We start from the raw sequence: 72,089 nt of genomic DNA, 5'->3' as shown, positions 1-72,089 counted from the left end.
GGTTGTCACCCCCTGATGGCGGCCCTGACTGGACTACACCTCCCATGATGCTTTGCCAGCATTATGGGTGTAAGTGCATTATGGGGATGTAGTCCACAACATCTGGAGTGCCGAACGTTGCCTATCCCTGGTCTAGGTCATGAAATTAATCTTGCTTTTGTTTTTTTCCTGAGGTAAGTGCTGAGTTAGCATGACACCATGGAAAAACATGTCTGATGTTGTTAATTATAGCCATATACAGTGAAAAAAAATCTTATTTTGGGGTCATACAAACTTGGCTATTTATTAGATTAGGTTCACTGCTCTATGATATCAGCATTGGTGGTATGATCCCCACCTGGGATTTCTGTCACTTGTGGTGCAGTGTGATCACGGGAGTAACTACGAGTGACAGAAATCCCAGGTGAGGATCATACCACCAACGCTGATATCACAGAGTAGTGAGCCTGCTCTATCCTTGTGAGTATATATTTTATTTATTTTATAGTATTTTTTATCTTATTGAGGGCACTATTTGTTGCTTTTTAAATTTTTACCCTGAGTTCCGGGCACCACTACCCTTGCAGAAACTTGTAGCATATCCTACATGGGGATTTAATCACTGTATGCATCATACGCTAGAGCTGGCCATAGCTCTAATAAATGTGAGTGTATTACCGCTGTTTTAAAATATATATATTATATTGGATTTGACATTTTGCACTACTGACTGTCCCTGCTTCTTGTCTGTGTTACATTTATAGGGATACCTGAGAAACTTGAAAATAAAAAGACATACCTCCCCAGCCTAAGGAATTTACGCCCTATCAATTACCCACAGCTGCACTTACCTCTAATATAGAGGCACCTTTATATGTGAGACTTTTGGGGACTATATATAAATATTATATTTTTTTATACACTTAGCACTATTTAACATTGCTGATTTTTTTCCGTTTTTTTTTTGGTATATATGTGGTGCAGCCCTTCCCTTCTTTTGTTTCATTCATTGTAATTTGTATTCGTCCATTCCTCTTTTGGATGAATGGACGAATTGCCGATAATTCGCAGAAAAATGTGTTAATCTGAAAATGAATAACTAGTCTAGTGAATAACTATGTAGGTTTTCTGACAAATGCTGCAGAAAGCTGTTGGAAGCAGCCTAACATGGAAGTGCTCACATTCAGCTGCAGAGTTCAGACCTCACAGAATTAAAGTTAATTAAGGCAAAGCCATAGTACACAATGATAAGAGTAGAAGAATAATTGCCATCAGAACATGGATCACTATGGTCAGATTTTATTTTTGCATATGCCTATACTTAACAATAAAATAAATTAGGTCCAGGCACTCAGGATTGCTGCAGGAAGGCAGGTTTATTGGAACAAAAAGTGCAACATTTTGGCCTACACAGTGGCCTTTATTGGGCACGTGGACCTTGTTTATTTTATCTACTAAACTGGGTTTTGCCGGATAAAAACCAGGATTCCTAAGTGTGAGTGCGGTATCCTCCGTTTGTGAATTACTATATTTAATAATAAGTGCAAAAATACACATTTTTATCATGCAACTTGGCATCTCCATCTTAGCAACCTGTCAATCATTGTTCTTTCCACCTGGCATCCAGCATAGAGAATTTATACAGAGAACAAGAGAAATTAACAATATTTATATTTCTCCTGCTTGCCTACGATATGTGCCCTGAACCGGATTGTGATAAAGCTTACTATAATCTTTAACATAAAGGGAACCCATAGTGCCCAAAATAGCAATTGTTACTGCTGAGTTCGTACTACTGACTACACACTGCTGACGTCACACTTCTAACTACACACTGCTGAGTTCACACTGCTGACTAAACGCTGCTGAGTTCATACTGCTAACTACACACTGCTGACGTCACACTGCTAACTACACACTGCTGAGTTCACACTGCTGACTAAACGCTGCTGAGTTCATACTGCTAACTACACACTGCTGAGTTCACACTGCTGACTAAACGCTGCTGAGTTCATACTGCTAACTACACACTGCTGAGTTCACACTGCTAACTACACACTGCTGAGTTCATACTGCTAACTACACACTGCTGACGTCACACTTCTAACTACACACTGCTGAGTTCACACTGCTAACTACACACTGCTGAGTTCATACTGCTAACTACACACTGCTGACATCACACTTCTAACTACACACTGCTGAGTTCACACTGCTAACTACACACTGCTGACATCACACTTCTAACTACACACTGCTGAGTTCACACTGCTGACTAAACGCTGCTGAGTTCATACTGCTAACTACACACTGCTGACGTCACACTGCTAACTACACACTGCTGAGTTCACACTGCTGACTAAACGCTGCTGAGTTCATACTGCTAACTACACACTGCTGAGTTCACACTGCTGACTAAACGCTGCTGAGTTCATACTGCTAACTACACACTGCTGAGTTCACACTGCTAACTACACACTGCTGAGTTCATACTGCTAACTACACACTGCTGACGTCACACTTCTAACTACACACTGCTGAGTTCACACTGCTAACTACACACTGCTGAGTTCATACTGCTAACTACACACTGCTGACATCACACTTCTAACTACACACTGCTGAGTTCACACTGTTGACTAAACACTGCTGAGTTCATACTGCTTACTACACACTGCTGAGTTCACACTGCTAACTACACACTGCTGAGTTCACACTGCTGACTAAACGCTGCTGAGTTCACACTGCTAACTACACACTGTTGAGTTCATACTGCTAACTACACACTGCTGAGTTCACACTGTTGGCTACACAGTGCTGAATTCACACTGCTGACTACACACTGTTGACTTCACACTGCTAACTACACAGTGCTGAGCTCACACTGCTGAGTGCTCACTGCTGAGTTTATACTGCTGATTGCACACTGTTGACTACACACTGCTAACTACACAGTGCTGAGCTCACACTGCTGTCTACATACTACTGACTTCACACTGCTGTCTACACACTGCTGTCTACACACTGCTGAGTTCAAACTGGGGCACGTTACATGTGCTTGGTATGAGCTAAACGTATTTATAGCTGGTCTTTAAGTCTAGAGAATATGCCCTGTTCAAAATGTTATATCAAGCTACTGGAACTTGATGGGTTAAATATACATGCCATTGTATATGTCTGTCTGTGTATTCCTGAGTGTATTTATATATATACTGTGCCATACAGTTTCTCAGTATTTTTTGTTATTTGTTATTTTTTTGCTTATTTCTGTTGACAGTTTTAGTGTCCATTACCTTTTTGGATGGATCGCCATTTATTTCTTATTGTTTACTACTAGACTGTGCAGCCTTCATTAAGCAAACATAATTTCAAACAGAAAGTAACATAAGCAATCTCAATAAAAATATAACATCCCAAGCAATTTTATCAAGAGATACTAAGGGCTGTGTTCGGTATAAACCATTAGCTCTTAATGGTTGTTTTAACACTTAAAAGTGTCTAGTAATGGGCTGGTAATGGTTACTGCGCAATTTTTATCTCGCTCGTTCCTTAAACGCAGCGACCGTTAAACAGATAACAGTTATTTTAAGGGGAAAAATAAATAAAGGTAAAAATATTGTTCTGTGTTGGCTTTTATTTAAACTCCACCACCTCCCAGCGGGTTTTCTGGCTCAGAGTCGTTACAGATGTAGAAGGATAGGGCCACGTGTCTTTGTTATAGACAAACCATTAACTGCAGGAAAGTTATACATTAGCTTTATCAACAGTTTATTTTACCTCCCAATATTTCAACATTTGTTTTAAGGTGTGTCGTACTGATAAAGACTGATAAAGATATAACCTCATGCTTTTGATATTTATGTAATGGAAAAAAAATAATGGCAAAGTCATCTGGCAAGACTGTGCCACTCTAGATACCATGGACTACACATTCTTTTTTTTTTGCTTTGAAGCTCTGTGATATATTCATATATATTGCACACTACTGTGAGTTTCATTGTTGTCGAACTCTGTGATTCACTCGCATGTAATGAACAAAAAAATGAGATTGTTTTTGCAGTGGAGCTCTGTGATACACTACTGTAAGTTTTATTGCTGTGGAGCTCATAGGTAGCACACAATACTGCAAGGTATATTGCTGTTGAGTTTTACCTCTTTGCCTTTATGTAACCATATAACTATAGCATTTCCTTTAATCCCTTAAGGACCAAACTTCTGGAATAAAAGGGAATCATGACATGTCAGACATGTCATGTGTCCTTAAGGGGTTAAACAAAAAAAAAATGTACATTTGGGATGCTGTAATGTACATAAATGTCCACAAGGTTCAAATAAGCTTTACGTTTCTGTGGGCCGCAAAACCATGGAAATTAAGATGGTTGTGCATCTCGTCTACATTAACTCACCATCGGCAAATGTGGTAGGTTCCAAAATTCTTCATCATGTCCATAATATGATACATATATGCAACAAATTATATACACATACAATACACTTTTGATGATTACCAGTTTTCTTACAAAACACATACATGTTCAATAATAAAGTAAGTACACAGATGGAAAACACACATGTAATGGTAGGTACTCCCCATATACGGCTAAAAGACAACTTTTTTTGTCTAACACATAAGACCACATTTGAGCAGAACATGATGAAAGATGTCAAAAGCTGCAGAATCCATCCACAAGAATCAGAGGGAAAAGTGACCTTTAGACTTGGCAGACAGTCGGCCATTAGACACCTTCGTCAGGACTGTCTGTAAACTGCCGCAGGAAAACCAGACTGTGTCAAGCGGGAATTAATTGTGGTTAATAACAATTAAGGCAAGTTAAAGTTTAATATCATTTAGAGAATAAGCTTAATTATTTTAATATATTTGACTTAATTTATATCTCTTGATTAACATAACGTCCATTTAAAAAAAAAAAAAAATCACATTCAGATTTTTTCCCAGAACCACCTGCCTAAGTTACTACATCAAAAGGTAAAAGCCTACATGGAAAGGGATTGCTGTGATTACTCTCAGTAAAGTAATCTGATAACATGGCTTACTTAAGCTTACATAGAAAATCCAGCTTCAAACTGTAGTTTACATTGTTGTTTAGATAAAGAGATACCCCTCCCTTGCAAGCCTCTGACACCAAATATTGGTTAGATTAACAAGGTCAGGGTGGGAGGTTTCATTTCAAAGGGTTCTATAGCTAAAGTTATAGCTCACATTATCTGGAGACTCGTTATTTTCTGGGAATTAAAATCAGCTGAAAAATTAGACTTTAAAATGGCACAGGGGGATACAAGGAATATAAAACGCAGGTTCTCAAGTAGTAAACATATCAGAATATATCACACAATGACACCGGGTTTTTAGTTACTGTAACTATATAAACATTCTGAAAAACCATCAGAAGGGCCATGTAATCAGAGGTATATATACTGTATTGGGTGAGGAGGTGGTTCCCCTAAACAGACTACAATGCTCTAATCCCACCCCCCAAATAACTAGAAGAAGGAACCACATTTCATTTTTATACGTTTAATGACTCAATTAAAATCCAATGGGCCCTGTTGGGTGCATTTTGTGCCACTATGAAGTATAATCTTACTTTTCATGAATGTGTTAACTATGTCTCCTTATCTTGAAAACTTCCCAGCAGTAGCCAGCAAATTGGCACACAGCATACCAGTTAAGATAAGAGTCTAATGACAGTTCAATCAAAGGAACCCCATCTATGAAGTAGGTTTGTTTACTTCTCCATCAGAAACATACTTTGTATTCATCCCTAGATTCTGTTGATGTATACATTCTGCCAAACATCTGCCATTATTCAAATTCACTATCACTGTAAGAATACCTGGGGAAAGATGTCCAAGTGAGTTTGGCTAGGGCATGTCTCAGTACAGATCTATTTCTATTCCCTCATGTGAGGAGTCTCGTTAAGAGATCATGAGATTTGGCACCAATACAACCTTCACACACAGTATTGGCCAAGTACAGAATGGGTACGGGCAGAAGTTTGTGTAGCAGTGACATGCACAAACCTTTGCAGATCCTATATTTTTGGCAACAAGAATAAGTGGCCTTAGTATTTTAAGGCATGACGTAGGTGGATTGTTGCGGCCAGGGTCTTGTAGGCAAGAAGTTGGTCCATGTTTTAAACGTTTGCCTTTCGTACACTGCATTGTCCATTTTCCACCAGTCTGCCTTAGACTATTTGATCTGAATACTTTTATTGTGAATGGGATTGATGCAATATTCATACAGTTAATTGCAGATTGACGTATCCGTCATGGATTGTTCCCTATTATTTTCCTCTTGCATAGAGCTTACTTTGTAGACTAGTTATCTAGGGCATAACTCTTGCAATGACAATGGTTTGCGAGCCCTGCTGGCACGCAATAGGTTACTGTAAGATACTTCAGCCATATATCTTTTTAAAGGGCTTAGACAGCTTTATATCTTTAATTATGCAAACACATTCTCCAAATACTGAAGGAGCCAGGCAACTTCCCGCCATGTTAATAATAATATAATATATAGAATAGGTCTCTGCCTTTGGAACTGATGCGGCTGCCCTCACCCACTGAGTTTTATATCATCGGTAATTAGAAATCCAGCATGGAAGTGAATATATATCTTCTGTTGTACAGTGCTCTGAAGCACATTGGAAAGGTCTCAGCCAAGAAAGGTAAGTTGGCTTGACAGACCATGTGTATCATTAGAGAAGTGTTATGCTGGGAAACAGTCACATTGTAAAGAATTATTCATTGCATTGGTTTATGGTCGACTTGGCAGCTGTCATTTTAACACTCTTAGTGCTGGAAAAAATTAAGTGCATGTTTTTCTCATTCTTAGAATGGTACATGCTAACCCCACCATAGCATACTTTGTTATTGTGTCATACAGGACCCCCCCCCCCCCAAACAAGAGACAATAGTCAGCATCTTCTCCTAATCCATCAAAAGCATAAGTAATAGATGCTTTATACCAAATTCTGGATTATGCTCTTGGCTTTTATCTTATTTGCATATTAAGTGAATTGAACACATTAAATGTGTTCAGTTTTATTCCATGTGTAACTAAACCCTCACTTCCTAAGAAAGTCCCACCTTTATTGTGATTAAAGTCATATTAATCTGTCCATTATTGCTGTCCATTATGCTGTTTCTGTAATTTGTACATTAGTATATATATATGTACTGTATATACACAAACTTGCATTCATATTATGAATATGGATCTTCTTTTTGTGCAACATACGTACCAAAAAAGGTACGGAGAAGTTGATAAGAAGTTTTGCATTGCTCTAATTCTTGCTATTTATGGCCATTCAAAATCAAGAAGTAAATGTCCCCAAAAAAAAAACAAATCTCAACAATGAGGGCTTTAAAGCACATAGACCTGAACACATTTCGAGACCACTGGCCTTTAAGTTTGATAACGATGTCTGGACACTCCATCTGTACCACTTTTAAAATGAAATGTTACATTTTCTTTTCAGTTAACTCAGCGTGAATGACATTTTGTAATCTGACCACCAGAACTTTACTGGAAATAGCAGTGTGACAGTTACTATTTTAGAGAGTTAGATTATCAGAATTTCAGATAGAATTATGGAAATATTATTATGGATACAACAACAGATGACTATATCCCAGTAAAATATCGATTCAGGTAGCATCACAATAGAGAGTTTGGTATCAATAAATCACTGACCAATTCTAGCCCCTCCTATATTTCATCACTGATCCACAGGTATGGCCCTTCTCTGTCTCTCTACTCTGCCCATGACCTTCTCCTGTCCGCTGCTCGCACCCATATGGCCAACTCACGCTTGCAGGACTTCTCGCGGGTGGCTCCTTTTCTTTGGAATAGCCTGCCTACCGCTATCAGACTCTTTCTAGTCTTCAATCATTTAAAAAGTGCCCTTTAAAACCAATCTCTTTAGGAAATCTTTCGGCCACCCAGAGTAACCTCTACCTCACGTACCCGTCTCTTGTTCTCTCCTAAAGGGCAGCACTCTATTCTCTCCTCCAGCTCTGCTTCACTCCACGTTGTTTTATTGCTACCTTCTTTCCTGTTGTGTTTTACGCCCCACCTCCTATAGACTGTAAGCTTGTTTGAGCAGGGCCCTCTTCAACCTATTGCTCCTGTAAGTTTTTGTAATTGTCTCTTTTATTGTTAAATCTCCCCCTTTGATAATGTTGTAAAGCGCTACGGAATTAGCTATATGAATACCAGTGATGACAATAATAATAATAATAATAATAAAACCACATAGGTCCAAGGTTTGTAGCATTAGGGCTTAAGGTTAAAATAATATAATTATAGTTTAGAAGCAATCAAAAGGGAGTAGGATAAGGCAGAATAGCCCGAAAATAAAATACATCTGTACAAGAAAGAAATCAAGATTACACAAAAAAGTGAGGTACATACATTGATAAGCACATTAAAACCACTGACATGACATGAATAACATTGATTATATCATAATAATGGCACCTGTCAAGGGGTTGAAAATATTAGGTTGCAAGTGAACAGTCAGTTCTTGAATTCCATCTGGTGGAAGCAGTGATTAGTACCTACCAAAAGTGGTGCAAGGAAGGACAACCAGTGAACAGGTGTCAGGATCATGTGCGCCCAAGGTTCTTTGATGCACATGGAGAGCGAAGGCTATCCCATATGGTCTAATTACACAGAACAGATATTGTAGCGCAAATTGTTGAAAACGTAATGCTGGTCATGATAGAAAGGTGTCAGATAACACAGTGCATCACAGTTTGCTGTGCATGGGGCTGCCTACCCACGGACCGGTCAGAGTGCCAATGATGACTCCTGTCCATCGCCTTTGCATCAGAATTGGACCATGGAGCAATGAAACAAGGTTGCCTGGTCTAATGAAACACATTTTCCTTTAGATCAGATAGATGGCCGGGTGCATGTGCGTCGTTAAGCTGGAGAAGAGATGGAAACAGAATGCACTTTAGGAAGAAGGCAGACTGGTGGAGGCAGTGTTATTCTCTGGCAGTGTTCTGCTGGGAAACCTTGGGTCCTGGCATTTAAGTGGATGTTACTTTGACATGTACCACCTACCTAGAGATTGTTGTAGACCACGTTCACCCCTTCATGGCAATGGTGCTCCCTGATATCAGTGGTGTCTTTCAGCAGGATAATGCACCCTGCAACACTGCAAAAATTGTTCAGGAATAGTTTGAAGAACATGACAAGAGTTCAAGGTACTGCTTTGACCTTCAAATTCCCCAAATATCAATCCGATTGAGCAACTTTGGGATGTGCTGGAACAACAAATCTAATCCATGGAGGCCCAACCTTGTAACATTTAGGACTTAAAGCATCTGTTGTTAATGTCTTGGTACCACATACCACAGGACACATTCAGAGACCTTGTGGAGTCCATGCCTTGACGCATCACAGCTGTTTGTCAGCACAGGGGGGACTTACACAATATTTGGCAGGTGGTTTTAATGTTGTGGCTGATCAGTGTAGACGATAGCAGAGAGATGTTAGTTATGTAGAGTGATAAACTAAGGATTAGGGTCTACAATAAGACACACAGAACAAACTGGTAAATAATATCATGTGTTGAGTCTTAAGGATTAGTATTTCAGTATGGTAAATTTGGGTAATAATGTGATATTGTAGAACAGATATTAGTTTTCATTATTGTTTTTATTTGCCTCCTCCTTGTTTTGCTATGGGCTATAGTGTCACTTCACAATATGTTGTCTTTGCTTGGCAATGGACACCTGCGATGTTACATAAAAAAAACACTCACAATTTTATATTATGTTTTGCTTTTTTAATAAAATCTATAAATAATATATGTTCTTTTTCATTATCCTTATCCTTCACTAATAGCAAAGCCACAGTTTTGTCTTTATGCTTACTATTTATATTATTGTATTTTACTTTTATTGCCATTAGAATTCATGTAGATAATAATATCATAAACAAAGATACAATAAAGTCATATTTTCACCTAAAAGTAGAAGGAGAAGAATTGTTGTAAAATAATATCTAATTCGTGTTCTTAATCTATTTCATTTTCAGATTTATGGCTGCAGTGTTGTCCACATTGAAAAGCTAACATAAAGTAATACAAAAACAAATATATTTATTGTGCGAAGAGATGGAATATCTTCTTTAAACTTCCTGCACCACATTCTAACCTTGGGTCATTCGGAGAGCTTTTTATATAAATTAACGTCATACTGTGTCATTATACAATGCATACCCAATCGTCTTCTATGTTCTTAACTTCTATCTTAACTTCCTTCATGTAGCTTTCAACCTTAAAAATTGCTTGCAAGCTTTGTATGCAAACAACTGAAAAAACTTTTTTTTTCTATTCTATCCCTCTGCAACATATATACCCCTCTCATCATCTAAAGAACATTTTCTAACCAAAATGGCCAAAGAGTTAATTGCTGCCAAATCCTAAACGCACTGCTTGCTGTTTCGTATTGATCTTTCTGTCGCGTTTCACACCATAGACCACTCACAGCATCCTCTTACCTTTCAGAACTTTGATCTCCATGAAATTGTTCTTTCTTGATTTTTATCTTACCACAATGTTCCTTACACATCTTCTTTCACTGTTACCTCACATTTCCCCCTGTCTATTTTGTTTATGGAACCCTAAGGTTCTAGGCTTCTTTTTTTGTGCTCATGTTGTCCATCGGTGGTGATACACCTTTGAGCTTACAGATCCAGCTACATTATCCCTACTACCATTTTATACTTCAGGTTAAGTTCCCAGTAACATCAAATTACCTTTTATTCACCTGAAAACGAGAACCATTCAGTCAACTATTTTCGCCATGATTTGTGAAAATGTTTACTGTTATTACTATTCCTATTAATAATACTTACCCTGGATGTCAATAGAGCTTTTCCACTGAAAATATATAGTAGTATTGCTGTTTGCTTGATTCCCTGATATTTTTACACCTCTTAAAATAGCAATCTTTTTCAAACAGAACTCTTTTTTTTTTCAAAAAAACTTAGTTTGTCACTCTTCGGGGCAGTTGGGCTACTACCATCAACCTCATTGCACTGCTTTCAATTTTTAATGTGACTTCTTTTTAAAGACTCACGTCCAGTCAGTTTCCAAATCATGCTACTTTCTTCACAAAACAATATGTCTTTGTCATAGACATACTCTTTGTTTAATATTTTTAGGATCCATCATCCTCTCCCAGCAGAAAAATGGACTCAGAAGGCTCTGGATTACGTTCTGAGATCCACTTCCTGTTGAAACTCTAATTAACACTTCCTTATTATCTGGGTCAAGTTTATCCAACCTGGATGGTGTTAATTAACTGAGAGTGCTGGGATGCATAAAACAGGGGTATGGCATAAGGACACTCTGAGCAATATAACCATTGCAGAGACAAAATAAAAGCATTTGTAATAATAGGATAACCTATGTGTAAAACTGTTCAAACATCTCAGCCTGACGTCCATATGGTGAGTACCCCCAACCCCCTTTTTCCCCCTATAAACGTGGTGGCAGACTGGCCTTATTTGTTGATATGTGGTGCAGGATTACCACAGATGCGTGGGTTCTGAGTACGGTCAGGGATTTCTGCCTAGATCTTTTTCTCCCCCTTTCCAGATTCAAACACCCCAGGAACTAAGGTTGCCGGATGAACAGGCTGGATGAATCACCACAGAGATTGCGGAACTTCATGCCAAACAGGTGATACAGGAAATCCTGTACGAGACGCCGGGTTTTTCTAAGCAAGCTGTTCCTCGTGGCCAAGAAGGGCGTTCACCCTGTCATAAATCTCAAACACCTCAATGGATTCCTCCGCTACCAACACTTCAAGATGGAGGGCATTCACTGCCTCAGGGACTTGCTCCGTCGGGGGGATTGGATGGTCAAACTAGACCTCAAAGATGCCAATCTGACCGTACCCATGGCACAGGAACATTGGGACTTGTTGCACTTTACATGGCAAGGACGGTGATGGAGGTTTACCTGCCTGCCCTTCGGTCTATCTTTGCCACCTTGGTGCTTCACAAAAGTGATGAAGCCGGTAGTGGCATTTCTCAGGGCTCGAGGCGTCCGTATGATTATATATCTGGACGACATTCTGATCATGTCCTCGTCACCCAAACAACTCTTACGCCCCCTGGAATGGACTGTACGTCTACTGGAAGACTTGGATTCCTCATAAATTGGGACAAATCCATGGTGGTGCCCGTGCAGAAAATCAAATTTCTGGGATTTGAAGTCGATTCGGTCGCCCAATTTTTGTTCCTTCCGGAAACCAAATTAAAGGCAATAAAGAAGAAAATAAGACGTACACTGTGGGCCACCTCTCTCTCCATGCGTCAGCTGGCGTGACTGATTGGCCTCCTGGCCTCATCGATTCAAGCGATATTTTTAGGACCCCTACACTTCAGGGCGCTGCTTCCCTCGACCTTTCGACAGTTGAATCTGTTATGGGGCCTGCTGGATCTGGATCTGTTCGCATCCAGGCTGAATTCCCAACTGCCCCGATACTTCAGCTGGAGACCGGACCCGTCGGCCATGGCGGTGGATGCTTTCCTCCAGAAGTGACTTCAGGCTCGTCACTTTGCATTTCCACCGTTCAACCTGATCTCTCGGATGCTATCGTACCTGTGCAGACAGGATTTTACGCTGGTGATGGTGGATTAAGTAACCAATCAGAGAGTTATGAGTTAAATTACACAGCGTGGGAAAATTCCAAAGAACTTTCCCACGCTGTGTAAAATGACACAACAGCACTCTGATTGGTGGATTTCAAACCAACCAATCAGAGTGCTGTGACAGGTAAATGTAGAGACTTACCTGTCAGTCTCTTCATTTACCTGTCAGAGCACTCTGATTGAATGGCTTAAACCCACCAATCAGAGTGCTCTGAGCCTAATTGCAGGGCGGGGCAAGGCTTTATAAGGGACCTTAGGTACCCCCCCGTATTCCAATTTAGGGCCCCCACCCACCGCTCAGGGGTGGGGGCCAGGGGGGAGGACATTAGGTCCCCCCCCCTTTTCTGATTTACGGCCCCCACCCACCGCTTAGGGGTGGGGGCCCGGGGGGAGGACAATAGGTCCCCCCCCCATTATTTTACATTAGGGCCCCCACCCACCGCTCAGGGGTGGGGGCCAGGGGGGAGGACATTAGGTCTAGGGGTGGGGGCCGAGGGACGTTTTTTTTTTTTAATAGACATGCCCCTACTCGCGGTATAGTGAGTAGGGGCATAATTTACTAATACTAAGTAATCTTTACTTAGTATTAGTAAATTTGTCTGAAAGACCAATTAAGGTCTTTCAGCCTTTTAGTAGATAGCTCCCTAATACCGTTTGAATTAGGGAGTTATCTACTTATTCATTCCTGTCATTACACTGACTGGCCAAGTAACTTACATTTTATATGAATGTGTGTTACTTGATTGTTGTAAGTGTTGCAAATGCTTACAGCTGAATCCTGGCTATGTTTGTATACTTTTTATTTAAAATTGTTTACAATGTAACATTCTTCTTCTTTCACTGGGTAAGTATATTAGTACTTAGGCAATACTGTGCTTCGGAACTTCGGCACTTTGGCACTTTGACACTTCGGAACTTCGGCAACTTCGGCACTTCAGCACTTTGGAACTTCGCCACTTCGGAAATTCGGCAATTCGGCACTTCGGAAGTACCCGAATGTCCGAATTGTCCGAAATTTGTCCGAATACATATTCGGACCGAAACTAATTGCACATATCTAAATCCAGATGGGAACTCTCATGACTTAGTGGATCAGGGCCTGCTCCAACTCATGGGTTGGTTGATTTCAGGAGTCCCTGGTCCATCGCAGACGTTCCAAAATTCTTTATTTTTGCAGGTGGTGTTATATGTCAGAGAAACTATTAAAGCATAGAAGAGTGCATATTTATTTGGTTACAGTGACAATTTTCTCATAGTGTTATGGACATTTTATACACCTGTTTTTTTTATTTTTATATTAGGCTAGTCAAATACGTTAACAACAATGCCTCTCACAACAAGCGTGCAACAATAACTCGTGGTCAGGGAAGTTGGGTTTGTCTTATGCGCCCTGTGGTCGTGTGTAATGTGGGGCCGGCGTTTTTGTTTCGCGCCCGGCGGTTGAAAGAAAGGCATCAGTGTGTGCCTCACCCTCTCCTGCAGGGGTTGCTTGGCCCCAGGTCAATCGATGGCTTTTAGGGGAATGGATAATTGGCGGGTTTCGCCATGAAAGTTGCGGAGCTCCCAAAATGGCGTCCGTGCAGGTTCATCACTATGCCCTGCCCCCTTGTAATGTCAAATTCTTACTGGGCATTTACAAAGGAATGATTTCAGGGATGTAACCTGATGTGAGATATGTAAAAAGTTTGTTTCTATAACACATACCATTTAAGCCTATCAATGTCTGAGGACTGTTTTGCATGTAGCAGAACTCACCCTCCCAATGCTTTTAAAGGGTTAGTCTTCGATTAGTATGCACTCGTGATAACGTTCACATTGTTTTATGGGGGGGTGCAAAACCAAGGGAGTTATATCAATGTAATATATATATATATATATAATTTGTGTATTGCAAAAAAAAAAGAAATATTATTTTTTTTATTTTATTTTTTAATTCATTAATTTAAAAAAAAAATTTTTTGCAATACACAAATTTGGTTCACAGATCACGTAACCAATAGTGGAATAAAGAGGGGATGCAGTAACACATCTATACTTATATAATTATGTGTTATATTTTTTTTAAATATATATTTAAATAGAATTATTTTATTACTGCTCCTTGTTTTTCCTCTCTATTGGACAACATAATGTGGCTGTCCCCTAGCCATCAATCATCTTTTTTTGGTGCTGCGGGAGGAACTCCAAATTTCGATTCAATAGAACATGTCCGGCCATTGAGCTAGTCGTTTGCTCATTTGTACTAGAACAAGCGCTTAAACTAATTTACCAAAAATTCCTTCACTTTTCACTACAACCATGAGTAAGAATGATTTGACAATTGACAAAGGAACTGCGAATTTGAGCAACTCACTGTTTTTCCAGTTTGGCTACAATAGCCAAATATGTGCACAAGCTTTGTCAGCTCTCCAGTATTTCCTACGTTTTGCGTATAAATAGAGTTTCCCATTTGTCTTTAAACATTAGACATTACGATTTTTTTTACTCATTGATTACTGTAATGTTTAGTACAGATCTGAACATTTTTCTTCTTATGGTTTAATATTTTGATTTAAAATAATTTTAGGGTGCCTAGGAATAAGTATTATGTTTTCACAAGAGGTACTTTTGTGTATAACTGGATAGATTTAGGAGTTAATTATCCTAAAGCCATGAAGAAATGAAGTTTAAAAAATGCAAGCAAAAACTAATTATTGTAATATTTGCTAATTATATATATGTAATGGCTAATAACATTGTAATTTATGATGGCAACACGTTAGGTAAGTAGTTAGCTAGGTTGTAAGTAAATATGTTCATACTGACAATAATGTGCTGGATCATACTTGGGGGAATTATCAATCTTGTACATACATATGTCTACCATAACCCAAACGTCCAATAGTTATTCCTAAATGTTTATGCAATTATTAGACCCTTATGAGATCTTAAATACAACTACTGCAGGCTGGAAAAACATCATGGGGTGAGGACGGGGTTTATGGTTATTTTTGAGACCCAGTACTGAAGACCTGATCAGTAAACTTAATTGACATTATCTTTGACAGGCCAAATTGTTTTCACGTTTTCTGATTGGTTGTCAGGTAGGGGAGTTTCACAGCCTGGAGGAAGTGCCGGCTATCTGACACACATTATGCTTTTAATGTTGCGGACAGCTGTGAGTATTTTACATCATTACGCGCTGATAGTTTGCTGTTGTAGTAAACTGAAACATTGTGAACTCTCATTGTCTGAAGTGCTTCCTTTTTGTGTGATCCTTTTTGTGTGATATAATCTTATGGCAAGTACAGTTTTTTAGTTAAGGCAACACAATCCCTCAACCACATAGTATTTATTAGTTCATCTGGACCTGACCATTAACATCTTTTTTCTTGGTTAAATTTATAGTATTTTTTTTCTGTAATTAATGTTCCTGGAATCATGTCAAGTTGGCATTGGCAATGGTGCAATATGTATGTTGTATCATGTTGTGTTACTTTTGCCAAATAAGGATAAGCAGTTTTTTTGTTGATGCATTTTGTTGGAATGATTTTGCATAAGGGATTATATCTAATTTGTTGTAAATAAAAAAATAAATATCTGATTTTGTTTGAGCTATTGAGCTCAAAGTGTTTTTTTCTATATATGTGATGGATCTGTGTCAAGTCAGAGGTTCTATGGTCCACTGTACGTACATTTATGGGGTAAATTAAAAGTAACTTAAGTATGCAACTGATAACATGTTCTGACTTTTGACTGGTATTCCGTGAGTGTTTTAATATGATCACAATCCAAAAATGTTGCAAACTTTTTCTTCCAATAGCAAAAACAAGTAACAAATGATCATTGTAAAGCACTACTGAATCTGTTGGTGCTATATAATAATAATAATAATAATAATAATAATAATAATAATAATAAAAAACTTCAACAATCTCAACTTCATTCTACATTAATCACACTATAGTGTGATCTGTCCTTATATATGCTTTATTTGCTCTTTTATACATTTGATGACTTTTTTGCAAATATCATCAGCTCAGAGGGATGTTTGTGGTGGTGGTAGTTCTGCTAATGAAGAAACGCTTTGAAATTATTTGGGATATTTGTTAATTACTATAAAAATGTTATTTGGTATTGAATCCACTACGTGTCTGGCGGTTCAATTAATGCATTGATAATTCCTCAGTGGTCACTCGAGCTTCACTGTTTAATCCAAGATATAAGGATCCTATTTCACCAAGCCAATGGTAAAAGTTTTTTAAAACATATGAGAAAGGTGAGATTGTAATCACTTTCATATTGTTAACAGCCTATCGGCACTGATCAATATATCATATCATAAAATCAGTTTAGTAGATAAACCCCCAATGAAAACATGCATGCATGCATTTAATTATGCAGTCCTCTTGTCTGCAGCTTTTGCAAGCCCTCTCCTTCTTCCCTAGCCAATATTTTTGTGTCTGTCCAATCACAGACTTTCCAATGAAGCTCAAGTATTTTATTATTTGATTATTTATATAGCGCCAGCAAATTCCATAATACTGTACAATGAGAAGTCTTTGCAAGGCAGGTGCTCTGAGCAATTGCTGCCACTTGAGTTTAGCTCCACTGAGCTAAGCAAACCAGTAAGTAACAGGACCACTGATTGATAGCCAGGGGGTGTAAAATGGTTAAATGATAAAAGTTACTATTTCTGTTGAAAATCTGTAGTTTTTGAAAAGTCAAAAAAGGGGGGACACTCTTCACACATAAAGCACTTCATCAAGATATAGTGTTTTAGGTGTTAGGAGTGTCCCTTTAACAGTTAATCCTGGGCATATTCGTACAGAGCCCATTGATTAAGATAGTTCTTTTTAGACATCAATATTTATACTGCACATGGGTTAAGGAGAATTCCATCATATTTTCTAAGAAAGGCTTTTTTGTCTAAAAATAAATATTGGGGTACGAACTTGGGCCATGGCTGTGCCAGTTTACCCAGGCTATGTGGGCATATGTTCAGGACCCATTTTCATGGTCTCCAGACTCAACTATTATGATGAATTTACAAAATTACATTTGATCACAACTCATTATTTAAAGAACAAATTTCACAATTTGTAAGACAGATCCCTCTGCTTTCTATCAGAATTCGAAACAAAGTCATCAGCAAGGCCCCAAGGTAACACAAGCCGAAGAGAGGACTTCAACCAGCTGGTGGTAACCATGGTCCTTCAGATCCTTTCAGGTGTTGGATGCTGAGTCAGATTGTCAGTGAGGGAATGAATATGAATGGGCAGGAAAACCTGCATTTACAGCCTAGACACTATGAGCAGATCTCCAAATTCTTATAACTGATCAATCTGAAGTGAAGTGATAGATAAACGCTTTGAAAAAATTAGGCCTTGTGGGCTATTCTGAATCACATGGGATTATTCAACAAAACAAAAATTGTGAACAACTGATAGCGGAATTGTAAAGTTTAGACAAGAATAGTCAAATTGGAAACGATATCCAGCCTAGTAATTTTCCTAGCTCAGTAATTATGGCCTTAAATTTACAATTCATTGAGTGCCTACAAATTCCATGTTTACTGAATACTCTCAAAAGTATGGCTCCATAAAACACTGCACTTTAATCTGTTCCAGAGCTGGAGAAAGGCGATGATAATATGTTCCTTAAAGGATCATTATAGTGTCAGGAAAACAAATCGGTTTTCCTGACTCTATAGTACCCTGAGGGTGCCCCCACCCTCAGGGTCACCCTCCCGTGGTGCTGAAGGGGTTAAAACCCCTTCAGTTACTCACCTTCTTCCACTGCTGGGCTCCCTTACCTCTCCTCCCCCGCCGACGTCAGCTCCCCCGTCTGACGTCAGCGGAGCGGAATGCGCATGCACAGCAGTGCCGTGCACGCATTCAAAGTGTCCATAGGAAAGCATTTTTTAATGCTTTCCTATGGACGCTCTGCGCGATGGAGGCATAATATGCCTCCAGCGTCGCAGATGCTCCTCTAGTGGCTGTCCGGAAGACAGCCACTAGAGGCTGGCTTAACCCCAAATGTAAACATAGCAGTTTCTCTGAAACAGCTATGTTTACAGCAGGCAGGGTTAACCCTAGAGGGACCTGGCACCCAGACCACTTTATTGAGCTGAAGTGGTCTGGGTGACTATAGTATCCCTTTAATATTTGTATTTGCTAATATCATTTTATTTGCTTTTGGTAACTATTACATATTAGTATATCACACTTTCTTAAATTAATACAAGATGGTTGATTTTATCAAAGTTATGCTCAGAAGACATATTGGTCTATCACACCAAAAATTGTTCCCTCTTATTAATTACCAATGCTACAATGATTATGATATGTCTAAATTTAGACCTCTCAGCCCACTCCATGTTGCTGAACTACAATGCCCCATGATTATCTGCCCATCTCTTGCAATTTAAAGAATTCTAGGAGTTGAATGTCCTTACTATACAGGGGAGACAGTGGCAGAGTTTGAGATCACTGCTGAAAATACTCTATGAAAACCAGTGTTTACATCTTTACAAGCAATAAAATGCAGCTATATTGAATTTATATCCCCCGTGAAATAAAGGTCAGCCTTCTGCTTTATTTTTGGCAATTTTGCACAATTTTTTTTTTAAAATAAAATCAATGATTGCAGTGAAATGTACACATATTTCAAAAGGCCTAGAACTTATTTTTGGGAGTAAGCTCAGTTTAAATTAATTAATTACTAAAAACAATGTTTGCAAGCTTGGCTTACAAATCACTGTGAATAAACACCAGTCAGTTCAAAAGATATTTCAACCACGTTTTTAAATCAAAATAGTCTGTGTTTAGAAAACAAATCTATTCTGCTGAAACAAAGTTTTTTTCATAGTGGTTATTTTTATCTACATTAATTAACCACATCTCTATATTTAGTTAAAAAAAATTAAAAATTACATTGTTACAACTCCCACTAATCTAAGCCAATCTTTAAGATGACAAGTTGATGTTCACTCAGAAAATGTACAAAAAAAATCCTAAATTATATTCAATTTAGGCAGATTTTGACTCGAAAATAATTGGATACTAAGCTACTGCAAGAACCTCAATATTAACGGTTTCTTAAAATTGTGAATGCTTGTGGAAAATAAATGGAAACTAAATGGAAAAATTCATATTATAGCTAAGCTGTGACTGTGCCAGCTGTGTAGAGATTTTAACTATTGAGTTATCTATTGTGGAGAGAATGTTGCAATTTAGTTCTCAAATCACCACTATTTGCTGTTTATTGAATAGATGCATGAGTGTTTGATTAGTTATAAATGTATCTGTGCGTGAGTATAGTCAAGGAAGCAATGGCACGGATTTTTTGTACATTCGTATCTATGTGTATGCTCCTGTAGGTGGTAACTAATCATAATTACATATTTGCTCTTTGAGCATCTCCACATCTTTGTGCTAAATTGCCATTTCATTGTGTCTCAGTGTGTGCGCCTTGATCATGCTATTACCTTTATGTGTTGAATGTGAATTGTTTGTAAATCTGTTTGAGTCACCGCTTTTTTCAGAGTGGGTGTGGGTAGGAGGTAAGAGAACATTTAAAGAAGAGCTGACTCAAGGCTATCCTCTTATGTGTGCACACTGAAAGGAGTGCTGAGTGTGCATTTAAACACCCACCCCCTGCCCACCTCGAACTGCCTTCTTTCTAACTCACACAATATAGAAGTGGCTCTTTGTATCTCTGTCCATATGGATCAGTATTTCAATGCTGTGATGCTGTGTGCCTGAAACCCCTTCCATACCACAAACATTTCGTACATAATAGAAAATATCAACACCCTGTATTGTACTCAATAGGAGAGTATAAATAGTAAGCATCTGGTCTGGGTTAATATGGAACCATTGTTAAACACACAAGACCAGGAAACATATTATCATGCAATAGTTATGTTTTATCCAATAAACATTTACAAAGCTGTGAATTGCCAGTAATTCACCAGAGATTTTCAAATATTAGGCCACAGTGGCTTAATTGGAATCTGAAATTGCATCTTCAAGCCAACTAGCCATCTTAATTGTTTTGGACTAAGGTTATTTGACTTTTCGTGTAACTTCTAACTAAAGCTTTGTTGAAAACAGAGATTTTATTGTAATTTATCTAATAGTAGATAATGTGAAAAACAGCAAACTTGATTCACTCTAAAAAGAGTCTGTTTAAACCATCTTTAACCAAGCTTGATGTCTCTCTTGATGCAACCCAGCTAGCAAGCCGACTACTAACCAGGGATGATCCAACAACGAGTCCCACCTCTTCTCACACTATACCGAAGATTTATCAAGGCAAAACAAGGGAGAATTATAAATGCAAACAGCTGCTATCTTGGTGACAAACAGCTAAATGTTGAGAAAGTCTTTTGGTTTCCAATGTGATTACTTCTTATTCAGCTCTTTGCTTTACAATAGCACCTGGTTTACCTTGATAATCCAGCATTGGTTAATGATCAGTGAGCTTGGATGCCCCATCTAATCCCATGAGCTGTGCATTGTGGGGATGTCTAACTCCTTCCTATAATGTCACTGAATGTGCAGGGGTGAGCGGTTAATATACTGCAATAGAATGGCTGGGAGTATTGGGGAACACTTTATAATATTACAAGGAGGGATCCTGGGACTACTTTCTGGACAATAAGAATACTGTAGATCATACATACATACATACATACTAACATCCCATAAGCCTCAGGATGGGAGTAGGGTGAGAGCAGTACTCATTATAGAACTAACCCACATATTATTTTATTATTATTTTATTATTTATATAGTACCATCAAGTTCTGTAGTGCTGTACATAGAATATGGAACTCAGGGAAACATTCCCAGGGACAACTACACATTTATTCCCAATACCACATATGGAGGGCAGTAATGGGAGGAAGACACATGACTGCCTGACAATTCATGACTATTGTCTCCTTCTTATTCAAAGTTAAATATTTGCCCATTGGTTCACAGTGATGCCATCAAACGTTATCAATGTTCAGTTAATTAGACTTTTAATCCCCAACTTAAACAACCAACCAGTCTTGACTGAGGATGTATAAACTGGTAACTAGTGAGCAGCTAACAGCATTTTGGTTATTTTTCTAGGCCTGATATGAGCCGATCAGAGTCAATTTGATGGAATAAGTATCAGCGCAACCAATCATATTTAATGAATAACCAGTTTGGTGATTTTCCAAAGATTGCTAGTTCACCTGACATTATGCAAGTCAGTGGCAAAAGTCCATGCAACCTAACCTTTGATGGATAGACCCCATTGTGTTTCACTGAGCAATTTGCTAAATATTAGCCTGAAACCCCAGTTTAGACTGAATTAAACACCCTTGGTATATGGAGAGGGTGACCATAATTGACATTTTACTAGGGATCCTAATGGAAATTGTATACTGCAGGGCTTCATTTAACAAATCTCAATTTTGAACAAGTGAACCAAAGGCATTCTGAATTCTCACTTCCCAACAACAGTTAAATGTAGCATCATCAAAGCATCATCAAAGTGCTCTATATCCAAAACAGCACAAATAAACAAATAACCCAAATAAACAGTTGAACATAACTTAGTAATTTGCTCATGGTTATGTTGGTGCAGTGCTCCTCACAAAAAAACATAGTGTACTTTGCCAGTGCAAATTCACTTATAATGATCAGAACCATCAATGATCAATGTTACCTTAATGTGTGCAGAATCCGTCAGTTGTAATTCTTACATTTTAGGACTCCAAACCAGAGATAATGTAGGGAAGAGAGTGGTATACATAAATACTTTACATTTATTGAAAACAATATATATCACATGAGAAAATGGAAACAACAGCTTCTCCAATTGTTCCCATTCTGTTAAATTCTCGGACAATTGCAAGTGCAGGTTTTGCTTCTGAGAATAGTTTAATCTAACCATGTGATGCCACAGGGCATGTACACTATGTGTTTCACCCTATTGGGCTTCTTCTGTGATGTCATGGTTCGTCTTCATAAGTGCCTCATAAAAGGAGCAGTATGGTCTCTATATACATACCTTGACAGAAGACAATCATTTTGAAAGACATGATTGCTTCGGGAGATATACATTTACAACATATGGGAATCTGCATTTAATTGCCCCTGGTTTAGCAGAGTCCTTCATATAGTTGAGGCACAGTTCGTCATGTAGGGCAATATCCACATCATAATCTTTATTTTCAGAAAAGGTAACCAGACTGTTATATAATTGTTATAACAATAGTAATAGGTTCTAGTTGGCAGACAGATCACTATCTGCTGGTAGTAGATTTTTGTTCTTATACTTTTCATCACCAAGTTCTGGAATATAAAACATTTTAAATATTTGTTTTATTAATTTTATAAGTAGCTGAAAAATCCAACAAGAATACCTTGCTGTGGAAGTTGGCGTCCTTTCAGACTTGATTTGGATGTACTCAGATTTTCATATTTCATAGATATCACTATGGGGGGACTTTGAGGCTGAAGCTCTGAATTGTGCAGGGCCAGATTAAGAGCCCAGTGGGCCTGGTGCTGACAATTATGATGGGGCCTAATTACAGAATCATATCGACCAAAAACATTAAAACAGTCATACCTCCCAAGCATCATGTATCTGATGGAGATGGTATTGGAGGGAAACGCAAAAGAGGCAGCTATAAGAAAACACATACTCTATGCTAATCTCTCTCTAATTCATGCTTTCATCTTTCAAGTGAATCCATACCCCCTAACAGCAGTGTCCAGTGAAGCAGGAAGTCAATGGGTGAAGTAAAAAGGTGGGCCACTGACGCGAATCACTTGACCAGAACTGCCAAAAGTGGCAAACATGCCCAAAAAGGGGGCATGCCTGTCCAAAGAATTGGAAGGCCAGCCTGGCATCAGTGTCCCTAGGGGATACATGGGGACACAGTGAGACATGGGGACACTGAGAGACCTGGGGACACTGAGACAATTGGGGACACTGGGAGACATGAAGGCACTGAGACACTTGGAGACATTGGGAGACATGGGGGCACTTGTGGATACAGACATGGGGACACTGGGAGACATGGGGACACTGAGACATTTGGGGACACTGGGAGAAATGGGGACACAGACATGGGGACACAGACACTGGGAGACATGGGGAAACAGACATTTGGGGACACTAAGACACTAGGGACACTGAGAGATGTGGGAACACAAACACTGAGAGACTAGGGAACACTGGGAGACAAGGGGTTACTGAGACACTCGGGACACTGGCTGGGAGGCATGGGGACACTGAGACATTTGGGGACACTAGAGAAACTGAGAGACATGGGGACACAGACACTGGCAGACATGGGAACACTGAGACACTAGGGAAACCGGTTGGAAGACATGTGGACACTGGGAGACATGGGGACACAGACATTTGGGGACACTGGGAGAAATGGGGACACTGAGAGACATGGAGGAAACAGATACTGGGAGACTAGGGGACACTGGGAGCCATGGGGACACAGAGACACTAGGGACACTGACTGGGAGACATGGGGACACTAGGAGACATGGAGACACTGTGTCCCTAGTGTCTCCGTGTCCCAATGTGTATCCCAATGTCCCTATGTCTTACAGCATCCGCATGTGTCTCACCGTCCCCATGTCTCATAGTGTCCCCTAGTGTCTCAGTGTCCCCATGTTCCCCAGTGTCCCCTAGTGTCTCAGTGTCCCCATGTGTCCCTTAGTGTCTCAGTGTCCCCATGTTTCCCTGCTGCCTTTCTCCTCGTCCCTCACTTCCCTGAGCTGTAGTCTGTTTCTGCAGGCTGGGAGCTGCTGCCTGAACTCTCTGTGCTGTGTAGCTGCTCACCCGCGGTTTAGTGAGTACAGAGAGGCAGGGAGGGATATGCTGTAAGTTAACTTCCTATCCCTGCCTCTCTCCACACACAGTGACCCCTACTGGCTTTCTTTTTTGAAATTGGCCTATTCCATGGGCCTGGGCCTGGAGCTGCAGCTCCATCAGCCCCTATGTTAATCCGGCCCTGGATTTGGGGCTCTTTTACTCCAGATCTCTATATTTCATGGAAAACAGGTGTTTGTTTTGTTTTCTTTTTTTATATTATGCAAGCACTTCTCAAAGCGCACACCTATTACAAAAAGAAAGACTACTAAAATTGGTTCCCCCAGGTAAAGGAGTGCTGGGGAAGTAGGGATCAAAACTGCACACGCCTCTATTAGTCAGTAAAGGAGGTTAAGCATGCATGGGATAGGCATAAGGCTATCCTAACTATAAGATAAGGCCAGGGACTAATGAAAGTATTTAGAAAACTGGGCAGACTAGATGGGCCGAATGGTTCTTATCTGCCGTCACATTCTATGTTTCCATGTTTCTAGTTAGTGTGGTGAGATCTCATTTCATACCTAGCTGTGCAAGATGTGCTTGTTTTTGGTTATGGTTTCATTGAGATCCCAAAGCGCATTTTGCTCTTTGGTAGAGAGAACGGGGTATGCGGGGAAATGCCATAATATATCATTACCTCTCTGTTAGATTAGGGGTCACTGAGTTTTCCTTTGGGCTCAAGCCCCAATTGTTTCTGGTACCTAGAAGCTCCCCTGCTATGTTTATTGGACTACCTGCAAAGTGCCTTGAAATGCCCAGAGTGATTTTCTCTGAATTTGCAGTTGCATTTGTGAATCCTGATGTTTCAAGCTATGGAACACTTACTGTTACTGGAATATTGTTCATAGAAACACTCACACAGGCAATTACTGCTGGACTGTGAATGAAAAGCAGCCCTGGAAAAAATTCTATACCAGCCCCATAATGCATTGCGCCAGCATAGTGTGCAGATATGGAAGCGGGAAAAAACCTGAAAACTGAAAACTATAACTCAAACATGAAAGAAAGCACTCATAGGGCTACAAAATAAACAAAAGAGTCGATTTATGGTAAGCAGACGTAAATTTGCATATAATCAATGTTTCAGCCCATTTTCTTGATATATTAAGAAAAGTTTGGTCATTTGGACTGAAATTGTGAATGTATGCTATTGCACAGCAGTAAAAATTATGTTATCTTGTTTTCTTTGAAGTAATAAGAGTGTATTCTTCACTTTGGCTTACAACTGGATAAATTTCAGTCAATGGCAATTCAATTCCCATAGGAAAGCATTAGGGGCCTATTGCGCATGTGTGGAAAAATGCTGCGCTTCACCGCACCAATCATCATCTCCTCATAGAGATGCATTGCATCAATGCATCTCTATGGGGAGTGATCAGTGCCTCCATGCAGAGTGTGCAGCACTGTACTAGGAAGCATCTCTAGTGGTCGTCTAGTGTTACTAGAGATGTGCCTAGGCAGCAATGTAGACACTGCCTTTTCCCTGAAAAGGTAGCATTTACAGTGCTCAGCCTACAGGGACAGGCTATAGACACCATAACCACTACAGTAAACTGTAGTAGTTCTGGTGACAATAGTGTCCCTTTAATACAACATCTTTCTCTCACCGGTTGACTCTGAGTTACATGGAGAGCAAGAGACACATGTGAAGATGCATTTTGTTTGTGTCTTTCTCCTCCAAGCCCCTTTCATTTGTCTTTTAGCCCCAGCCCCATTGTCTCTTTCTCCCTTTCCCAGCCCTTCTGTGAGTCTCTTTCGCAGGCCCCAGCACCTCTATGTGTATCTTTCCCCACAGCTCATCTGTGTGTCTCATTCTCCCCTTTCCCAGCCCCTCATGTGTCTCTTGTTCATCTTCCTCAATTCCTCTGTATGTCTCCTGTTACCCTTTCCCAACCCCTCTGTCTCTTTCTTCCCACACACCTCCATGTGTCTTTTTACTCCCCAGCCCCTCCATGTGTCTCATTCCACCCTCTCCAGTCTTCCATGTTTACCATTAGCCCCAGCCCTCCATGTGTCATATTAGCCCTCTGTCCATATAGCCCCCCCCCAGCCCTCCATATGTCCCACTAGCCCTCTCTCCCAGCCCTCCATGTTCCTATGCCCCTCCCACCCCTCCATGAGTTCCTATACCCCCTCCCAGCCATGTATGTGTCTCATTAGCCCTCCCATGTATCTCAGTGGCACCCACATGTGTCCCATGAGCCCCCAGCCCTCCATGTGTCCTATTAGCCTTCTTTCCCAGTCTTCCATGTGTCCCTATAGCCCCCTCCCAGCCCTCCATGTGTTCTTGTATCCCCCTTTCAGCCCTCCATGTGTCCCTTTAGTCCCCCCAGCTCTCCCTGTGTCCCATTAGTTCCCCCCAGCTTTCCCTGTGTCCCATTAGTTCCACCCCCAGCTCTCCCTGTGTCCTATTAGTTCCACCCCCAGCTCTCCATGTGTCCCATTAGTTCCCCCCAGCTCACCCTGTGCCTCATTAGTCCCCCCCAGCTTCCCCTGTGTCCCATTAGTAACCCACAGCTCTCCCTGTGTCCCATTAGTTCCCCCCAGCTCACCCTGTGTCGTATTAGTTCCCCCCCCAGCTCTCCCTGTGTCCCATTAGTTTCCTCCCCCCCCCCCCCCCCACTCTCTGTACCTTGCTGTAGCGTGGTAAAGCAGGCAGACCGCATGCAGAAGCTCGTGCTCACTCTACCTGGTCTGACAGGAAGCAGTCATGTGCTCTCTGTGAGCACTTCCTGTCAGACCAGGTAGGGCAACAGGAGCTCCGTTACTGCGGTCTGCCTGCTCGGCCACGCTACATTCTGTGACCGGCAGGGGGGGAACGCAACCCCTCCTGCCGGTCACCCTGTAATTGCGCTGTGGGGTCCGAGGGCCGATGCGCACTATGCGGCCGCTCACCAGCCTGCTAGTATGCCGGCCCACTGGGAAATTTCCCGGTGTCTGGCCCTGCAGGCACTGCACACGCATTCTCAAAGTCAGTTCATACAGAAAAACTAACATCCAAGAATTCTACTTCTAAACACAGAAACACTCATGTTCATCAATACCGAATTTATATAGAAACATTCTTTGGTATTTCAGTCAAAAAACACTCCGACATTGGGAATATTTGTCTGGGGAAAATGAGAGAACAATTGAAAAAGGAAAGATTATATTTAATTGTGGGAAAAGGCAAATAAAGAAGAGGGGGAAAAGGAAATATAAGATTTAATGCTGAAAAATAAATCCCAAAAGAATTTTGCATGGTGCCACACAAACTTTAAAGGGGGCACTATTTGTACTAATAATAAAGACAAATATAGATGTCAGATAGCATACAACATATTTCACATTTTCAATAAAAGCCATTAAAATGACCCTACCTGCACCATAACCAGTTCAGCTTGCGGCAGTGGTTATAGGACCCTGGCCCTTCACTCTCATATTAAAACATTTTCTAGCTTGTCAACCTCTTACTTGCAATGTTCTTTTCCTGATGCTCTGTTTAAATTGCTCGAATGGTTTGAGAACAGGTTACATGTTTTTGTCAAACATATGAGCCCATTATTTGGGGGCAGAAATCATCGGTAGAAAATGTATTTTATGGATGGGGAAACTGGGATTTTTGCTGAGACAATAGTAAATTATGAGTGAGGGTTGTATTGTTGCTATATCTGGAGGAAAACGAACTATTTTACAGTTATGGTGGCTAGTCAGAGACAGGAGCTGTGGCTAGTGCGTTAGGACCATAAGATAACGGATAGACTGTCAGCTTTTGTACACTATACATCATCCTCCTATCACAAGATCTGGGCCCCTTGGGTAAACTTTTATGGAGTCGATAAATGATCCATACCTGTGTTAAAGATTTATGGGTCTTTGCTTGCTCCGCAGAGTACGTTTTTTCTGTTTGAAATGCTGTTTTCTTTTCTTTACTTATAGATGCCTTGCTATCGTATATGACAGTTCTTGGACTTAACACTCTTTGTTTTTGAACAATTTATAAAGTACTATGGCTCTCTTTTTTCCCCATATATTATATATGTAACCATTTTGGGCAGCCTTAAAGAAATAATATACCTCTATTAATACCTCTACCACAAGTCATATTCTATAATAGTAAATGGAATCACGAATACATATTTAAATTTAGGTTTGTCTAAATTAGGTAACTGAAATCTGAATCTCCTGTTTGCTTTCTATAAATGTCATTGTTTTGGCATCATAGCAGGCCTTTGCCCTTTGTGCCATATGTAGGCCTGGGTAGTAGGTGTGCTAGGTGTGCCCATTCCCATCCTAATGTAGGGCTACTTTGGTCCCTCTGTCCTTTGCATTTTTGCATACATTTGATAAGGTGTTTCAAGAATTAAATCATGAATAAGGTTTATTTTCAAAATGTGCAGACTTTCAACAAGACAATGACCCCAAGCATACCTCAAATTCCACCAAGGCTTGGTTGCAGAAGAAGTCCTGGAAAATTCTACAGTGGCCATCCATCACAGTCACCTGACTTCAACACCATAGAAAATCTCTGGTGGGATTTGAAGAAGGTAGTTGCAGCTCGCAAATTTAATAATATTGCTGAACTGGAGGCAATTGCTCATGAGCAATGGGCTGAGATTCCTCAGGAACCCTGCCAGAAGCTGGTGTCTGGCTATGCATCTCGTTTGTAGCAGGTCGTAACAGCAAAAAGGTGCTCTGCTAAGTACTAAAGATGCTTGCCATGAAGGGGTTGAATAATTTTGAGATTGGAGAAGTCATTATAAGTTGTATTTTCAGTTGAATTTGGGGAAACCACTTGAAGCATTCGTTGTATTGAGCTTTTTATTGCTTTTGATGATTTGTTCATTGCAAACAGCTGAAAGTCTATACATTTTTGACAATAAACCTGATTTTCAATAGGGGTTGAATAATTTTGATTACAACTGTATCTTTGTATACACATGTTTATTACTAGAGCAAAAACATTGGAGGATATATATCAAAATGTGCGACCGGTGGCAGAGGGAGCACAGAACATCCCCGTCCTGCTTTTTACTCTTTGTAGTGTTGCCGCGCAGGACCCAGGTAGGGAATTTCATTATCCTCAACCAGGATCTAGAAGAAAGGGAGCTACAACAAATATACAGGCAGTGGGAATAAAGATATATACTTCCAGTACCCTGCCTGTGTGACTATGTCTATCTGGGTCTGTGTGTCTGGATATGTTACTGTGTGCATGTGACTGTGTTACTGTGTCTGTGTTTGTGTGACTGTATTTTGTGTAGCTGTGTGCATGTAAATGTGTGCATATATGTGTATTTATGTGACAGTGTGTCTACTTAAATGTATGTGTAAGTGACTGTGTGTATAATTTTGTAATTATCTTGTGACTTTGTGTGATTGTGACTGTGCATGTCAATATATGTATCTGAGCGCATACATATTTGAGGTGGAAGGGTTAAGAGAAACACAAGAATGAGAAAGGGGTTAAAAGAGGGAAATTAAGAAAGGGGGAATTATAAGAAACAATCAAGAAGGTCAGGAGATATACAGGGAGTGCAGAATTATTAGGCAAATGAGTATTTTGACCACATCATCCTCTTTATGCATGTTGTCTTACTCCAAGCTGTATAGGCTCGAAAGCCTACTACCAATTAAGCATATTAGGTGATGTGCATCTCTGTAATGAGAAGGGGTGTGGTCTAATGACATCAACACCCTATATCAGGTGTGCATAATTATTAGGCAACTTCCTTTCCTTTGGCAAAATGGGTCAAAAGAAGGACTTGACAGGCTCAGAAAAGTCAAAAATAGTGAGATATCTTGCAGAGGGATGCAGCACTCTTAAAATTGCAAAGCTTCTGAAGCGTGATCATCGAAAAATCAAGCGTTTCATTCAAAATAGTCAACAGGGTCGCAAGAAGCGTGTGGAGAAACCAAGGCGCAAAATAACTGCCCATGAACTGAGAAAAGTCAAGCGTGCAGCTGCCAAGATGCCACTTGCCACCAGTTTGGCCATATTTCAGAGCTGCAACATCACTGGAGTGCCCAAAAGCACAAGGTGTGCAATACTCAGAGACATGGCCAAGGTAAGAAAGGCTGAAAGACGACCACCACTGAACAAGACACACAAGCTGAAACGTCAAGACTGGGCCAAGAAATATCTCAAGACTGATTCTTCTAAGGTTTTATGGACTGATGAAATGAGAGTGAGTCTTGATGGGCCAGATGGATGGGCCCGTGGCTGGATTGGTAAAGGGCAGAGAGCTCCAGTCCGACTCAGACGCCAGCAAGGTGGAGGTGGAGTACTGGTTTGGGCTGGTATCATCAAAGATGAGCTTGTGGGGCCTTTTCGGGTTGAGGATGGAGTCAAGCTCAACTCCCAGTCCTACTGCCAGTTTCTGGAAGACACCTTCTTCAAGCAGTGGTACAGGAAGAAGTCTGCATCCTTCAAGAAAAACATGATTTTCATGCAGGACAATGCTCCATCACACGCATCCAAGTACTCCACAGCGTGGCTGGCAAGAAAGGGTATAAAAGAAGAAAATCTAATGACATGGCCTCCTTGTTCACCTGATCTGAACCCCATTGAGAACCTGTGGTCCATCATCAAATGTGAGATTTACAAGGAGGGAAAACAGTACACCTTTCTGAACAGTGTCTGGGAGGCTGTGGTTGCTGCTGCACGCAATGTTGATGGTGAACAGATCAAAACACTGACAGAATCCATGGAAAAATATTCATCTTTGATATTAATGAGTTTTTGGGGTTCATTGAGAACATGGTTGTTGTTCAATAATAAAATGAATCCTCAAAAATACAACTTGCCTAATAATTCTGCACTCCCTGTATACAAATGGATGAGTGGGTGCAGAGCTACACACAAATGTTTAAATTGGGGATGGTGGGGGGGCTGTTGCCAACATACTTTTCTGCCCCAGGTGACAAGTAACCTAGGTACATCTATTCTGGGTGCACACCTTAACATAAATTGCTGCACATGGCTATTTCATCCTGCAAGGCAGCAATTATTTAATGTAACCCTTCAGAATATGTAAGCATTAAATGAGCATTCTCAGTATGATGTGACATCTGTTCACCCCTTCCATATATATTATCTCTTTTGTGTTACAACACTTATGTCCTGCCTAATATTTCTGAGTCGAGTACAAGGTTTGATTTCTAACACACACAGATCAGTAGAAAAATGGATTCTCAACTGCATCATTTATTTGTTGACTCTGAGATTCTGTAACGTAAGACCCATAAAGAAGATTTAATGGTGGGGTGAAAAAAAAAGGCGGCTTGCAAATGTGGTCACTTGGAGAGGTTATTTCCAACAATGCAACAGTTGTAAACCTAGAATATGTGTTCATAGGTGTATGTATATGATGCATAAAGTCAATCTGTCATGCAAATATGATAAAGTGGTATATAGTGTAATATTTCTCCTGTACTTTGCAGTAGTCAAAGTTCTAGCACATGTATTGATAAAATGTCAATGCCGTTTTGAGAGCATCAAGAATTAAACTGTAGTTATGAGATATATATATACAGATGAATCACTGAATTCCCATAATGCCAGGCACAGTATTCCACAATTCTTAACATAAGTCTTTACCCCGAGGCTAACAAGGCATTTGCCTTGGGTAGCACTTTCCGGTGGGGGGGCATAGAATGCCGCCCCCAAACACCCCGGCAGATGCCTTGTTAGTCTTGTGTCATGGGGATCCCAAGAGTTGTCAACATTAGGGCCCCCTCTAGGCAGGCAGTCATGTGTATTGCAGGCAGGCGGTGAGGGAGCACTGATCTCCGCTCTTCATGCTCTGCTCCTTTGCACGCCCGCAGTTATGCCGGGAGCTGGATTATGATGTCATTCTGGACCTGGCTTCCCTTAAGCAGCATGTGAGGAAGCATAGGAAGAAGCTTGCAGTTCCCACTCAACCTACTGTGCGCACCTGCCAGCAGCCAGCCCAGCAGCCAAAAGAGCCCTGCAGACACACTGGCCCTTAGGGAAAAAAAACACTCTAGCTCTCCAAAAGGTAGAGAGGCTGGGTGGGTTTAAATTTAAAAAAAGATAACTTGTGAATGCATGAAAAATGTGTGCGCTACTACTGTCAGTGAGTGTGCGCATCTGTGAGTGAGTGTGCATGTGTCTGTGAATGTGTCTTCTGTCAGTGAATGTGTGTTAGTGTGTGTCTGAATGAGTGAGTGAGTGAGTAAGTGTGTGTGTCTGTCAGAGTGTGTCAAATCAGTGAGTGTGCCTGTGAGTGTGTATATCAGTGAGTGTATGTATATCTGAGACTGCGTGCCTCTCATTGAGTGGGTGTGTCAGTGTGTGTCTGTCAATGAAAGTGTGTGTGGGTTAAACAGTGTGTGCCAATGACTGTGTATCGGTCAGTGAGTGTATGTCAGTGCATGCATCATTGAGGGTGTGTGTCTGTGAGTCAAACAGGGCAGGATCAACATAAGAGCTGGTGTGGACTGGCTGACAATGAAATTAGTTAAGGTAAAGCTTTGCAAATGCTCTTGCTGCTCCAGTCTCTCTAACACTGTGGAATGTTCCCTTTCTTCTACACTAACTACATACACTTTTTCTCTGTTCCAAGCTGTATAACAGGGGCTTCTGCCTGCTATTAAGGAGGTTAGGATAGGAGTGGACCAGCGAGTGCTAGGGGACAGTCCTTAGAAAGCGTAGAGCTAGTGCATCATTAGACGCATTTATGCCAAGCTCAGGGTGCTGTCTGCACAGTATGTCCTTGGTTGGTCATCCTTGGCAGGTGGCCTGATGTGTATTCACACCAGGCTGACCATCTTATTCTTCGTACAGACAGGCCCCTTTTCTGGGCATGTTGTCCCTTTGGGCAGTGCTGGTTATGTGATTCCCTCCAGCACCTCCTCCACCAGATACATGACACTTGGGATGCATAACTGTTTTAATGTTTTAATGTTTTCTGTCGATAAGATTCTGCAATAGGCCCATCATAATTGTCAGCACCAGGCCCAAAGGGCTCTTAATCTGGTCCTGGAGTCAAAGGTGCATGTTGGTCTTAAACAGGAAGAGGTGGGGCAAACTTAGATTAGGGAAGTGCCCGAGTTTCGTCATGCCTAGGGCAGCACAAATCCAAAATACACCACTGGGGTTACGTTTGGCACTGAAGCAGTTCATCAATGCAGCCTAAAGAAGAGACACAAAAGTCAGATAAGGATAATATTTAGTGGTTATATTCTAGTGGTTATTCTTGCATTTCATAATTTGAAGAGTGCAAATCTGCTAGGAAAATCACTGTGCATTGTTAAATAATGTACACAATTTAAACATGTTTATGATGTCACACCTGATAATGTTGTATGCTCAAACTCTTTTCATGTCAGATACTTTTTAAGATCACTGGGGTGTTGTAGTAAATCATGAAAGCCAAAAAAGTGAGTGATCATTTCCCATGTGCCCACTAACAGCCTCTAACACAGGAAAGGACTTGCAGGAGGAGCCCCCACAACAATGCATCTTCACCTGTGTTTTTCATAACCTTCTTTTAGCCTCTTATGTGTTTCTTATCCCATCTTCTGAATGTCTTATCCATTTTGCCCCTTTAAAGTATCTTATCCCCCTTGTGTGTGGCTTACACCCCTTGTGGGTATCTTACAAAATTCCCCCTTGTGTATCTCTTACATACTCCCAGTCCCTTTGGGAGTATGTAAGAGATACACTTACTTACCTAGCACCCCCACTGTGTGTCTCTTACTCCCCCCCAATCCCCTTATATGTCTCTTTCTTGCCCCACAGCCCATTTACATGGCTCTTTCTCCCCCAGCCCTTTTTGTGTCTCTCCCCCCCCCCTCCCCAGTGCCTTTGTGTGCCTCTTTCTCCCATCAGCTCAATTGTGCAACCCCAGTCCCTTTGTGTGTCTCTTTCCTCCCCAGCAATACATATGCATTGTCAGCTGTATGTCTCGTAACCCCCCTTTTGAAAATTGTTACCCCCTTTAGCCTCTTTTGGGTTTTATATCCCCTCTTTTGTATGTCTTACCCCTTTTGCCCCTTTGTGTGTCTTACCACACCCTTTAGTGTATGTTATCCCCCATTTGTGTGTCTTACATCCTCTTGTGGGTCTCTTCAAACCCACTCTTGTGGGCCTCCCCTCCTGCCAGTCATCCAGACATTGCACTCCTGGAGCCGATATGCCCTAAGGAGGCTGTTTGTGCATTCTTATGGTAGCACTGGCCTTGCTCTAAATGTAATCCTTCCTAATACCTGAGCAAACCCTTTACTTAGCCTAAACCTGAAAAAGCAATGCCCTTTACCATAATCATATGCTTTTGGATAAGCTTTTTAAATTATTTCCTATTTTTGGAATGATTTCTTGTTTAAAAAAATATTTGAATATTTTTGATACATTGACCTTTTTATATGATACTTATTTTGATATTTTAATATTGTGGGGGGGGGGGGATTTTTTTTAAAAAAAGGTTTAAAAAATGTTTTAAATAATATTTAAAAGCTTATTTAAAAATATTTCATTGAGGTTATCTTTAACCCTGCATGCTTTTACACCGCTGCATACACTCGCAATACTCAGATTCAAACACAATACATTACACACAGAAATATGTACATACATGTATTATACATGCGTACTGTTTTCTTAATGCATGCAATGTCCAGCTAAAACACCTTCTTTATTTGTTGTTGTTTTTTGGGGGGGTTTAGGTAGAGGTATAACTGCGTGCCCCTTGAGTTCTGTACCTATGGGCACCTGACATGTAAATCCGGCTCTGGGAGGTAGAATGGTCCCTGACAGCCTCGTCCCCACTAGGGGTATGGCTAAGCCAGAGATTCCTTGGCCTTATCAACACATACCAGCAATGGGCAATGTGATAGCCTGAAAGTGGTCAGCTGACACTCTCAAGCAATCAAAGCTTGCCGTTTCTGCTCAGGTTAATACTTCCTCATTAGCTCCAGCAGCACAGAGGGGATGAGCGCTGGGGACGCTCATTTAGCATTAAACCATTAAAGACAGATTAACACTGAATGGGAGGAAAGCGCCTGGGGACTCCAGACACTATCACCACTTCAATGAGATAAAGTGGTTGCAGTGCCATGTCCCTTTAATACCCAAATGATTTCAAGTGAATACCAGAATGGAAAATTTGAGTTACATGAGTCAATTTCTTTTTATATATTGTCTGTTAAAAGCAGACTTTTGTAAAAACAAAACAATTCGAAAATAACATACTTATCTGGTAAAAGTGTATTGTAGAATGTTTATCCAGTACATTAGCTGATAATATAATTATGGAAATCAAATTATTCTGGTCATTTGTAATGTTTTCCATTTTTATCAATAATATTTGTTCTGCAGCCAAATCACAGAGAGACACAACTAGCATCTAACCCTGTGCTGTGCAATACATTATAAAGAAAGATTCAAATGGTTATACACAAGAAATGTGTGCATTATATATTCCTTTGGCAAGCAAGTTGTTAACATGAATATGTCATTTTGAACCAGAAAGTAGTTTCCTAATCATAAGCACAAATACAGGTGCTAGTATCACACACTCTCGATTATCCATAGACACCCTCTACAATATAGTATTATAATGATTTAATATGTTGGGCAATAAAATCTGCAATTCTGGATACATTGAATAAACTGTTTAACAACAAAATGACAGAAGAGAAATAACCAGTACCTTTGAGATCTCCCGCCCACAATCCTACAATTAGGACAGGTAAGTCACAAGGTAAGTGGCTAAGTGGGTACCTATTATTCTGGCCAGTAAGATTGTGAGTATAGAGATTTACTAAAAATAGGAGGTTTGACCCATTGTACAGCGCTGCAGAATTTGTTGGTGCTATATAAATAATACTAATAATAATAATACAAGAAAAAGAAAAAAAAAGTGAAAGGATTATTCAACAAATAGAAAGTGAATTGAAACGTTTAGGCCAAAACAGCTTAACTTGGAAACTGTTTTTCCGACCAGTTATTTTGCACATGGCAGGGTTACTTACTAAAGTGAATTTCAAATTTAAGGCCAGAGTAACCAAACTGAAAGCATAGCGGACTTAGAAAATGTTTCCAGTTCGGCTATTTTTACCTTAAATTTGAAATTCACTTTGAATTTGCGGTTTAGTAAAGAATCCTGTAAATTCAGAATTTCACTTTGAATTCATTATGATTTGCAATCAGTTCACATAATAATAATAGATAGTTCTATTAGACAGGATTATTCACTAAACTGTGTAATGTGTAAATGCAACAATATCCACATGGCAAATCACACATGGCAAAATATAGACTATAGCAGCCAAGCTCTGTTTTTACAGATTAGCAGTTTTTTGCCTCAATTTTTCTTTTCAGATTTTCTACTTTACAGTTCAGAACTTAGTGAATAGCCCAGTGAGAGTGTTTACATTGGCTGTTCTATTTATACATGGTGTAACCCCCTAGGGCTTATAATTTACAAGAGTATTAAAAAAAACAAACAGAAAAAAAAACAAGGAGTTTACTTCACTCCAGTGCTGAAGGGGTTAAACATAGCATGCTTGCTGTTGAAGAATAATGCATCATTCCCATTGGACTCATAAGCCATTGGTGCACTTAGGAGGAATTACTGCTGAAATATGCATTTTATGTGCAGTGAATGCAATGCACAAATCTGAATACAGAGATTTTAGGCTGCTTCAGCAAATTAACCCTTTTCACACCTTTTTTTTTTTTTTTTTAAATCAAGCCACCAGCATGATGTTAGTATGAAGATTTATATTATATTATCCTTTTATAAGGCTCTTACTCACCATAATTATGGAGTTTATTTCCCATAAATTCCCAATATCCTTGTAATCCATAAATATGTTATTTATCACAGATCCCTGCTTCCCTAGCCCATAATTACATCAGGAAGTCGACCTAGTTTGCTTGGGATTTTCATGCTGTCTTTAAATATCCACATCACAGTGTACTGGTCTCAAACCAAAGAAAGCAAAAAAACAAAAACACAACATTCTTGTTACCAAATTTTATTTCCTTTGGGCAGATCTGTAAAAATGACATTAAATTACATAAACAAATACCCCAAACAGCTGATTACATGAACACTTAGCAAGGCAAAGAAGAGGGATATAGATTGTGCAAATGACATGCAAATCTTTGTTATCAAGTGGTTTAAGTGGGGAGTAAGTGACATTGTATCCTGTACTGATGGGTGGAGTTATAATATTTAAAATCCTTATATAAAGGAAATAAAACAAAGAACGTATACATGTGATGTACTTTTTCCAACCAAGTTCAAAATGTATGTCGTGATTGTGCAACATTTGTATCCTGCTACAAATCTGACTGTCCCCACACTAATCAGCTTAATTCAAGATGTGTTTTAGCAACTTTAATATTTTGCTTTAAATGTTGCAAGTTAGTTACTAGATCAACCCACTGTTTAGTGAATAAGCACCTAATGCATATCATACCAATGATTTAGCTTTAAGTTTCTTTTTTACAGTTTCTCTCTGTATCTTCTTAGGATTGATTGATGTGTGAGAGGTGCAGTGGGGCCACCTGGAAATAAAACATAGAAATTAGTTAAAATAATAATAATAATAATAATAATAATAATAATAATAATAATAATGCTAGCAGGAAAAAAAGATTATTATTATTATTTTCCTGAGATGAAGAAATAAATAAATAAAAATAAGTATTTATGATGTAAAAGTAACTTTTTCTTTTTCTTCTACTTTTTCCCCCAACCTTGTTTCAAATAGCTATTGGAGTATGGATTATTAACCCCTTCGCAGCAGAGCAGAGAGCTCGCTAAGCCAGCAGTTCTGGAGTTAAAAGTATGAAGAATCATTTGAGGCCTCGCTAAGACTGGGCTGTTTTGAATTATGGCTTTGTTGAGCCAAAGGTCATTACAATGGATACGTAAAGCAATAAAACTAGTGCAACCAGTACTCTTTCCCTATAAAGATTATCATTATTGGCTTATTAATACTCGACAATGGTGAGTTATATCTCAGTAATAAATAGGGAGCTTGACTCGTGCTATCAGATAGAAATGAAGAGTATTTCCTTTCTGCTTTTACTACAGCCACACGTGTGTGAACACATACACCGCTTTCTAGGCGTTATACAGCGTTACATTTACACTGATTGCTATGTATCGATTAGTAATGTGCATGTATGCATATCTACAGGCATAAATATCGATATGTATGTGGCGATTATAGCGATTACAACGTGTGTGTATGTATGTGTATTTATTTTAGAGTGTGTGTAATAAATGTATGTCTGTGTATATCTCTATCTACATATATATACACAAACATACACACACACTCACACACACAAACATACACACACACATACACACACACACACATACACACGTATTTTGTGCATAAGTAAACATTATTTTATATATAATAATGAATATCCGTGAGAATATATATATATATATTTAATATATAGTGTGCATTAATATATATATAGATACATAATGTGCATATTAATGTACAGACACGTAAATAAATCAAAAAATCACGCATGATTAAATACACAATACATAAAATATAATTAAATACACAATACATAAAATATAAGAGGCCAGCCTACATCTATTTATTTATATTTCATGTAAGCGCCAAAATGATCTTCTGATACACATTCAGTTTCTAATATTTCATTTAAAGGCAGTCATTTTTTACAAGCTCATTTGAAAAATAAAATAATATATATATGATATAAATGTAATAAAATGTCTAAAATCACAGTTGATGTTTTTTGTAAATCCCATGCATGTAAGGCGGGCTATGATGTATGTACAAAGCATTCAGCTTATCGTGCAGATAAGAGGTTAAATCTGGGCCTTGTATTTTCACAGTATATTTTGTAGCTTCTTGGCCATTCTTTGATTTATTAGCCTGTCCTAAAACAGGAGTATATTTTGCTGTTGACTTTTAATGGCCCTAGTATTGTCTATCACTGGGAATATGGATCCCATAAACCAAGGCAAAAAAAAAATAATAAAATGAAAAACGATACGTTTTTATTAATCCCAAATATTGGAACTGTTACAGAACTCAGCGACCATTAACATGTGTCTAAATGTTACTATGTAAACCCAGTACACACATCTACACACCAGCTGCAAAAAGGCTGGAGATTAACCCCATTCACTGCCCTTGATCTGTTGTACTTGCAGCAAAGGAGTTAAACTGCACAGGGAACACAGGAGGTCTCAAATAAATTCAAACAATTACAGCTGTATGTATATAAAAAATACAAATAAATCACACTATATTCGATTTTTTTTAACTTGTAATGAAATGCGATGTAGATCAAAAAGGAAAAATACATGACAATGATATTTACGATGTAAATCTCCCAGTTCCTAAAATAATAAATCCTGTCCTCTTTATTCTGACCCTGCTAATAATTTGGGGTTATTTTTAGGACTTTTTTTTAACAGCACTAAAGTACAATTATTCAAAATAATAAAATAACAAAATACCAGCACTAAAGTACAGTTAAACAAACAAATAAATAAATAAATAAATACAAATAAAATTAAAAATATATATATAATAACAGCACAATGCTTATTTTTGGGCATTTTTTGGTGAGTGTTACAGTATCTATTTTCATCTCCCTTATGTATTATAACAATACCTACACCCCCCCCCCCCTCCCCCTACACACACACTCACCACTCACATCACGCACAGTGCGTTAGGTGTATGTATTAACCCTTTCTAAGATCAGTTTGACCCAACTCTTTAGACTCTCACACTTACTCAGATCCCCAGAATAATCCACTGGCTTTTTAATTACCTGGCTGTGATTAGACCCAGGATACTGACCCAGATTACCCAAGTAAGCCCTTCTCAATCAGCACCTCCACTCCAGATCACTTCTGTTTGCAGTCCAATAAATCCCAGCTTCGGTTGAAGAAATTCTCAGCCAGAATGTTGAAAGTAACAGAAACAGTCACATCTCCCCTTGTCTTCTAAAAGTCCTCAGTGGGATTTGTGTGTGTGTGTCTGTCGTCTGATGGAAGCAGGGGTCGGGGAATTGCTCAAATAAAGTTGCAATGTTTGCTAAAATCTGAACATTTTCCACGTACTGGATTTTTTTTTTTTGTTGTTACACAGATTCTTTGAGTTACTAAGCGTTGCAGAGCTGGGCTTTCCCTTTATCCTTGTTTATAGCTACAGAAGGCAAAAAAACCATAAATCTTTTAGAAAGCCCATAGAGACAAGAGAGAATTGTGTATGCATGGATAGGAGCGGCTAATGTCTAAAGCTATTAAACAAGCCTATGTAGGACTCAACTTGTAGGGGTACATTAACTTACAGTTAAATTCTGCTAAGAGGAAAAATATATGCCATTGGAGAATTAACATAAACCAAATTCATCATTTGATTTTTGCCATATTAAATTAGCTAAGTATGATCACCCCCTCCTTTTTTGTCTTCCACACCCCCCCCCCCCCCCAGTCATTGTGTTCATTTTAAAGTCTAGGGCTGTTTGCATAAAAGTCATAAATCAGAGGTCAGAGAAAGTTTTTGAAATCGAGATCTGTGCTTAAAACGACTTGATGTGTCTGATAGGAATACCAAGAGCAGAGAGCGTGTGAAACTAATAGAGGGTGTGGGGGGCATTGGTGGGGTACAAGATAAAGGCGGTGAGTGCTGCAAAAAAATATACATATTAAATAAGAGCAGACCTTATGTGTACATTATTAAATTATCTGCAGTCTGCAAATGAGGCAATACAATAATAAAATAAATAAAATCACAGTATTGCCATAAATATGCATTAAGATGCTGTTTATTGCATGTACATAAAAGAATGCATTCTAACTTCATAAATATAAGTTAATACAAGGAACATATATAATTAGGATAAAATAAAAAAGGCGATGATGTGTGTTTTCTTTGCTGTGTATTGTATTTTTTTTTTATTATTGATCAGAAACCTTTCTCCTTTTTTTCTTTTTCATTTTTTTTTTTTTAACCAGAGGCCCTTAATGACGCCTATTTCCTTCCAGTAATCAATGCAAATTTTTTGCTAGTGGTCTGATTGTATCAGTGGACTCAGTGAGGCAGGGCTAGGTTCAATGCTTGGGTTGACAACCCCTCTTAAAGACCACTAAACAATCATAATCTGCATTGGCAATACCCCTACCACCACCACTTCTCTCTTCCACCCCCCCCCCCTCCCTCTCAACCCCCCCACGCCACCTTCCCCAAAAAAAGGGCCCAGTACAAATCCCTTAGCAAACGCCTCCCCAACTTCCCAGTGCTGCCTCTTATTCTCAGACTGAATATACACTGGGATATATTCTGCAGCTCCCTCTCCGCCTATGAAAGTGTTAAAAGGTAAGATATTTCTTCTACAAGCAAACAGCAGGCTTTTGTATACATGATTTATAGTCTGATTCGTGGTTCAAACAGAGTTCACTTGGATTTGCTACTGCTGAAGGCTAGCGATGATCTGACTTCACACCAACACGACTGACATTAAAATCTCTTTCCTTTAACTCACTGCATTTAGGATTGTGGGAAAAAAAGCGACTTGATAGCTGAAAATGTATATTTCGAAGAAAAAAAAAATCAGATGTGGGGGTCTTCTTTTTTATTTATTTATTTTTTTATCTCTGTCGACCTTTAAAATGATCCAGGTTGCAAAATGCATGATAGAGTTAATTTCTAATTAAACAATCGACAGCTCAAATGCTTGATCATACATGATGATATATAGAATCTGGTATAGGGGCAGAGGGGAGGGGGTGGGGTGATCAGTGTGTGTATATATATCATATTCATAGAACATGTATTTTCTAGGTAATATTTTACCAAATATCCCCTCCCCTATTACATTGTTTGATCATTTTTTGTTGTTTAAAATCAAATAGGAGATAACAGATTTTTTTTTCAGGACAAATAAAGCACTTAGCACAGAAAACAAAATAAAAATAAAACAAAGACCCCCAGTTGCAGCAATGCATAAATACAGTTTTCTTTATACATTGCTTTTGGTAGTTTACTAAGGAATGTGAACGAACTATTTCACAGAAAATGCTGCCACTACAAACATTAATTGCAAAAGCAGATTTAATGAGATGGTTTTTGTAGCTTCCAGTTAAATTAAACTCCCAGCACATTATATTTTATTTACAACCCCTTCCTAGATTCTTTGGTGTTTGCTCTGAGCCAGTAGCTAAAATGAAAATTCGTTTTTGATAAATGCCCTGCACACATTTTGAAGTTGGACTGACATAAATCAAAAAAGGGAAAATACACGAATCATATTTATATGGGGGCTTGGAGCTCTGGCTATTAAATAAACAGTATTTTCTATAGGATTTATGATATGTCGTCCTCTTATTATTGTATGGTTTTGTTGAGATTAGAGGTTTGTGTGTAGACATTGGGGCATTAAGAACAAAGAACCTTGCATTCTATGATGATAATTAGATTTACAATGAAGGACAATGGCCATAGGGCCATGATACAGAGACCACAGACCTTACAGGACCAGAGATGGGTATATAAAACAATTTTTTTTTAAAAAGAGAGAAACATTGGGGATTTAAGGTAGAAATATGTTTGTCTCCCAGGTTTTGTGCAGTGTAAATGTGCTGTTAGTGAGTGGGGTTATAAGGAGCTCTGCCAAAGAGAACAGTTTTGTATTATTATTGTCTTTGGCTCAATGTGAGTCAAATTCCTGAGACCAAGTCCTCTGTAAACACTTGGAAATGTTAGAGAAAGTTTGAACGTTAAATATGATGGGAATGTGAAATAGAGGACTGAATGGAGTCACAGAGAGGCCCCCTTGTTGTAATGCTCCCAGGCAGTACAGTGACTCACTAACCTATTTACTATATGGTGAGAGAGGCGAGGAGGATAGAATCACGGTACCTACACAGAGAGAGAGACCAATAGAATAAATAAATGCCATTGTGACGAAATGAAAACCATTTTAAAAAACCATAAAAAGTGAAAGTGATCAGACAGATAGAACGCAGCATAGTACTTGCTCACATTGTTTAACTAAATATTGCCAATCATATTCATTAGCTACAAAGTGATACTCTGATAGTGTAAATACACAATAGGTTACAATGTATAAATAAGCTGTATACAAAGATAGAACACACAGGTATCTAACTTATCAATTAGGAGACACTAATAAAATCTAAATAATAAATATCCAAATCTAACCCAAATATATTCGTTGTGCTTTGTATTAATGTAATTATTTATTATTTTTATTTTGTTTTACACAAATGAATCCAAATGAATCCGATGCTTGGTCACAGGGATCAAATATTAAACTTGTTTCATTGATAAATATGGCGAGATCCAAATTCACACTTTCTATGCTTTATTTATACCTTAGAGCAAATGGGTCTACTACTTAAACAGTGAACTGAAAGCCGAATGGCAAACAAAACCAAACTGAAAAAAACAACATGACTAATGTAGCCCAAATCTTCAATTCGGATTTCAAGTCACTAGAACTCGGTGTTTAGTGAATAAACCTCTTGCCCTATGCATCATAAGATTTCAAATGGTGAAATACAATAATAAAGTATAGTTTTCTTACAGACTTCTAAATACACACATTTAAAGGGTGTCCTTGGAAATAAATAAATGAATAAATAAATGAATAAAGGGATATTTACTAAACATCGAGTTGGGATGAGCCAACAACCGACTTGCACAGTGTAGGCCAGAGTAAATAGCTTGTGGAGAAAAATGAAATAAAAATAAATAAACAAAAATACCTACATCTATCTATCTATCTATCTATCTATCTATCTATCTATCTATCTATCTATCTATCTATCTGTCTGTCTGTCTGTCTGTCTGTCTGTCTGTCTGTCTGTCTGTCTGTCTGTCTGTCTGTCTGTCTGTCTGTCTGTCTGTCTGCCTGTCTGTCTGTCTGTCTGTCTATATTTCTATCTATCTATCTATATTCCTATCTCCCCCCATCTCTCTCCCTCCCTCTCTCTCTCTCTCTCTCTCTCTCTCTCTCTCTCTCTCTCTCTCTCTCTCCTCTACCCCCTGAATAACCCTTGTTCCATACACTTAGCACAGATTTGACCCATACCCATCCATTTGCCTTGTGCTAAGTTCTGTCTGTCTATCAGTTCCATCTGTCCATCCTTTGCTGCCTGCAGTGTTCTGCCAGTGGGATTTGATTTGTGTTTTTAAGTGAAGAGCCCCCGTGGAAAGCTGGATTGTGGTACAAAGCAAGATCAGATGATAAGTATTGTCCACCTTTTCCTAAAGTCATCCATCATGGCAGGTAAACCTGCAGTGTTTATACCACAACTAGAAGGTTAACCTTCCTGTGAGGCGGTCACATGGAACAAACCAGCAAACCATCAGACTACAGTCCTCCAGAAATAACCAGTCATCTAATTACTGTTAATCATTTTTATAACTTCCTACTGCACTTCCAGTAAATAAATCCTGCTGTCACAGCTTTAATCTATCATCTGAGACTTTATAAAACAACACTCTGCTGGCTTTATAGCACTCAATGGCTCTACCAATGTATGTGTAAATAGAATATACTATTTAATTGTAGTAATACTACTACTACTACTACTAATAATAATAATAATACAATTTAATAATAATAATAATAATAATAATACTTTATATATATAAGTATTATTATTATTATTATTATTATTATTATTACATTTTATTATTATTATATATACACACACACTAAGGATCTACGATATATATATATATACCTACATGCACAATTTGTAATATTAGTTCTAAACATCTTTAGCATATGTACAGACATTTAAACATACAGCTTCGTTTAAAACATAGGGTTCTGTGAATGTTTTCTAAACGTTCTAACTTGACAAACTTTCATCTCTCTCACCCAAGTCCTGCATGTACTATCGATGATTTATTGGGAGAGATCGAAACTAGTATATTAAGAGTTTGCCCAAAATGTCAAATATGATGGACATGGTATTACTTACCTACCTGTGAGTATAGTTACAATTTAACTAGTTTTGATTGAATACAATTCTCTGTAGAGTAATACTATACTTTTTAGATTTATACCACTTTTTAACTGTGTGATCTGACTTTATATTGGTTAAATATTTTACAAACACCATTTGTTTGTCTGTTTGAATTTAAACGAAATAATTGTATAAAGATTGGAATCCACTTTTTCAATGTACTTTTTTAATGTAATTGAACTAAGAGTAGAGCGAGTTTCCTAGTTTTCTTCCTGGAGTTTCAGTGTCAGGGGAGGTTGCATATGATGAAATGTGGACGATTATTAATATCAAAATAATGAAAAGTAACTCATTCTAGAAAGTCCTTCTCTGTGTGCACCCCTCCCCCCCCCCCTATCTGTACTCTCCATCCTAGGATCAGATAAAGTAGCAGCCTTCAGATTCTGCCATCAATTAGATATTGAGACCTACCACAAAGGATCAAATCGTATATTAGAAATCGGCTAAATATCTCAATTGGTTACTTTGTTTTTAAAGAATGATACTGAATATAACATATTTCTAAAGTAAGTAGTCAGATATGCTTGGACGTGACGTCAGCAAGTGGTCCCCAAAGCTTTTGGTTCATAATCTCTCTCTCTCTCTCTCTCTCTCTCTCTCTCTCTCTCTCTCTCTCTCTCTCTCTCTCTCTCCCACACTCTCTCTGTCACTCTCTCTCAGCAGGTTTGGGACCTCTCAACACAGTTTGTTTGGACTGGAAGAAGACATGGTTTGGGAAAGGATTTAAGATGCTTTTCCATTGCCTACTCTCTGGCTTGATACAACCGATGCAGGATCCTTTGTAAGCTTGATCTCTGTGATCACAAAACGTTGAAGGTGTCCCATTACTTCTGTGCACACTTAGACTGAGGAAAATGCAGAAATCACTTTACTACGATAATCCAAGTTCTTTTGGAGGCTGTGATTTCCCAGACTCCAATGACATTGGCTACCTAGGGCAAGATACTTACTCAAGTGAACCTGATTACGAGCCTGCTTTCTGTCTCCAGGCAGACACCACCACCACCACCACCACAGCTGCTGCCACCAAAGGTGAGCTCAGAGTCAAAGGTATACATTCCCATCTGTCTGACGTCTCGGAAAGAGCCCACCAGCCCAAATCACCCAGCTCTGCGTCCCCCACCCCAAAATCGACAGGAAACCAGAACAGCCCACCCAAGGACTGCACTGGACCCAACTCTGTCGACGTCACAGCCACCAAAAAGAACAGCAAGGCCACCAACATCCCCAAACAGATCTTCCCATGGATGAAGGAAACTCGTCAGCACTCTAAGCAGAAGAAGGCCATCCCACCCCCACCAGGTAAAGAAAAGTCTCTGTGCTCCCTCCCCTTCCCCCACAATGTTTACCTGCTCCTGCAAGGTGAAGGGGCTCATGTAGTAGGCATCTCAGTACATGAAAAACTGCTTCACCTAAGTGCTGTAACAGAGGGTCATTGCAAGAGTTAGTCTCTCATTAATAGAAATGACAGAGTGACTCAGATAACACCAGGTCCCCAATGCACCCCCCTGAGACTTCCTTTGCTGCCAACCCAGGTATATATAGATACTGTGTACACACAGGGGAACCACTCACAGCTCAAACTGTGTACACGGTGACTATCTGGCCCATACAGCTCTCATACAGCACTGATATTTGGTAATATAAGATTTATGTTTATATTTTCATAAATGAATAGTTTTGCAAGATGTGCACACAGATATACTTATATAAACACACATGTCTCTGCCAATACCTGTACAGTTCAGAGGTGACATTATGTGGAACACAGGTCCCCCTATGCCATAATCATCCTAAGGACCGAATAGTTTTATTGAATTGTTTGTTTGTTTGTTGTTGTTGTTTTGGCAAAAGTGTTTTGTGTAAAATCTCATTGTGTGACTTACAACTTTTAAAAAATATATTGTTGTATGTAAGTGTCTCAGAGTGAGTTTGGAGAATGCTTGATTTGCTAAAATGCCCAATAGGCATGCACATTCAGTAAATTCACATTAACACACAAAGTATACATTATTAGTTCACTCTGTGTGTGTGTGTGTGTTATACATTTGTTTATTATTGCAGTGAAGTTCACAATAATGTATTTGATGTGTTAGTTAAGAGATTTATGGAATATGGAATACAGGGTTATATATTAAAGTAAGAACTGAAAGTGAATTCAAATTGAATTTCATATTTAAGACCTGAGTCTAATTTGACCTTAACATTGGTCAATTTGAATTCACCTTAAATTCTTACTTTATTGAATAACCCTGATAATATTTAAATAACCAAACAGTAGGCTAAAAGGCACTTCAGTAGTCAGTGATAGAATTAATCTGAGCAAAGAGATTTAATTATATTATGTTTTACATCTTCATATGACTTTCTGTTATAGACTCCCAGTGTAACTTCCTACATCAAGCAACCAATCATATTCTTTCCTCTTTACTCCTCCCATGATTCCCTGCTAACCTTTGGTTGGATAGGAATCTTGGGAGTTGAAGGGCAGCAACAGTTTTTTAAGCTATTTGCTAAATCAGCCTGAAAGGCTGGCTGAGCATCATGGGAAATGTAGTCAGAACATCTGCAAGACTAGGAGAACATCACTGTTTGATGTTATTGTTTTAATGACTAAATAAACAAATCTGATATTTTGTATTACAGAGGATGAAAGCTTCCTGGACAACTTGAGCTCAGCCTCCAAAAGGGCCAGGACTGCTTACACCAACTCCCAGCTGGTAGAACTGGAGAAAGAATTTCACTTCAATCGCTACCTCAGTCGCCCAAGAAGACTGGAAATGGCCAAACTGCTCAATTTATCTGAGAGACAAATAAAAATCTGGTTTCAGAACAGGAGGATGAAGTATAAGAAAGATCACAAAGGGAAAGGTGGAAGTGTCTCTCCTGGGGGACAGTCTCCCAGCACAAGTCCCTTACTGGTATCATACTCCAACCCGCTACCTCTAGATGAGGACAATGGCTATGATGTGCCCATGGTCAACTCATTTAACAAGACCCCTGGGAACATGTATGGCTTAACTGCTTACTCAGCACCCCTGTTTGAGAACCCCCAGACCCAAAAGCGATATGGGGCCCATTCCCTCTCCTCTGAGTATGAAGACCCACATTTGCATGGTGAGGACACCTATGACACCTGTGGACTGGAAGGAAGCCAGAGTTACATTGCAGGAAATTACCTGGAGAATGGAAACTGCTCCATGTTCAACCTCCCCCATCCTTCTTCAGATAGCATGGACTACAGCTGTGCAGCTCAGATCCCTAGCAAACACCATCTAGGACCCTGTGACCCACATCCCACCTACACAGACTTAAACATACATCCTGTGCCTCAGGGTTGTTCTCAAGAGCCCCCAGTGCTGACACATCTGTAGGACTGTCAACCACATGAAACCAAGGCAATTTTCCCAGCTCCATTATGTTATTAAAAAAGAAAGCCCTGTACATGTAAATGTGTCCCAGTATTACACCCCCCTACCCCCCCAAACATCCCACATGTATTTATTGAGCTATGCACAATACACAACTATGCATGGGTGATGCAAAAGTAATTTCACATAAGCAAACAATTACAAGCTATTTCAAACAAAGTGCCCTATCTTCTAAATAGTGTATGTAACCTTTTACCCATAGTGGACTATTTCACATGAATGAATGTTATCTATTAATTTACCTTCCAATTTAGCCCATTACCCCTATCCAACAGATTTCACAGTATTCCTATTCTATTTTGAACTATATTTATGTGAAACAGATTTTTGTTTCGAAAACTTCACATTTTTTTGCGGAGAAAAAAAATATACAAAAAAAAAAACAAAAACAAAAGAAAAACGAATCATATGGGTTGGCGTCTGTTGATTTGAAATATTTTTGCTTATCTTTGATGTTTTGTTTTGTACTTGAGTTTTTCTATTTTAATTTATTGATATAGATATAAAAGCCAGATTGATGGTTTTCGTTCTTATTTTTTCATTTGAACACTGATCTGTCTTTTTTGTAAAGCGATTTAAGTAAGTTTGTATTTTAGAATAATATTTGAATTAGCAATTTGATACAATAAAGAAAATGAAAATACATTGTATCCACGAGCGTTACTGTGTTATTTTTAAATGCTGTTTATAAATAAAACAATTGGTAGGATGAGTTTCCTACACAGAACCCAAAAAAAAAAAAAAAAAAAAAAAGGTTTTGCTAGTTGTTAAAAACACTTTGCTTGTTTTTTTTTTTTTGTTTTTTTTTCCTTTAGCGAGGGTTGAATTTCACCCCTAATTCACCCCCATTAATCATCCGGACAGGGACACTTCACATGGTCCTGCTTTAAACCTTTTCATCTTACGTTAGTATTCAGCATTGGTACAACCTTACTTGATCAGTTTCAAAAACATTTTGTGCTAAAGTCCCCAAATTTTCCAGGAATTCAGGTTTACATTTTTTACTCATTTAATCCATTTATTTATTTGATAGAACACACTGACTTAGCTAGTAATACCTGCAAGAATTCCCATTAAATCAGCACACTGCAGACTTCATTTTCTTAGGACTACAGTTACATTTCAAGGAGATCAGATTTGTAAACAATAAATACATTTATGGTTTTATCTTTTAATTCATAATTTGTTGTTGGGAGCATTTTAAACTAATTTAAGAGTTTAATTTGCTGCAATTCTAACAGAACACCAACATACTGGCTTATTTTAACGAAAGTAACATTTCTGAACTTCTCTTACATCAGTTTAGAGTTATTTATCTAGAATTAATTTATAGCAACTAAAATAACGGTGTGTCCATTGGGAATAGGGTTTAAGAAGAAAGGAAGCTGGACGTGTTTAAACGTATATAGAACTAAGGCTAGCCCCAGTGTATCCTAACTTAGCTCCATGCATTTGTTATTTATAATATTTACCTACTAAGTACATTCTTACACCATTTTATTAATATAATTGGCAGTGAGTAGATGGATGTATACATGCAGGGATATTTTGTTATTTGTCTTCATACATACAAAATACACACAGACATGGATATAGAGAGTGGTCATTCAGAATTAAGAAGTCAGTTCCATGTGAGTTGATAAAAGATTGGCTAAATAGAGATCAGAATACTCGATTTATAAAATACATTTTGTACTTAAAATAAATAAATAAATAAATAAAATAAAGCTCCAGAATTAGCATTTTTGGCTTGTGATTTGCAAGTTGTTTGCCGACTTACCAAAACTTACTGTATAATTATAATATATTATAATGGTAATAATAGCCTATATTGCTGCTTAACGAATAGTACTTCCATTCATGGTATGCACATAGGTGAGTACCTAGGGATTTTCAGATATTAAATGAAGAATATCCTTACACTTTCTAGATAACTTTATTCCAACTAAGATTAAAGAGAGCATTCGCTATGTGATGTGATTACTTCTCTACCCACTAATGGCTGATAACTACTGCACAGTGGAAAGGGGACTGTACCCCCAGCTAACTCAATTTCACTGGAGGGAACAGAATCCTGGAGACTGATCTGTCACCATATGGCTGGGAGTTCACTGAGCCACAATCAGGACCACAATGTAACACCCACACTGGAACTCTGAGTGAGCAAAGCTGATTCTTTCATTCATTCCTGGGACCTGGGCATATAGGTCAGTACAGCAGCAGGGCTCACAATCATTTAAAAATCTGCGTTATTAGAGCTTACTACAATGATTTTTCTTTCTTTCTTTCCTTTCCCTCCATTTTATTTATTTTAATGTCTCTCTCTTTTATTCTCTTTCATTATCTCACCTTTCCATTCTCTCTCTCTTCCTGTGTCTTGCTGTATACATATTATTAGAAACCTTTCATTTATTAATGGCTATTGCAGCCATTTATAACCATTTTGCATTTATGTTAATATTCTGTTGAGCAGACAACAGTCCAAGAGAAAGATGTACAAAAAATGTACCCTAAAACAACCCCCCCAAAAGCCAACATAAATCAAAAATTAAAATCTCTTCCCCAAAAATAAGTACACATGTACACACCCTCACACACAAAACCTTACTGTCACACACACACACACACACACACTTTCCTGGGGTCCACTGCAATGAACTAAAACAAGTTGCTGGCTCCATTTGAAAGCATCATGTGCAATGGGTGGAAGCGGTACCACACAGGGCCTGTGCAAGGATTTCTGCCGCCCTAGGCAAGGATCCATTTTGCCGCCCCATTATGAAAGCAAATACAATCTCACAGAGGTTTATTCACTAAACTCTGAATTGCAGTGAGTTGAAAACCAAATTGCAAAGTTTACACAAAAACAGCTGAACTGTATTTGTAGCCGAATTTGAGAATTCTTCTAGATCAGCTATTTTGGCCTAAATTTTGCCATATGATTTCCAGTTAGCTCTGCCTAATACACACATAATGCTTAATGCGTACACCCATCAACATACAGTGCCTAATACCTACATCCATAAACACACACTACCTCATACCTACATCCATACAAACATACTGCCTTATACATGCATCCATACACACATACTGCCTAATACCTACATCCACAAACACACACATTGCCTAGTACCTACATCCATACATACATACTGCCTAATACCTACATCTACAAACACACACTGCCTAATACCTACATCCATACACACATATTGGTGAATTTAATCTATAAGACTAGCACATACGAGCACACACACTGACAGACACTCACTAACAGACACACTCACTGACAGACAGACACACACACTCTCACTGTCAGACACATACACACTGACACACACACACACACACAGACATACACTCACAGACAGACATACACTCACTCACTGACAGACATATACACACTCACTGACAGACATACACACACACACTGACAGACAGACACACACACACTCACTGACACACATACTCACTCACTGACAGTCAAACACACACTCACTGACACACAGACTCACACAATTAAATTTTTTTGAGGTAAATTCCGCCTCCCTACCTCCCTGGGGTCCAGTGTGGGGAAGCTTCTCACTGCTCCAGTGCGCTGTTAGTATGCCGGGGACGGAATGACGTCATCACAGTCGCTAACAATACAGCCGCCTGCCACTTGTCCCCCTCTCCTCTGGCATTTCTCGGCACAGCAGGCACCTGCCTTAAAGATAATCAGGTGCCTGCTCTGCCATATTTAATGGACAGTATGGGGGGGGGGGGTGTCCTGAGGTGGCAGATGGCCACCTCCTGGGCCCCCTGTGACAGGGCTCCTCTGTGTGCCCCCCACTTTCAGGCGCCTGGAGGACTGGCCAGGCGCTGGGGGGGGAGGCTCAAGAGCCCAGCGCTGTTGCCCAAGAAAGGGGCAGCTCACCAGAAAACATCCCGGTGGGTCCCCCTAGCAGGCAGGCGCCGTAAGCAAATGTCTCATTCGCCTAATGGTGGCGCTGGCCCTGGTACCACATTATATTCTTCCAGTACTGTCCGCAACTGGAAGAGGAGTCAACAATCAATTTGATCTGTCAAATGGCCCACCGCTTGGTTAATTTATAATGCAGATTAGACAGCTTTGCATTACAAAGCCAAAATTCTGTACTTGTAGGTGTGCTTGCTTGAGATCATTGCTGGTACCAAGTTACCCAGATGCCATTATGGTGGCCCTGATTCCAGCATCTTCAAATGAATAGCAGATTTTTCTACATAGCAGTTTCAGTTCAGTTAAAGTTAAACTTCTTTAACCCCTTAAGGACACATGACATGTGTGACATGTCATGATTCCCTTTTATTCCAGAAGTTTGGTCCTTAAGGGGTTAAATTAGTTTCTGATCTTTGTTGTAGTGCATATAAAAGAGACACTATACTAACCCAGGACACTTAATTTCAATGAAGAGGTCTGGATACCATGTCCTGCTGTTTCAAACTTGCAAATTTAAACATTATTTTTCTCTAGGAATGGCCATGTTTACATAGAAGTTTTATAATTCTGATAGTGGCTATCACACTGGCAGTCACTAGAGGTGTTAAACTTGGTTATTTCAATCTGATGATCTCATAGAGACTACTTGATTGGTGCAGCGCTGCGTTTTGCTGCGCATGCACACTAGTCTCCTAATATTTTCCAAGGGGAAAGCATTCGATTGGCTGAGAACATCAAGATTGATAATCTCAGCCAAGGAGGCGGAGCTTACAGCTATAGGTGGAGGAACACTATAGTGTTAAGAATACATGTGCTCCTTTAAGCAAATCATAAAACATATTGGTTATTACCTTACAAAATTATATACATGGAATTAACATGATTATGCTTTCTTTAAAATAAAGAAATAGATTAGTGACCAGTTTTTTGGTTGTAATATAATACACAAAAATGACATTGTGAAAAAAACACATTAATCTGGCTTTTCCAGTGTTGAAGAGAGCCTTTTTCCACCAGGGTAGGCAGAGCCAGTGTAGGAAACAATTTATTATGAGTATTTGCCATTGGTCTGTAAAATATGGTGTGACTATACTGTACCATCCAATGTGGATCCAATGAAAATAGCATGAGGACTCAGCTTTTGGCCCTCATCCGAGAATTAATTAGATCATAGTTAAAGAGACATTATAAGGACCATAACGACTTTAGCTCACTGTAGTGGTTACAATGTCCTTAGTTCACTTGACACCATCTCTAAGTAAAGAATTAAATCCTTCTTGAACTGTTTGACACATATTTGGGTCACCAGCTGTTGGAATTTTGTTCCCTTAACAGGTATTGATAAAGATAAAATTTCCTTTCTGTCCATCTTTGGACAGATTACAGTGAATGAATGGAAATTTACATTTTAGCTATGACTGTGAAGAGAAATGGGTTGTGGCACCCTGGAGATCCGGGTAAGTGTCAAATAGCTTGACAAACAACAATGGGGCAGTGCCAAGGGGCTTCCTAAACATTGCAGCACAATATAGGAAATATGAGATCTGGGGTTAGTTGAATGTTTTACAAAACCTTGAATATTTCTCCCCCTTTCACTTTGGAATGGGGAACTAGACAGGGATGTCCTCTTTTCCCCCTGTTTTTCAATATGGTTTGACAACCTTTAATACGGCTCATTGAGATATCTCCAGATATGACAGTGGTTCAGATTGGAGGAGTGGATTTCTACGTGGCCGCATTTGTGAATTACCTATTTTTATTTCATTCTAACCCTACACGGTCAATACCCTATCAAGACTTTTAATTTTTCCTCTTGTTTCAAGGTTAATCTTGAGAAAATATCAGTATTGCCAATGTATTCACTAACTCACTAAGACATTTTCCTACTAATGTATCAGAATCCTGGGAAGACTTTAAATATATGCTTTGAGGGGTTGTTTGATGATGTGTACGGGAGAGATGGTGTGAACATGATAATGTGTTCCTGAAATAAAGGTCAGCTTGGAAAAAGTGATGTAAACACGAGATATAGAGCCATGGGTCATAAAATAAACAGAGGGGGCTGACTTATAATAATCAGGGCAGAAATATAAGATGGAGTAGAGGTGTTAAAGGCTTCTGAAATCATTGTAAAATGTTTGTAGATATACTCTTGGCACCATAATAACTTCATTTCATTGAGATGATTATGTGCCTGGTGTTCCCTGGCTGTTAAATGTTAGATCGTTTTTGAATGGTTTGACACTGAATGTTGGCCATTGGTCATCTTAAAACTGACCCTTCTTTGCTGCTTGAGCTAATACTTCTGCGTTAACCAGACAAGTGATGTGTAGCAGTTATAGAATGCTGTCAGCTGAGCAATCTCACTGTATCACTGAAGCCAATCTCTGTATGAAATAATAGGATTAATCAGAATGTAACCTCTGCATTAGCCATACCATCCAGTGTAGGGACAGAACCATGGGTGGGTAGGGTCCCTCATTCAATTCCAAACTGAAAACAAATCCTTTAGTGCTGAAGAGTGGGACAGCACCAGAGGACTCCATGCACCCTAACCACTTAAATGAGACGAAACGGTTATGCTGCCTAGAGTGTGCTTTTACATTGTATTCTTGATACAATGGAGAGAGAGTGAGCGGTTTAGCACAGAGCAGTGTGAGAAGTGGAACAAACTTCTAAATGACTTTTAGAATTCTTTTGCGACATCTTGAAGTGGATTCTGGTGCAAAAAATAAATATTCTTCAGAAGCAGGCAGCAGTACAGGGTGATAAATATTTCCTGCACATGAAATGCAGAAAATAGTCAAAAGTGGTCTCTGCGTAACGTTTACTCAGTGTTGCTCTAACTGCTCTGACTTTGTAAGCCTCTTAGCAGTTGCATTGTTAAATTCCTCATATTGGCTTTTTTCTGTGACACCTATGTCAATACAAGCCTATTAGTTTCAATTAAAATAAGCAGCCTAATGTCCAACCCTTATTGCTACTAAAAACCTCCAAGCAGAATGCAGAGCCAGCATTAGGCCTCCAGACACGTTGTGCGATATTTAGGATCGACTCCCCTCTCCGTATTCACCTGCCTATCATTACTGCTTGTCATCATTTAATGTAGATAGATGTAAAAGTCACTTTTGCTATAAAACAGTCAATGTCTCACAGACACACATATTTATGACTGTCTTTGTGTGACTGTTAATGTCATAAGTAGCTCTTTAAATAAATAAAAATATTAGGTTTGTTCTATATTGGTGAGACTTTCGTGTGTACAAGGCACGTGAATGTCTCTGTGTCATAACACTATGTATTGCATGAACAGTGTCAATGTGTATCACAGCTTCTGTGTGTACACTGTCAGTGGATCTATGTCGGTGCACCTCTGTGTATATGTCCATGAAGTGTGCATGTTATTTTCGCTTTGTCTGTATGTGTGAATGTTGGTGTTCCTGTGTGCATGTCAATACATGTTGGTGTTTATATGTGTGTGGAATGTCAGTATTTGTGTATTTCATTCCTGTATGTGTGCAGTGTTAGGACAAAACTAGGTCATGACTAGGTCATGAGTCCGCAGGGACTAATGTAATGTGCCATTGTGAAGTACAATTTCAAAGATATTCAGCCAGCCTTAAGGTCCAACTGAGCATTGTCATGGGTGTGAACAGTCCTGACTTTGCTGGAACAGTCCCACATTTTGGAGAACTTCTGCAGCAAAAATGGGTGCAGGGACCAGTCTCACATTCTCATATCTGCCAAGTAGTTCAGTCTGCGAGCCACATTTAAGGGTGCAAAAGAGGGCAGGACACTAGGACTATGCACAGAGTACTTCATCTACATTGGAGCGGGGAGGGAGCTGGTCCTAGGGATGGTGCTGCTCACTTTAGTAGACTCACCCATTTCACAGTCAGTCCCACGCCTTCTATGGGCAGTTTGGTGAACTCCACAGCTGGTCTGTCCCTGGCAGTGTGGTGGTGCCCCCTCTTTTTGTGCTCCTTGTACTATTGCACAGGTTACTCACCCCTAAGGCTGGTCCATTGACTGAATGCACACATACTGCTGCAAAAACCAATGACTCAGTCCATACTGTCAATACTAAATGGCTGATCAGCAGATAATTGGCCTTAGTTACAAAGGATACCTGCTGCCCACTTTTTGATTACAATGGAAAACCATTTGTCCATTTATAGCAAAAATGTCACTTCTCTGAAAACTACATCCTTGAATAAAACATCGAGAATCGCCATTCATTTGTGGTACATTTTTTCCATGAGAGGCTTTATTTTATTATTTTATTTTACATTTATAGTAAAGAATGGCTAATAACATCACGATTCAGTTCAGAAAACACAAAATTGGGGAAAAGAAACATTGCAATCAAAGAGGACAAATAGAATTTTGTAAAATGGCTCTTTTTCTCCATATGCATTGTCTATTCCAGCCGAAAAATACAGAGCTTGTAATTATGACTGATAATGTGCTAAGATGGAGGCACCCAGTTACAGGATAAAGAGATATGTATTTCTATATATAATTTTATAATTCACATCTCACAAATACGTACGTGTTAAGTGTATGGATAAGCAAACATACTATTAATAATCATGGCAAGTGACAATTCCCCTTTAAATAAATGCTGTTCTGCAGGCATCGTAGCAGCAAGCTCTATTCAATAAGCAGTTTTTGCCCTGCGTCCATGTGACCTAATAGTTATTCCAGAGATTTCTGATCCCCATTTATAATGGTTCTTTATCTAGTTGTTCAGAAATATATAAGAGTAGAGTAGATATAATATCTGGGATAATATGAATAGAGTAGATATAATAATATCTTAGAAAATAAGGTTAGCTATCACTGGCATAGGTGAATAAGATTTATTTTTTAAAATTATTTTTTTAAAACTTAGGAAACTAAACTCACTGGGTTATTTACTCAAATGTGAATAATCAGGAGCACCAAATTCCAAGCGAATTTAAAATTCTAGGTCATAATAGTCAAAAAAGACAAATTCTCCAAGGTAGTTATGGTTTCAGTTTTGATATTTTGGCCTAAAAAAAACAAATCTGAATTCCTAACAACTGACATCTTGTATAACCCTGTCTGTCTGACAAGCAAAGCCATCTGTGGCATTAGCTGGGTCATTCAGTAAGACTGAAATATGTCAATGTATAGCTACAAACTTGGAAAACGATTTTTAAAAAATTGTCATATCTACTTGGTATTTTTACATTTACCCTCAGACTGATTAACACAGGACCTGGCTGATTAACTGTTTGCCTGCTGGGGCTAATGTTTCATTATTGTAAACTTGTTGACTAAAATGACAATTGTTCCCCTCTTCATTTCCAAGTGCACTATAGTAGGTGATAAATATATAACAGACAAATTAATGACAGAAGTATGACTGTGGATCAGTCACCATGGAAACATAATGTTCTTGCTGATGGCTCCCATTTTAGAACTTGTTCCCTAGAATGTTCATTTATACCCAAACTCCATTGCTGTTGGGTTTGAGAAAGGCTAAATCAGATTGCTTTGAGGAAGGAGACATATTAACTATTACTGACTAAAGAAGGCCAAGTAAAATGTTCTGTCATTAGTAAAATCACACTGAATAGCCCTCGGGATAATACTATAATTACCCTCTCTGGACACTCACATATACTTATGTCTTCATATGTTTGTGAGTGGGAAGAGAATGGAAGAAAGTGTAGCTCCCAGTAAAATAGATTATTTTTGAAGAACTAACCCGTTTTCTCTTCAGGGCACATTTCACAGCACTTGCAATACACTTGGGGATTTTAAGACTTTTTAGCTGACATATCCGTGCCTGAACTGGCCCTCTGGGATATTTCCTGGGAGACTGCTATATGGAGCCGGCCAGGCTGTCAGACATGAGTAAGTATGGCGGTGAGTGTTTGCAGTGATTAGACACTCATCACAAGAGCAGGTTGTCATTGGAAACTATGGAGTCACAGGAAATAAAGACTGTATCTCTGTGTGTGCAGGTCATACAGGGATATATGATGTCACACCTTGCAACCCCATTATCCAACACTTATCAAACCTACGTGCTGCATGAGAAGGGCTATCCTCGCAAAGATCTGTGAGTTTTGCGCTGTTGGAGTAATAAAGGTCATTCATGACAACAGTTTCAGTCTCAGCTCTTCTCTTTCTTTCTACATATTAAATACTTGCTGCATCTCTCCCTCTCTCTCACTGTTTGTAGCCGGTCAGATGTTCCAGCATGGAAATAGTGCATCAGGCACTGCTGCCAACAGTCTTAATGGAGATCACTAATGCACGTTTAAAACAGAATCATGTGACAGGAAGTCCTCATATGCCGTAGTTTCACAGAAAGTCATGGCAACAGTGATTAACAATATACTATAGATATAGTGTTGAAGATGAAAATTACAATTTATTGTTGAAAAAGAAAATGGACCCTTCGAACCTATGGCTTTGACATCGACCCAGCGGTTCATGACCGCTAAAGGGAAGACTCACAAATGTGTGCAAGGCCTGACCCCAATGTGGGTACAACTCCAAAAAAAAAAAAAAACTTGCACACAAACATACCAAATTACTGTTTTGTAACCATTACCTAACCTCTTTTGCTACATGAAGTGTTAATACCATGAATATAAAAGCTTATTGTGTGAAACATCATAATGGTGCCGTACCCTATCCATTCTTTTCTGTCTCTTTGAAAAATGCTAATAAAAAATAGTATGTTGGAAAAAAAAAAGAAAATGGATATGAGAAAATATGTGAAACAAGATAAAAAAATTAGTTGAAAATCTTAAACTGCGTACAGTCATTTGAATTTCATCACAATCCATATTATAGAGTAAAAGAAAGAAACATTGTTTTGTTTATATGAAAATGTTAACTATCATCAAAAATACAAAAGTAAAGTGAACGGATGTGTCCAAAAATGTAGCAGTGGTTCCATGATGTATAAAGTCGATGAAAAGACATGGCTGTTGGTGACTGAACATGGAGATGTTGTTTTACCACAGTGGCAAAGATGAAAGATGAGCGTGCCTTTGGTTATTATAGGAGACATTATTCTACAATTATTCTCATTTTGGTATCTGGGCAGAGAAAGTTCTTAGAACCAGACAACTGTGGGTTAGTATTACTACAAACAAGTTTCAGGAGATTAGCCATAAATTCGTAAAAACTATATTAGGTGGCTTGTGGTGGCATATGTGTTTTGGCTCTGACATTGCATGTCACTTGATGAAATCTTTATGAAATACTCATGTTACCTGCGATGCAAATTCATTGAATTTGCAATGCAATTACAAGATATCAGAAGACAATCTTTGGATAATTTTGTCTTATAAATAAAGTATTAATTGATAAAAGTTGACACAATGTGGAACTTCTGCCATCAATATTAGTCGATTCCCACAACTATGGCGGTGGAAAAAGCCTTCTTCTCATGCATCATGAGAGTTCGTCTGTGGAACAGAGGGGTCCTCCATAGACCTCACTACAAGGTTAAAGTTACATCACACCACATCAGAAACATTTAGACGGTTATTTACTAAAGTGAGAATTGCCGGAATTCAAAGTAAATTTCAAAACCTAAGTAAAAAAAAACAAAATCCCCAATCAGCTAAAAAATTCTAGCTGTATGTAATTTGTGTCCTGTGTGTTGGTTGTATGGGATTTGTGCTGGCTGTTTGTGATGTGTGCTGGCTGTATGTGATGTGTTTGGTGGTTGTATATAATTTAAGTGGTCGAACTTTGTGTAGCCTCCTGCTTAACTTTCTTCAAGAAAGGGGGCTATAATCCCTGGTAGTCAATTGGGGGTTTGGAGTCTTACATCCTGGTGGTCCAGCACTGGTTAACTCTGACTCATGGTCTATTGGGGGTCCTGGGTCCCTGATGATTCCACAAGAGAATATGAGGTTTGTACCTTATAGCGGCAAATGCAGACCTTACTAATTGCACCCTCACAGTACGGCATTTAGCAAGTCAGTGTGCAAGTTGCGAACATCCAGCGGCTGCATTCTGACTCACTAGAGAGCGCCAGATCTCAAAGGAGCAATTAATAAAGGTGCAAATTTCACGCTTCCAGCTCTGATTACCCCGACAAAGGCAGCCATGCAGCTTTCTCATGGCAGGACTAAAAGTATAAAAAGTGACAAACTGCCTACCTATCCAGCCACTGCTCAGAGGCGCTCTGACTCACTAAGCACCGGAACCGCAAGGATCCACAGACCACCAGGGAGGGACCACCAAGGCCACACAGGGAGATCTTTTGATCTCCCTGCCAATTTGAAGGGGCCTGATCAGAGCTGCAACTACAGCGCCTACCATACCCTAGCTACGCCACAGCATTTGTCACTTTAAGACAGAATTCTTATTATTATAAAGGAAGTTTCATTATTCCATTTTTCATCACACTCTATATAATAAGACTCTGATCTTCATATGTGAGAATCTGGTGGACTAGTGACATTCTATGTCTATGTCAGAAAACCATAAGAATAACATGAGAAAAATCAATCACAAGCACAATAGATATGTTGCCACATGTAATGAGAAGTGACCATGTGACAGCTTCCCACCTGTTTCATTTAGTTATAACAAATAAGGAAAAAAAATATTTTTTAAATCCTTATAATATAAGGTTATTTCACTATGAATGGTTCATCTAGCTTACACTAATTTCCAAGTAGCCCATTTGATGTTATTAATACCTATCTTAATGTTATTCACTTTATTAATTTTCAAAGGATTAAAGACTGATTTAACCTTATTGAAAATTCAACCTTGGAATCTAAGATCCTGTTGCTCTACCCACTGGGCTACCTCACCACCTACCTTTTAATGAATACTAATAAAGACTAATTTTGTTGAAATTATATTATCTTAGCATGCAGAGTTAAAAATGTGCCCTTTATTGCAGTTTCTCTGTACATGGAACATGTAGATATCGCCTTAGCTCTAAATCCATTGTATAAAGTCCAATTTATTCAGAGCATTAATTTTCATGAACAATCCATACATTCTAAAGGAAAAAGAAAAATTTATGGGGCATGAACATCTACAATTAAAAAAATGATCAGCCATTGTGTATTCCAAAGTAACCAATAGTATAATAGTGTGCTGGAAACACATTGACGTAAAGCATCTGTTACTTGGGAGAATATTGCATTTGTTACAAAGATATCTCTCAGGTTATATGTCCATTTGCATGGTGACACTGGGAGGACAGAGAGAAATAAACTTACATTAATCTGTTCCCTCCTTTGAGCCTTCATCATAACTAATAACATCTCTAAAGTTTAAGGCACTGTTGGCATCTGTTGTTGGGCAACACAAAATGCCCTATAATATGTGTTTGCCCATGTTGTGTTAGGATGGCTTATGAGAAATGGCCATAGAAATTCCAATGGGAATTGCCATAAGCCAATCGGGATCGGCGACTTCATGCGAACACCGCTGTACACACTGATTGTGTGTCGAGCCTCGAAGTCATACCAGGGATATAATGTCTATGCCAGCACTTCCGCATTCCATATCGCGGTCCAAACTTCTCTAGTAGAGATGTCGTGAACATAAAAATTGCCGTTCGCGAACAGCGAACGCAAATTTCCGCAAATGTTCGCAAACGGGCGAACCGCCATAGACTTCAATATGCAGGCGAATTTTAAAACCCACAGGGACTCTTTGTGTCCACAATAGTGATGGAAAAGTTGTTTCAAGGGGACTAACACCTGGACTGTGGCATGCCGGAGGGGGATCCATGGCAAAACTCCCATGGAAAATTACATAGTTGATGCAGAGTCTGGTTTTAATCCATAAAGGGCATAAATCACCTAACATTCCTAAATTGTTTGGAATAACGTGCTTTAAAACATCAGGTATGATGTTGTATCAATCAGGTAGTGTAAGGGTTATGCCCGCTTCACAGTGACAGACCAAACTCATTTAACGCACTGCAAACAGTCCATTTGCACAACCGCAAACTCCCCATTTGCACAAGGTTGGATACCAAGCTAGCCATGTCCCATTTCTTGCCCTCACTGATGTCATTGAAGGTCTCTTCCTCCACCCAGCCACGTACAACACCAAGGGTCCCCGAAAGGTGACAACAAGCCCCCTGGGACGCCTGCTGTGTTTGGTCTTCCACCTCCTCAAAGCCACATTCCTCCTCTGACTCCTCTTCTTCAGACTCCTCTCTCTGCGTTGCCTCTCTCTACATTATTATAAGGTGTGTTAAGTAGTACTATTCCTATCAGTTTAATCCCTGTTATGTCCCCTATCAGGGGACGTGTATATGGCATCGATTTTAGGAACCGGGAGATGGAAAAAGATGCTTGGTCGGTCCTCCTACTTAAAATTTGGGGCACTGCACGTGCAATCTAATGTGCCACCAGATAGGAGTGGTGTGTTCAGTAGTACTATTCTTATCAGTTTAATCCCTGTTACGTCCCCCTCATCAGGCCTTTTTTAGTCGAATGTATCGCCCACTGTCAGTCCCTTCAGGATCCATCCCTCATTCATCTTAATAAAGGTGAGGTAATCTAGACTTTTTGGACCTAGGTGACTTCTCTTCTCAGTGACAATACCTCCTGCTGCACTGAAGGTCCTTTCTGACAGGACACTTGAAGCGGGGCAGGCCAGAAGTTCTATCGCAAATTGGGATAGCTCAGGCCACAGGTCAAGCCTGCACACCCAGTAGTCAAGGGGTTCATCGCTCCTCAGAGTGTCAATATATCTGCAGGTAAGGCGAGGTAGTCTGCTACCTGTCGGTCGAGTCGTTCTCTGAGGGTGGACCCCGAAGGGCTGTGGCGATGCATAGGACTTAAAAAGCTCCACATGTCCTCCATCAACAACACTTCTGTAAAGCGTCCTGTCCTTGACGGCGTGGTCGTGGGAGGAGGAGGATTACTTTCACCTCTTCCCCTGTTAGATTCCCGTTGTGCTGTGACATCACCCTTATACGCTGTGTAAAGCATACTTTTTAATTTATTTTGGAACTGCTGCATCCTTTCCGACTTGCGGTAATTCAGTAACATTTCAGGCACTTTCTGCTTATACCAGGGGTCTAGTAGCGTGGACACCCAGTACAGGTCGTTCTTCTTCAGCCTATTTATACGAGGGTCCCTCAACAGGCACGACAGCATGAAAGACCCCATTTTCACAAGGTTGGATGCCGAGCTACTCATGTCCCGTTCCTCGTCCTCAGTGATCTCACTGAAGGTATGATCTTCCCCCCAGTCACGTACAACACCACGGGTACCAGATAGGTGACAACGAGCACCCTGGGATGCCTGTTGTGGTTGGTCTTCCTCCTCCTCCTCAAAGCCACATTCCTCCTCTGACTCCTCTTCCTCACAATCCTCTTCCAGCGTTGCCGCAGGTCCAGCAAGCGATGCTGCTAAGGCTGTTTCTGGTGGTGATGGTGACCACAACTCTTCCTCTTCCTCTTCACACTCATCTACGGCCTGATCCAGCACTCTTCGCAGGGCACGCTCCAGGAAGAAAACAAATGGTATGATGTCGCTGATGGTGCCTTCGGTGCGACTGACTAGGTTTGTCACCTCCTCAAAAGGACGCATGAGCCTACAGGCATTGCACATGAGCGTCCAGTAATGTGGCAAAAAAATTCCCAGCTCCCCAGAGGCTGTCCTAGCACCCCGGTCATACAAATAGTCGTTAACGGCTTTTTCTTCTTGGAGCAGGCGGTCGAACATTAGGAGTGTTGACTTCCAACGTGTCGGGCTGTCGCAAATCAAGCGCCTCACTGGCATGTTGTTTCGCCACTGGATTTCTGAAAAGTGCGCCATGGCCGTGTAGGAACGCCTGAAATGGCCACACACCTTCCTGGCCTGCTTCAGGACGTCCTGTAAGCCTGGGTACTTATGCACAAAGCGTTGTACGATCAGATTACACACATGTGCCATGCACGGCACATGTGTCAACTTGCCCAAATTCAATGCTGCCAACAAATTTCTTCCGTTGTCACAAACCACTTTGCCGATCTCCAGTTGGTGCGGAGTCAGCCACTGATCCACCTGTGCGTTCAGGGCGGACAGGAGTGCTGGCCCGGTGTGACTCTCTGCTTTCAGGCAAGTCAACCCCAAGACGGCGTGACACTGCCGTATCCGGGATGTGGAATAGTACCTGGGGAGCTGGGGGGGGTGCCGTTGATGTGGAGCAAGACGCAGCAGCAGAAGAGGACTCAGCCGAGGAGGTTATGGAAGAGGATGGAGTAGGAGGAGTAGAGGAGGTGGCAGCAGGCCTGCCTGCAAGTCGTGGCGGTGTCACCAACTCCTCTGCAGAGCCACGCATTCCATGCTTGGCAGCCGTCAGCAGGTTTACCCAATGCGCAGTGTAGGTGATATACCTGCCCTGACCATGCTTTGCAGACCAGGTATCAGTGGTCAGATGGACCCTTGCCCCAACACTGTGTGCCAGACATGCCATTACTTCCTTTTGCACAATCGAGTACAGGTTGGGGATTGCCTTTTGTGCAAAGAAATTTCGTCCGGGTACCTTCCACTGCGGTGACCCAATAGCTAAAATTTTTTGGAATGCCTCAGACTCCACTAGCTTGTATAGTAAAAGCTGGCGGGCTAAGAGTTCAGACAAGCCAGCTGTCAGATGCCGGGCAAGGGGGTGACTTTGTGACATTGGCTTCTTATGCTCAAACATGTCCTTGACAGACACCTGACTGTCGGCAGATGAGCAGGAACTGCTCAAGGCGAGAGACGGAGTGGCGGATGGTTGAGAGGAGGCAAGGAGGACAGCAGTGGTTGACGTGGCTGAAGATGCTGGACCAGGAGGAGGATGGCGGCTTTGAGTTTGTGTGCTGCTTGTACTCATGTGTTGATCCCATAGGTGTTTGTGATGTGTGATCATGTGCCTTCGCAAAGCAGTTGTACCTAGGTGGGTGTTGGACTTCCCACGACTCCGTTTCTTTTGGCACAGGTTGCAAATGGCATCGCTGTTGTCAGAGGCAGACACACCAAAAAAATGCCACACTGCTGAGCTCTGCAATGACGGCAGTCTGGTGGTGGCAACATCATGCATTGATTGGCGTGCTGTCTGGATAACCCCGGGTGCTAATGCATGCTGTCTGACTGTGCCACTAGCTCCTTGCGATTACCTCCCTCTGCTTCCAACTCGTCTCCACCTCCTCTCTGTCTCCCCATCTGAACTTTCCCCCTGTTCTTCTTCTCTTCTAGCGGGCACCCACGTGACATCCACGGACGCATCGTCATCATCAACCGCTTCACTTGTATCTGACAACTCAGCAAAGTAAGCAGCAGCGGGTACAACATCATCATCATCACACCGTACGTCCATGTGTGTAATGCTGCCTGACTGAGACATATCCCTGTTATCTACATGCTCTGGCAATAATGGTTGTGCATCACTCATTTCTTCCAACTGATGTGTAAATAACTCCTCTGACAGATCAAGTGAAGCGGCTGTGGTGCTAGTGTTGGTGGTGGCGGCAGGCAGGCGAGTGGTAACTTGAGAGGTGCCCGAAGCTAAGCTGGAGAAGGATGGTGCGTCAAGGTTCCGAGCGGAAGCTGTAGAAGATTGGGTGTCCTGTGTAAGCCAGTCAACTATGTCCTCAGAACTTTTCGAGTTCAGGGTACGTGGCCTCTGAACACTGGGCATTATTCTAGGGCCAAAGGGAATCACAGCACCATGACCACGACGGCCCCTGCGGGGTGGCCTGCCTCTGCCTGTCATTTTTTTTTCGATTAGTGGTACTATGCGTGCAAGCTACTGTGACAACAGATATGAGTGGCACTGTGCACTGGCAGAAGTTGGCAGAGTAGACGCTGTAGGCCTGACATTAGAAAGAAAAAAACACAGTCTGTCCATATATGTATGCATACATACATCGATATCAAAGTAACAGTCGAAAAAAGAATAATAATAACTTTATTAGGTAACACACAGAAGAACCTGAGCTATGTACAAAGGGGAGGGGGGAGGGGGGAGGGAGAGACAGAAGTATGTCTGATGCGGAAGCACCTAGGTAGTTAAAAATATATATATAGAGATAGGCCTCTATATATATACACAGAAGGTTTCTAAGATAATAGAGACCGCTAGCTCAAGCACTACTCTCGATCTCCTCAATACCATGGGAGGTTTGCCGAGTGATACAGTAATGGTACTGTGTGACTAGGTAGGGTAAGCGGCTGTATGCAGGACCACTATGGTGAAAAGGATATTACCCCTCGGTACAATTAGTTCTTGCCGAGAGAGATAGACAGTCAAACACCTCTATAAGGGTAATACATACATACAAAAGTGGAACCTGGCTACAGGTACCCTTGGAATCTCCTAGGTTGTCAATGATTCTAACGGAGTACAAAAGTGGTAGTATCACAGGATTATTTGTAAAAGTGGTAGTTACTGAGATATACGTTAGAGCGGTGTAGCTCCAATTTTCCCCCAGTGTTCTCCTCGGAACAATAAAATTCTTGCCGAGAGAGACAGGAGAAAAATGATAATGTATATATATATATATATAGGTTGGCTGAGCGGTTGACCCGGTGCCTGTGAGCCCAGTAACTGTGGTTGTCCCCACGGTTCTCTTCGGAACAATAAAATATCTTGCCGAGGGAGAGAAGGGGGATAGGTGTAACGGTAGACTGAGCGGATAACAAAATAATTTGTCTGTGAACTCCAGGGGATACAATGTCCAAGTCTAACACTCCGTACAGTTGGACTAGTCAGTTTGATGTCAATCTACTTGACTAATTCCTAAACACTGACAACCTGACGAGGATCACTCAGTGGAATAGAGTTTGCCCGTTTATGCACTTCCACTTAACACCACACTAGTTTAGTAATATGATGAGCCCAGAGAAATGTAACAATCGGGCTAGGGTATCGTATATGTGGTAGTGAATAGTGTGATCAGGGGCCAAAATACCTCCTCGTCATGTCATGAAGTGTAAAAGTCCATAATGGAGGAAAAGGAAAGGTGCCTTCTTGGGTACCCGGTATAGTAAAGAAGAGAAATAGAAGGACACAGATAAAGTGTGTCCTAAGTTTTTAGCAATCGTGCCTATGTAGTGCTCAACAGTACTAAATGATATGCCCTGGTCGGCAACAGAATACTGTGAGTAAGTGCTGGCTAGTATGGGATCGGGTATGGATTTATCCGATCCGAGTAGGTGTTAAATAACATAAGCCCAACTAATGTAGTAGTGGGGCAACAGGTCTGGACACCCAAAAGCAAGTGTCAGACAGTAACGTTTTTAGGTGAGGATTTCTCCAGCGTCTTGCCTTGTAACGTTTTTAGGTGAGGATCTCTCCAGCGTCTTACCCTAAGACGCTGGAGAGATCCTCACCTAAAAACGTTACAAGGCAAGACGCTGGAGAAATCCTCACCTAAAAACGTTACTGTCTGACACTTGCTTTTGGGTGTCCAGACCTGTTGCCCCACTACTACATTAGTTGGGCTTATGTTATTTAACACCTACTCGGATCGGATAAATCCATACCCGATCCCATACTAGCCAGCACTTACTCACAGTATTCTGTTGCCGACCAGGGCATATCATTTAGTACTGTTGAGCACTACATAGGCACGATTGCTAAAAACTTAGGACACACTTTATCTGTGTCCTTCTATTTCTCTTCTTTACTATACCGGGTACCCAAGAAGGCACCTTTCCTTTTCCTCCATTATGGACTTTTACACTTCATGACATGACGAGGAGGTATTTTGGCCCCTGATCACACTATTCACTACCACATATACGATACCCTAGCCCGATTGTTACATTTCTCTGGGCTCATCATATTACTAAACTAGTGTGGTGTTAAGTGGAAGTGCATAAACGGGCAAACTCTATTCCACTGAGTGATCCTCGTCAGGTTGTCAGTGTTTAGGAATTAGTCAAGTAGATTGACATCAAACTGACTAGTCCAACTGTACGGAGTGTTAGACTTGGACATTGTATCCCCTGGAGTTCACAGACAAATTATTTTGTTATCCGCTCAGTCTACCGTTACACCTATCCCCCTTCTCTCCCTCGGCAAGATATTTTATTGTTCCGAAGAGAACCGTGGGGACAACCACAGTTACTGGGCTCACAGGCACCGGGTCAACCGCTCAGCCAACCTATATATATATATATATATACATTATCATTTTTCTCCTGTCTCTCTCGGCAAGAATTTTATTGTTCCGAGGAGAACACTGGGGGAAAATTGGAGCTACGCCGCTCTAACGTATATCTCAGTAACTACCACTTTTACAAATAATCCTGTGATACTACCACTTTTGTACTCCGTTAGAATCATTGACAACCTAGGAGATTCCAAGGGTACCTGTAGCCAGGTTCCACTTTTGTATGTATGTATTACCCTTATAGAGGTGTTTGACTGTCTATCTCTCTCGGCAAGAACTAATTGTACCGAGGGGTAATATCCTTTTCACCATAGTGGTCCTGCATACAGCCGCTTACCCTACCTAGTCACACAGTACCATTACTGTATCACTCGGCAAACCTCCCATGGTATTGAGGAGATCGAGAGTAGTGCTTGAGCTAGCGGTCTCTATTATCTTAGAAACCTTCTGTGTATATATATAGAGGCCTATCTCTATATATATATTTTTAACTACCTAGGTGCTTCCGCATCAGACATACTTCTGTCTCTCCCTCCCCCCTCCCCTTTGTACATAGCTCAGGTTCTTCTGTGTGTTACCTAATAAAGTTATTATTATTCTTTTTTCGACTGTTACTTTGATATCGATGTATGTATGCATACATATATGGACAGACTGTGTTTTTTTCTTTCTAATTCTTTACCAATTAGGGTTAACCCCTGGTCTGTCCTATAGGACCCACTGCCTTTTGGCCATTTCTCTTCCATACTGTAGGCCTGACACACACGCTTGCAGACAACTAACTGCTATTCAATCTATTACAGTCAAAAATTTTTTTTTTTTTAAATGTACACTACTGTTACACCAGATATGAGTTGCACTGGTGTGACACTGTGCCCTGGCAGGCCCTGAAACGCACACGTGTGAAGGAAACTGACTGCTATTATATTACAGTCAAAAAAGTTATTTTTTTTCTTAAATGCAAGCTATTGTGACACCAGATATGAGTGGTGGCACTGGGCAAGTGGGCACAGTATACGCTGTGAGCCTGACACACACGCTGGCAGGCAGGCAACTGCAATTAGATTACACACACAAAAAAAAGCAGACTGATGTTCTAGCCCTAAAAATGGCTTTTTGGGGTGCTGTCCTTACAGCAGAGATCAGATGAGTCCTTCAGGACTGTAGTGGACACTGAATACACTAGCCTAGCTATCGATTTCCCTATTAAATCAGCAGCAGCTACACTGTCCCTCCTCTCACTAAGAATGCAGCTTCCGGGGGGCGGGGCCTAGCTGTCATGGAGGAAAGGCGCACTTGGTGTGAGCTCCCACAATATCTCACTTTAAGCAGCTATCAACAAGCAAATTTCACCCCAGAAGGGGATGACCCAGCAATATTGCTCCTACCTGACCGACCCGACATGCTTAATAGCGGTCAGCAACTCGACAGAGTCTTACTTACCTCCGCGGGCAAGTGTGGCCTGGGGCTCACCGGGCGGGAGAGGCTGCTGATCTCCCAATCCTGGGATGCCCAGGAGCAGCTACTTCCCGGCAGGAGCTCCGTTACCCCCCCCCCCCCTCGGACCGGTGGGGGTTATCCCGGTCCACCCCTGAGAGGCTGTCTGGAGTAATGGACGCACAGAGCACAGCCGCCCAGGCTGGCATACTCACCTGCGACTCTCCCAATATGCAGCCGCGTGTCCTCCTGGTACCAGCAAAGCATGGCAGGATATTGAGTCTAAGCTGGACAGACTCTTCAATCAATTTTGGAAGCAAATAACAAGCAGGAAGCCCCAACAAGCTCCACCACAGCCCCAACAAGCTCCACCACAGCTAAGCGAAGCAGTCCCTATTAAAATCCACCAAAGCAAAAGGCGTCGAAGACGGGACCGGAGGCACAAACAGAAATGCAGAGCCTGCCCCATGTCAAGCACTCTCCTCCACCTTAAGCCACCACAATCCCGCACCGGACGTGAAGTACCACCGGGACAGATCCGACCACCCGACAAAACAAGCTTCCACCACCTCAAGCCGCGAACCCGGCACTCAGCCAGAGACTTGCCTTTGTTGTTCCAGGTATCAGGGACTCCCAGGGTCTGCACCTGGCGCCCAGAAGGGATCGGATGGGCACAAGTAGTAAACAGCAGCCTGCCAAGCATGTCCCACTATAGCCGATCCTCCACACCATGCCTTTGATCACATGAAATGCTCTCTGCACATTAACTAATCGTAAAGTAGCAAGCGTTTAAACATGTCATTATTTCACCTCCTAAAGAGTTTATTGTCGTAGTTCCTTACATGCCTTTACCTTAACCGTTCATGTATTATGTTATTCACTAGTCTCATCTCATGGGGCGACTCACACTTGATTTATAACTAGTGGTGGAGCTGCTGATATAAATACACAGTTGATAACGTGCAAGCTACACCCTAAACATGACAGCCATCTTTCACAACAATGTACTGCTATATACTCATACCTTTAGTGCAACTAGCCATGATATACGCACGTTCACCCTAGCATGCTCAAATATAACACAATTCTGTCTAAAAAAAAAATGCAGCTTCCGAATGAATCTAAAATGGATGCTGTCCAGGAGGTGGGAGGATCTGGGAGGGAGGGTCTGCTGCTGATTGTCTGGAATGTGTCTGCTGACTGTGAGGTACAGGGTCAAAGTTTACTCAATGATGACGAATAGGGGGCGGACCGAACATCGCATATGTTCGCCCACCGTGGCGAACGCGAACAAGCTATGTTCGCCAGGAACTATTCGCCAGCGAACTATTCGGGACATCTCTATTCTCTAGCCTTTCGACAAGGATGACGTATAATTGCAGGGACTTCCCTTGCGTTCCAATATGTGTTCTACAAAGAACGTAATATAGGTCCTCAATACACATTAAAATGTTCATCGGATTTTTGCAGGAGAGCATATAAATTTGAAAAGGAGGAAGATTAATATCGTCTTTATATACACAAAAAGAATATAAAAGAACAATATAATATATAATCATGCATATGAACAAAA

The 72,089-nt window shown here is 40.2% G+C and overlaps 1 protein-coding gene and 1 long non-coding RNA gene across 3 annotated transcripts; one reads left to right on the top strand and one right to left on the bottom strand.

Moving 5' to 3' along the window:
* The first annotated feature begins 15,785 nt into the window (after window positions 1-15,785).
* LOC134597043 (homeobox protein Hox-D3-like) lies at window positions 15,786-49,341 on the top strand. Of its 2 annotated transcripts, XM_063444806.1 has the most exons (4): window positions 15,786-15,836; window positions 17,790-17,888; window positions 46,228-46,866; window positions 48,211-49,341. In XM_063444806.1, the coding sequence occupies exons 3-4, from the start codon at window positions 46,419-46,421 to the stop codon at window positions 48,936-48,938; spliced, it is 1,176 nt and encodes a 391-aa protein (XP_063300876.1). In that variant the 5' UTR covers window positions 15,786-15,836; window positions 17,790-17,888; window positions 46,228-46,418; the 3' UTR covers window positions 48,939-49,341. The 2 variants fall into 2 exon arrangements, with proteins under 2 accessions (XP_063300876.1, XP_063300875.1); XM_063444805.1 differs by lacking the exons at window positions 15,786-15,836; window positions 17,790-17,888 and adding an exon at window positions 41,797-41,881.
* Window positions 37,507-40,694, bottom strand: LOC134597069 (uncharacterized). The gene is made up of 2 exons (XR_010090338.1): window positions 40,332-40,694; window positions 37,507-38,057 (listed from the first exon to the last, which is right to left on the bottom strand). It is a non-coding gene; the product is annotated as an uncharacterized LOC134597069 (long non-coding RNA).
* Window positions 49,342-72,089: the final 22,748 nt, after the last annotated feature.

Source organism: Pelobates fuscus, chromosome 1 (genome assembly GCF_036172605.1).
Source record: "Pelobates fuscus isolate aPelFus1 chromosome 1, aPelFus1.pri, whole genome shotgun sequence".
Taxonomy (NCBI): Eukaryota; Metazoa; Chordata; class Amphibia; order Anura; family Pelobatidae; genus Pelobates; species Pelobates fuscus.
This window is presented reverse-complemented; position numbering and strand designations above follow the sequence as displayed.

Coding starts and splice junctions, on each gene's coding strand:
- LOC134597043 (XM_063444806.1), top strand. CDS start 46,419: ATGCAGAAATCACTTTACTACGATAATCCAAGTTCTTTTGGAGGCTGT. Junction 46,867..48,210: donor GGCCATCCCACCCCCACCAG/GTAAAGAAAAGT, acceptor TTTGTATTACAG/AGGATGAAAGCTTCCTGGAC.